Source organism: Ochotona princeps, chromosome X, assembly GCF_030435755.1.
Source record: "Ochotona princeps isolate mOchPri1 chromosome X, mOchPri1.hap1, whole genome shotgun sequence".
Lineage (NCBI taxonomy): Eukaryota > Metazoa > Chordata > Mammalia > Lagomorpha > Ochotonidae > Ochotona > Ochotona princeps.
In genome coordinates, this window is record NC_080865.1 from 40,621,213 (window position 1) to 40,688,462 (window position 67,250).

Here is a 67,250-nt window from a genome sequence, read left to right on the forward strand (position 1 = left end):
AGGGTATGTGATAAGGTTAGGGTTAGCGTTGGTGTAAGACTTACCTTTAGGATTAGGTTAGGGTTAAGCTTTGTGTTACGGTTAGGGTAAGTGTTAGGGTTAGGGTTAGGTTTAGAGCTATGTTTAGGGTTGGTGTAAGCATTTTGTTTAGTGTTAGGATTAGAGTTAGGTTTACGGTTAGGGTTATGGGTGGTGCAAGCATTAGTGTTAGGGCAGGGTTAGGGTTAGGGTTTGTATCAGGGTTAGGGTTAGGGTTAGGATTAGGTTTAAGTGTAGGGTTAGGGTTGGTGCAATCATTAGGTTTTGGGTTAGGTTAGGGTTTGTGTCAGGATTAGTTTTTGGGTTAGGGTTAGGGTTTGTGCTAGGGTTAGTGTTATGGTTACGCTAAGGGTTTGTGTTAGGTTTAGGTTTAGCGTTGGTGTCAGCATTAGGTTTAGGGTTATGGTTAGAGTTAGGGTTAGGTTAATGGTCCGGGTTAGGGTGTGTGTTAGGGTTAGGGTTAGGTTTAGGGTTAGGATTAGGGTTTGTGTTAGGTTTAGGGTTAGTTTTAGGGTTTGTGTTAGGGTTGTGTTTAATGTAAGCATTTGGTTTAGGCTTAGGTTTAGCCCTAGGGTTTGTGTTAGGGTTAGGGTTTGTGTTAGGGTTTGTGTTAGGGTTGCTTTGAGCATTAGGGTTAGTGTTAGGGTTACGTGTATGGTCAGTGTTATGTTTCGGGTTAGGATTAAAGTTAGGGTTGCTGTAAGCATTAGGGTTAGGTTTAGGGTTAGTGTTAGGGTTACGATTACCTTCACGGTTAGTGTTAGGTTTAGGGTTAGGGTTTGTGCTATGATTAGGGTTAGCGTTGGTGTAAGCATTAGGTTTAGGGTTAGGGTTATAGTTAGGTTTAGGTTACGGTCGGGGTTAGGGTTTGGGTTAGCTTTAGGGTTAGGTTTAGGGTTGTGGTTTGTGTTAGGGTAATGGTTATGGTTATGGTTAGGGTTAGGTTTGTGTTAGGCTTAGGGTTAATGTTGGTGTAAGCATTAAGGTTAGGATTAGGTTAGGGTTAGCGTTGTGTTATGGTTAGGGTTAGGGTTAGATTGAGGTTTAGGGTTAGCTTGGTGTAAGCATTAGGGTTAGGGTTAGGTTTAAGGTGTGTGTTAGGGTAAGGGTTATGGTTAGTGATAGAGATTGTTATGGTTAGGGTTATGGTTGTTGCAAGCATGAGGGTTAGGGTTAGGGTTAGGGTTAGGGTTTGTGTTAGGGTTGATGTAAGCATTAGGGTTAGGGTTAGGGTTAGGTTTAGGTTTTGTGTTAGGTTTTGGGTTAGGTTTAGTGTTATGGTTGGTGTAAGCATTAGGGTTAGTGTTCCGTTTAGTGTTAGGGTTTGTGTCTGGGTTTGGATTAGGGTTAGGGTTCTGCTTTGTGTTAGAGTTAGGGTTAGGGTTTGTGTAAGCATTAGGGTTAGCTTTAGGGTTAGGGTTGGGGTTTGTGGGAGGGTTAGGGTTAGGTTTAGGCTTAAGGATAGCTTTAGGTTTAGAGTTAGGGTTAGGGTTTGTGTAATTAAATTTATGGTTAGGGTTACTGTTTGTGTCAGGGTTAGGGTTAGGTATAATGTTTGCGTTAGGGTTGGTGTAAGCTTTAGGGTTAGTGTTAGGGTTAGAGTTTGTGTTAGGGTTGGTATAAGCATTAGCTTTAGGGTCAGGTTTAGGGTTACTGTTAGGGTTTGTTTCAGGGTTAGGGTTAGGGTGAGGGTTAGGGTTAGGGTTGGTGTAAGCATTGTTTTTAGGGTTAGGGTTATTGTTTGTGTCAGGGAAAGTATTAGTGTTAGTGTTAGGGCTTATGTTAGGGTTAGGGTTAGGTTTAGGGTTCGTGTTAGGTTTAGGGTTAGTGTTTGTGTAAGGGTTAGGGTTCGGGTTGGCGGAAGCATTATGTTTAGGGTTAGTGTTAGAGTTAGGGTTAGGGTTACTATCGTGTTAGGGTTTGGGTTACCGTCAGGGTTATGGTTAGGGTTTGGTGTATGCATTAGGTTTAGGGTTAGAATTAATGTTAGGGTTAGGGTTATGGTCAGGGTTAGGTTTCGGGTTATGGTTAGTGTTAGGGTTTGTGTTAGGGTTAGTGTTAGGGTTAGTGTTTGTGTTAGGGTTGGTGTTAGGGTTGGTGTAAGCATTATGTTTAATGTTAGGGTTAGGGTTTGTGTTTGTTTTAGGGTTACTGGTATGGTTTTTGTTAGGGTTGGTGTAAGCATTAGGGTTAGGGTTAGGGTTAGTGTTAGGGTTGGGGTTACGGTCAGGGTAGGGTTCGGGTTAGGGTTAGAGTTAGGGTTGTTGTAAGCATTATGGTTAGGGTTACGGTTATTGTTAGGGTTTTCTTTTAGGGCTAGTTTTAGGGTTTGTGTTTGTGTTAAGGTTAGGTTCAGGGTTAGGGTTTGTGTTAGCGTTCGGGTTATGGTTCGTGTAAGTATTAGGTTTAGGGTTCGGTTTAGGGTTAGGATTAGGGTTGGTGTATGCATTAGGTTTAGGTTTAGGGTTAGAGTTAGGGTTAGGGTTACGTTCGTGTTAGGGTTTGGGTTAGCTTCAGGATTATGCTTAGGGTTTGTGTTAGGGTTAGGTTTAGGGTTTTGTTAGGGTGAGTGTTAGGTTTAGGGTTAGGGTTAGGGTTGTTGTAAGCATTAGGTTTAGCGTTAGGGTTAGTATTACTTTTAGGGTTACTGTCAGGGTTTAGGGTCGATTTTGCGTTAGGGTTATAGTTAGGGTTGGTGTAAGCATTAGGGTTAGGTTTACGGTTAGAGTTAGGGTTTGAGTTACTGTTAGGGTTATGGTTAGGGTTTGTGTTAGGGTTAGGGTTACGGTTCGTGTAAGCATTAGGTTTAGGGTTAGGTTTAGGGTTTGTGTCAGGGTTAGGGTTAGGGTTATGGTCAGGGTTACGGTTCGGTTTATGGTTAGATTTAGGGTTGGTGTAAGCATTAGGGTTAAGGTTACGGTTAGGGTGTGTGTTAGGGTTAGGGTTATTGTGAGATTGAGTTTTAGGTTATGGTTAGGATGGTGTACTCATTAGGTTTAGTGTTAGGGTTAGGGTTACGGTCAGGGTTAGGGTTATGGTTAGGGTTTGTGTTAGGGATAGGGTTTGTGTTAGGCTTGGTTAAGCATTAGGGTTAGGGTTAGGATAGGTTTATTGTTAGGGTCAGGTTTACGGTCATGGTTAGTGCTCGGGTAAGGGTTCGAGTTAGGGCTGGTGTAAGCATTAGGGTTAGGGTTACGTTTAGGGTTTGAGTTTGTGTTAGGGTTGGTGTAAGCATTAGGGTTAGGGTTAGGGATAGGTTTTGTGTAAGCATTAGGGTTAGGGTTACGGTTAGGCTTAGGGTTAGGCTAAGGGTTTGTGTCAGGGTTAGGGCTAGGGTTCAGTTTAGTGTTTGGGTTATGGTTAGGGTTGGTGTATGCATTAGGTTTAAGTTTAGGGTTAATGTTAGGGTTGGTGTTATGGTCAGGGTTACAGTTAGGGTTAGGGTTAGTGTCTGTGTTAGGGTTAGGGTTAGGGTTTCTGTTGGGGTTTGTGTTAGGGTTGGTGTAAGCATTATGTTTAGCGTTAAGGATAGGGTTTGTGTCAGGGTTAGGTTTAGGGTTTGTGTTAGTGTTAGGGTTAGTGTTAGGGTTTTTGTTAGGGTTGGTGTAAGCATTAGTTTTAGGGTTAGGATTAGAATTAGGTTTAGGGTTACGTTCGTGTTGAGGTTTGGGTTATCGTCATGGTTATGGGTAGGGTTTTGTGGTAGGGTTAGGGCTAGGGATGCTCTTCGGGTGAAGGTTAGGTTTATCATTAGGTTTATGGTTGGTGTTAGCATTAGGTTTAGCGTTAGTGTTAGTGTTAATGTTAGGGTTACGGTCAGGTTTAGGGTCGGTTTCGGGTTAGGGTTAGGGTTTGTGTTAATGTTAGGGTTATGGTTATGGTTATGGTTAGAGCTATGGTTAGGGTTAGGGTTGGTGTTAGGCTTGGTGTAAGCATTATGGTTAGGTTTAGGGTTCAGGTTAGTGTTAGGATTAGAGATACGTCAGGGTTAAGTTTCGGGTTAGCGTTAGAGTTAGTGTTGATATAAGCATTAGGTTTAGGGTTAGCGTTAGAGTTATAGTTAGGGTTACGCTCCAGGTTAGGTTTAGGATTAGGGTTAGGGTTAGGGTAAGGGATAGGTTTTGTGTTAGGGTTAGAGTAAGGGTTATGGTTAGGGTTAGGGTTTGTATTAGGGTTAGGTTTAGAGTTAGGGTTAGGGTTAGGATTAGAGTTACTGTTGGTGTAAGCTTTAGGGTTATGGTTAGGGTTAGGGTTAGTGTTATGGTTTGGATTACAGTCAGGGTAGGGTTCGGGTTAGGGTTAGAGTTAGGGTTGGTGTAAGCATTGGGGTTAGGTTTACGGTTAGGGTTAAGGTTTGTGTTAGGGTTAGGGTTAGGGTTAGGGTTTGTGTTAGGGTTAGGATTTCGGTTCGTGTAAGCATTAGGTTTAGGTTTAGGTTTAGGCTTTGTGTCAGGGTTAGGGTTAGGGTTCTGTTTAGGGTAGGATTTAGGGTTAATGTAAGCATTAGGGTTAGTGTTACGGTTAGGGTTAGTGTTTTGGTTAGGTTCATGGTCAGGGATAGAGTTCTGGTTAGGGTTGGTGTAAGCATTAGGGTTAGGTTTAGGGTTAGTGTTACGGTTTGTGTTAGGGTTAGGGTTAGTGTGTGTGTTAGGGTTAGGGTTAGGATTAGGGTTTGTGTTAGGGTTACGGTTAGGGTTAGGGTTTGGGTTGGTGTAAGCATTAGGTTCAGGGTTAGGTTTTAGGATTTGTGTCTGGTTTAGGGATAGGGTTAGGGTCAGGTTTAGGTTTAGGGTTAGGATTGGTGTAAGCCTTAGGTGTATGGGTAGGGTTATTTTTTCGTCAGGGTAAGGGTATGGATTTGGGTTAGGGTTTGTGTAACGGTTAGTGTTAGGATTAGGGTTTGTGTAAGGGTTAGGGTTAGGATTGGTGTAAGCATTAAGGTTAGGCTTAGGGTTTGGAATAGGGTTTGTGTTACGGTTAGGGTTTGGGTTAGGGTTAGGTTTAGGGCTAGGGTTGGTGTATGCATTTGTGTTACATTGAGGTTAGGGTTAGGATTAGTGTTCGGGTTTGTGTTAAGTTTAGGGTTAGGGTTAGGGTTAGGGTTTGTGTTAGGATTAGAGTTAGGGTTAGGGTTTGGATGAGGTTTAGGATTAATGTTAGGGTTTGGTGTAAGCATTAGGTTTATAGTTAGGGTTATAGTTAGAGTTTCAGTTACGTTCCTGGTTAGGGTTTGGGTTTGGCTTAGGGTCAGGCTTATGGTTATGGTTTGTATTAGTGTTAGTGTTAGGGTTGGTGCAAGCATTACGGTTAGGGTTAGGTTTAGGGTTATGTTTAGAGTTAGGGTTAGGTTACGGTCTGGGTTAGGGTTTGGGTTAGCTTTAGGGTTAGGGTTAGTATTCGGGTTTGTGTTAGGGTTATAGTTATGATTATGATTAGGGTTAGGTTTGTGTTAGGGTTAGGGTTAATGTTGGTGTAAGCATTAAGGCTAGGATTAGGTTAGGGTTAGTGTTTGTGTTACGGTTATGGTTAGGATTATATTGAGGTTTAGGGTTAGTGTTAGGATTGGTGTAAGCATTAGGGTTAGGGTTAGGGTTTGGGTTTTATCAGGGTAAGAAAATGGATTAGGGTTAGTGTTAGGGTTAGTGTTAGTTTTTGGTTTAGGGTTTGTGGAAGGGTTAGGGTTAGGATTGGTGTCAGCATTAAGGTTAGGATTAGGGTTAGGAATAGTGTTTGTGTTAGGGTTAGGGTTTGGGTTAGTGTTTGGGTTAGATTTGGTGTAAGCATTATGTTTAGCGTTAGGATTAGGGTTTGTGTCAGGTTTAGGGCTAGTGTTCGGGTTATGGTTGGTGTAGGATTAGGTTTAGGGTCTGTGTTAGGGTTAGTGTAAGTATTAGGTTTAGGGTTAGGGTTAGGGTTTGTGTTAGGGTTAAAATTAGGGTTAGGGTGAGATTGAGGTTTAGGGTTAGGATTAGGGTTACTGTAAGCATTAGATTTAGGGTTAGGTTTAGCTGTGTGTTAGAATTAGGGTTGGGATTAGTGCTGGAGAGTGTTAGGGTTTAGGGTTACTGTTGGTGTAAGCATTTGTGTTACAATTGAGATTAGGTTTAGGGTTAGGGTTAGGGTTAGGGTTAGGGTTAGTGTTACTGGTAGGGTTTTTGTTAGGGTTGGTGTAAGCAATAGGGTTAGGGTTACTGTTAGGATTGGGGTTAGGGTCAGGGTAGGGTTCGGGTTAGGGTTAGAGTTATGGTTGTTGTAAGCATTATGGTTAGGGTTACGGTTATTGTTAGGGTTTTCTTTTAGGGCTAGGTTTAGGGTTAGGGTTTGTGTTAGTGTTAGGTTCATGGTTAGGGTTTTTATTAGGGTTAGGGTTAGGGTTCGTGTAAGTATTAGGTTAAGTTTTAGGTTTAGGGTTAGGGTTAGGGTTGTTGTATGCATTAGGTTTAGGTTTAGGGTTAGAGTTACGGTTAGGGTTACATTCGTGTTAGGGTTTGGTTTAGCGTTAGGGTTATGGTTAGGGTGTGAGTTAGGGATAGGTTTAGGGTTACTGTTAGGGTGAGTGTTAGGGTTAGGGTTAGGGTTAGGGTTGGTGTAAGCATTAGGTTTAGCGTTAGGGTTAGTGTTAGTGTTAGGGTTAGAGGTCAAAATTAGGGTCGGTTTCTGGTTAGAGTTAGGGTTAGGGTTGTTTTAGGTGTAGGGTTATAGTTATGGTTAGGGTTAGGGTTTGTGTTAGGCTTGGTGTAAGCATTAGGGTTAAGGTTAGATGTCGGGTTAGTGTTAGGATTAGTGGTACGTCAGGGTTAAGCTTCGGGTTAGCGTTAGAGTTAGGGTTGATGTAAGCATTAGGTTTAGGGTTACGGTTAGAGTTATGGTTAGTGTAACACTACGGGTTAGGGTTAGGATTAGGGTTAGGGTACGGGTTAGGTTTTGTGCTAGTGTTAGAGTAAGGGTTATGGTTATGGTTAGAATTTGTATTAGGGTTAGGTTTAGAGTTAGGGTTAGGGTTAGGATTAGAGTTAGGGTTGGTGCAAGCTTTAGGGTTATGGTTAGGGTTAGGGTTAGTGTTATGGTTGGGGTTACGGTCAGGGTAGTGTTCGGGTTAGGGTTAGAGTTAGGGTTGGTGTAAGCATTAGGTTTAGGTTTACGGTTAGGGTTAGGGTTTGAGTTAGGTTTAGGGTTAGGTTTAGGGTTTGTGTCAGGGTTAGTGTTAGGGTTACGCTCAGGGTTACTGTTCGGTTTATGGTTATCTTTAGGTTTGGTGTAATCATTAGGGCTAGGGTTAGTGTTAGGGTTAGTGTTAGGGTTAGGTTTACGGTCAGGGACAGTGTCCTTGTTAGGGTTAGATTTATGGTTGGTGTAAGCATTAGGGTTAGCATTAGGATTAGTGTTATTGTTTGTGTTAGGGTTAGGGTTAGGGTTTGTGTTATGGTTAGGGTTAGTATTTGGGTTTGTGTTAGGGTTTGGGTTAGGGTTAGGATTAGGCATGGTGTAAGCATTAGGTTTAGGGTTTGTTTTACGGTTTGTGTCAGGGTTAGGGTTAGCATTAGGGTTTGTTTTAGAATTAGCTTTAGGGTGAGGGTTAGGGTCAGGTTTAGAGTTTAGGTTAGGATTGGAGTAAGCATTAGGTTTACGGTTAGGGTTGGGTTTTTGTCAGGGTAAGGGTATGGATTACGGTTAGTGTTTGTGTTAGGGTTTGTGTAAATGTTAGGGTTAGGGTTGGTGTAAGCATTGGGGTCAGGCCTAGGGTTAGGAATAGAGTTTGTGTTAGGGTAGGGTTTGGGTTAGGGTTAGGGTTATGGTTAGGGTTGGTGTAAGCATTAGGTTTAGGGCTAGGGTTAGGTTTGTGTCATGGTTAGTGCTAGGGTTCGGGTTATGGTTGGTGTTAGGGTAAGGGTTAGGGTCTGTGTTAGGGTTGGTGTAAGCATTAGGCTTAGGTTTTGGGTTAGTGTTAGGGTTAGGGTTTATGTTTGGGTTAAAATTAGGGTTAGGGTGAGATTGAGGTTTAAGGTTATGATTAGGGTTGGTGTAAGAATTAGATTTATTGTTAAGTTTAGGGTGTGTGTTAGAATTAGGGTTGGGATTAGTGTTACAGAGTGTTAGGGATTAGAGTTAGTGTTGGTGTAAGCATTTGGGTTACAACTGAGGTTAGGGTTAGTGTTAGGGTTAGTGTTAGGGTTGGTGTAAGCATTAGGGTTAGGGTTAGGTTTAGGGTTAGGGTTAGAGTTAGGGTTTGTGTTACGGTTAAGTTTAGGGTTTGGGTGAGATTGAGGTTTAAGGTTAGGTTTAGCCTTGGTGTAAGCATTAGGTTTAGGGTTAGGTTTAGGGTTTGTGTTAGGGTTAGGGTTGGAATTGGGGTAGAGAGTGTTTGGTTTTAGGGTTAGTGTTGGTTTAAGAATTTGGGTTATGATTGGGTTAGGGTTAGGGCTGGGGGCCGGTTTGTGTTAGGGTTAGGGCTAGGGTTTGTGTTCACGTTAGGGTTAGGGTTAGGGTTGGTTTTTTTTTTAGGGTTAGGGCTAGGGTTGGTGTGAGCCAACATAACCCTAACACAAACCCTAACCCTAACCGTAACCCTAACCCTGACACAAACCCTAAAACTAACCCTAAACCTTTGTGTTAGGGTTATGTTTTTGGTTAGGTTTAGGTTTAGGGTTAGGGTTGGTGTAAGCATTAGTTTTATGGTTATGGTTAGGGTTTGTGTCATGCTTAGGGTTTGGTTTAGGGTTTGTGTTAAAGTTAGGGTTAGGGTTGGTGTAAGCATTAGGGTTAGGCTTAGGGTTAGGCTTAAGGTTTTTCTGTTAGGGTTAGTGTTAGGGTTATGGTTAGTGTTGATGTAAGCATTAGATTTAGGGTTAGTGTTAGGGTTTGTGTCAGGGTTAAGGTTAGGGTTAGGGTAATGGTTTGTGTTAGGGTTACTGTTAGGGTTTGTGTTAGGGTTGGTGTAAGCATTAGGGTTAGTGTTAGGGTTAGGTTTAGTGTAATGTTTAGGGGTACGTCAGGGTTAAAGTTTGGGTTAGGGTTAGAGATAGGGTTATTGTAAGCATTACGGTTAGGGTTAGGGTTAGGGTTTGTATTAGGGTTATGGTTAATGTTAGCGTTAGGGTTTGTGTTAGGGTTAGGGTTAGGGTTGGTGTAAGCATTAACATTATGTTTAGGGTTTCATTTTTTGTTAATGTTAGGCTTATGTTTAGGTTTGGTGTAAGCATTATGTTTAGGGTTAAGTTAGTGTTACGGTCATGGTTAGAGACAGGGTTAGGATTAGGGTTAGGGTTTGTGATAAGGTTAGGGTTAGTGTTGGTATAAGCCTTAGATTTAGGATTAGTTTAGGGTTAGGCTTTGTGTTATGGTTAGGGTTAGGGTTAGGGTGAGATTGGTTTCCGTTTAGTTTTAGGGTTGGTATAAGCATTAGGTTTAGGGTTCGGGTTAGAGTTAGGGTTAGGGTTACGGTCCAAGTTAGTGTTACGGTTAGCGTTAGGTTAGGGTTAGTGTTAGTGTTTGTGTTAGGGTTAGGTTCAGGGTTATGGTTAGCGTTAGGGTTTGTGTCAGGGTTAGTGTTAGGTTTAGGGTTATGATTAGGGTTAGGTTTAGAGTTAGGTTTAGGGTTGGTGTAAGCATTAGGTTTAGAGTTATGGTAAGGGTTTGTGTCAGGGTGAGGGATAGGGTTATGGTTTGTGATAGTATTAGGGTTAGGATTAGTGTTAGGGTTAGCTGTACGGTCAGTGTTAGGTTTAGGGTTAGGGTTAGAGTTAGGGTTGCTGTAAACATTAGGTTTAGGGTTAAGGTTAGAGGTATGGTTAGGGTCACGTTCCGGGAAAGAGTTAGGATTAGGGTTAATGTTAGGTTAAGGGTTAGGGTTTGTGTTAGGGTTAGAGTAAGGGTTATTGTTAGGGTTAGGGTTTATATTAGGGTTAGGGTTAGAGTTAGGATTAGGGTTTGTTTAAGGATTACGGTTGTGGTTAGGGTTGGTGTAAGCATTAGGGTTAGTGTTAGGTTTAGAAATAGGGTTTGTCTTAGGGTTAGGGTTACTGTCAGTGTGCGGGTTAGGGTTAGGATTAGACTTAGGGTTGGTGTAAGCTTTACGGTTAGGGTTACGGTTAGGGTTAGTGTTATGGTTAGTCTTACGGTCAAGGTAGGGTTTGTGTTAGGGTTAGGTTTAGGGTTAGGGTTAGGGATAGTGTTAGTGTTAAGGTTACGGTCAGGGTTAGGTTTAGGGTTCGTGTAAGCCTTAGCGTTAGGGTTAGGTTTAGGGTTTGTGTCAGGGTTAGGGTTAGGGTTAGGGTTTATGTTTGAGTTAGGGTTTGGGTTAGGTTTAGGTTTAGGGTTAGGGTTGGTGTAAGCATTAGGTTTACGGTTAGGGATAGGGTTTTTGTAAGGGTTAGAGTTTGTGTTAGGGTTAGAGTTTGTGTTACGTTTAGGTTTAGGGTTTCTGTAAGGATTGGGTTAGGGTTGTGTAAGCAATCAGGGTTAGGCTTAGGGTTATGCTTAGGTTTTGTGCTAGGATAGCGTTAGGTTTAGGATTGGTGTAAGCATTAGATTCAGGGTTAGGGTTAGGGTTTGTGTCAGATTTAGGGTTAGGGTTATGGTTATGGTTTGTGTTACGGTTAGGGTTAGTGTTTGTGTTAGGATTGCTGTAAGCATTAGTGATAGGATTAGGGCTAGTGTTACGGTTATGGGTACATCAGGGTTAAGTTTATGATTACCGTTAGAGTTAGGGTTGGTGTAAGCATTAGGGTTAGGGTTAGGTTACGGTTAGTGTTAGGGATTGTTTTAGGGTTAAGGTTAGGGTTATGGTTATGGTTAGGTTTGGTGTAAGCGTTAGGTTAACGTTAGGGTTTTTGATAGTGTTAGCGTTACGGTCAGGTTTAGGGTTCGGGTTAGGATTAGTGTTTGGTTGGTGTAAGCATTAGGGTTAGGCTTAGGGTTAGGGTTAGTTTTAGGTTTAGGTTTAGAGTTAGGGTCAGTGTTAGGGTTGGTGCAAGCCTTAGGGTTTGGGTTAGATTTAGGGTTAGGGTTTGTGTAAGGGTTAGAATTAGGGTTAGGGTTGGTGTAAGCATTAGGTTTAGGGTTACGGTTAGGGTTAGTGTTAGGGTTAGGGTTACGGTGAGGGTTAGGGTTCTGGTTAGTGTTAGAGTTAGTGTTGGTGTAAGCATTAGCTTTAAGGTTACTGTTATGGTTTGTCTTAGGTTAGGGTTAGGGTTAGGGTTTGTGTTAGGGTTAGTGTTAGGGTTCGTGTAATCATTAGGTTTATAGTTAGGGTTAGAGTTAGGGTTACGGTTACTGTCCTGGTTAGGGTTTATGTTAGAGTTACCGTTAGGGTTAGGGTTAGGGTTTGTGTTAGGTTTATGATCTGGTTTGGTGTAAGCATTAGGGTTAGGGTTAGGGTGAGATTGAGGTTTAGGGTTAGGTTTAGGGTGGGTGTAAGCATTAGGTTTATGGTTAGGTTTAGGGTGGGTGTTAGGGTTATGGTTGGGTATAGGGGTAGAGAGCGTTAGGGTTTAGGGTTAGTGTTGGTGTAAGCATTTGGGTTTTATGCTTGGTTTTAGAGTTAGGTCTAGGGTTTCGGTTTGTGTTATGGTTAGGGTTAGGGTTCGTGTTAGCGTTATGTTTTTGGTTAGGGTTAGTTTTAGTGTTAGGGTTAGGGTTGGTGTAAGCATTAGGTTTACGGTTAGGGTTAGGGTTGTGTAAGCGTTAGGGTTGGTTTTCGGTTAGGGTTTGTGTTAGGGTTAGGGTTAGGTTTACGGTTTGTGTTAAGCTTAGGGTTAGGGTTGGTGTAAGCATTAGGGTTAGGCTTAGGGTTAGTTTTAAGGTTTTTGTGTTAGGGTTAGTGTTAATGTTAGGGTTAGTGTTTTTGTAAGCATTATGGTTAGGTTTAGCGTTAGGGTTTGTGTCAGGGTTAAGGTTAGGGTGAGGGTCATGGTTTGTGTTAGGGTTAGGGTTATGGTTTGTGTTAGGGTTGGTGTAAGCATTAGGGTTAGTGTTAGGGTTAGGTTTAGTGTTAGGGTTAGGGGTACGTCAGGGTAAAGGTTCGGGTTACCGTAAGAGTTAGGGTTGGTGTAAGCATTAGGGTTAGGGTTAGGGTTAGGGTTAGGGTTTGGGTTAGGGCTAGGGTTAGGGTTAGGGTTAGATTTTGTATTAGGGTTATGGTTAGAGTTAGCGTTAGGGTTTGCCTTAGGCTTAGGGTTAGGATTGGTGTAAACAATAGGTTTAGTGTTAGGTTTAGGGTTAGGGTTTGGGTTAATGTTTGTGTTAGGTTTATAGTAAGGGTGAGGTTTAGGGTTAGGGTTAGGGTTGGTGTAAGCATTAAGTTTAGCTTTAGGGTTAGTGTTAGTGTTAGGTTTATGGTCAGGGTTAGGGTTAGGGTTAGGGTTTGTTTTGGGGTTAGCGTTAGGGTTAGGGTTAGGTTTAGGGTTAGCGTTAGGCTTTGTGTTAGTGTTAGGGTTAGGGTTGGTGTATGCATTAGGATTAGGGTTAGGGTTAGATTTTGTTTTAGGGTTAGGGTTATTGTTTGGGTTGGTGTAAGCATTAGGTTTAGGGTTAGGGTTAGTGTTAGGATTAGTGTTACGGTCATGGATAGGGTTACGGTTAGGGTTAAGATTAGGGTTAGGGTTGTGATATTATGGTTGTGATAAGGTTAGGGTTAGCGTTGGTGTAAGACTTAGGTTTAGGATTAGGTTAGGGTTAGGCTTTGTTTTGTGGTTAGGGTTAGTGTTAGTGTTAGGGTTAGGTTTAGAATTATGTTTAGGGTTGGTGTAACCATTAGGTTTAGGTTTAGGGTTAGGTTTAGGTTTACGGTTAGGATTATGATTGGTGTAAGCATTAGGGTTAGGGTAGGGTTAGGGTTAGGGTTAGGGTTTGTATTTGTGTTATGGTTAGGGTTAGGATTGGGTTTAAGTCGGGTTAGGATTGGTGCAATCATTAGGTTTAGTGTTAGGTTAGGGTTTGTGTCAGGATTAGGGTTAGGGTTCGGGTTTGTGCTAGGGTTAGGGTTAGGGTTATGCTTAGGGTTTGTGTAAGGTTTAGGGCTAGCGTTGGTCTAAACATTAAGTTTAGGGTTAGGGTTAGAGTTAGGGTTATGTTTATGGTCCAGGTTGGTGTTTGTTACGGTTAGGGTTAGGGTTAGGATTAGGGTTTGTGTTAGGTTTAGGGTTAGTTTTAGGGTTTGTGTTAGGGTTGAGTTTAATGTAAGCATTAGGTTTAGGTTTAGGTTTAGCCCTACGGTTTGTGTTAGGGTCAGGGTTAGGGTTTGGTATAGCATTAGGATTAGGGTTAGGGTTAGATTTAGGGTTAGTGTTGGTGTAAGCATTAGTTTTATGGTTAGGGCAAGTGTTTGTGTCAGGGTTAGGGTTAGGGTTATGGTTTGTGATAGAGTGAGGTTTAGGGTTAGGGTTTGTGTTAATGTTGCTTTAAGCATTCGGGTTTGTGTTAGGGTTAGGGTTAGCGTTAGAGTAGGTATAAGCATTATGTTTAGGCTTAGGGTAAGGGTTTGTGTCAGTGTTAGGGTTAGAGTTAGTGTTAGGGTTTGTGTTAGGTATAGGGTTAGGTTAGGGTTTGTGTTAGGGTTGGTGGAAGCATTAGGGTTAGGGTTAGGGTTAGGGTTGGTGTAAGCATTAGGGTTAGGTATAGGGTTAGTGTTAGGGTTAGGGTTACTTTCACGTTTAGGTTTAGGGTTAGGGTTAGCGTTGGTTTAAGCATTAGGTTTATGGTTAGGGTTAGGGTTAGGGTTAGTGTTTGTTTCATGTTAGGGTTAGGGTTACTGTTTAGGTTTAGGGTTAGGGTTGGTGTAAGCATTAGGGTTCCAGTTATGGTTAGCGTTTGTGTTAGGTTTAGGGTTAGGGTTAGTGTAAGCATTCGGGTTAGGGTTAGTGTTTTGTTAGGGCAAGGGTTATTGGTGTAAGATTTAGGGTTAGTGTTAAGGTTATGGTTTGTGTCAGGGTTATGGTTAGGGTTATGGTTTGTGTTAGGGTTAGGGTTAGGTTTGCATTAGGGTTCCTGGATGCATTAGGGTTCTGGCTAGGTTTAGGGTTAGTTTTAGGGTTAGTTTTGCTGTAAGCATTAGGTTTAGGGTTAGGGTTAGTGTATGGGTAAGGGTTATGGTCAGGTTTAGGTTTTGGGTAACGGTTAGGGTTAGGGTTTGTGTTAGGTAAGGGTAAGTGTTTGTGTTAGGGTTAGGGTTAGTGTTGGTGGAAGCATTAGGTTTAGGGTTAGGGTTAGAGTTTGGTTAAGTTTACGGTCCAGGTTAGGGTTTTGGTTAGGGTTAGGGTTAGGGTTAGCGGTTGATTTAGGGTTAGGGTTACGGTTAGGGATTGTGTTAGGGTTAGTGTTAGGGTGTGATTGAGTTTTAGGGTTAGGGTTAGGGTTGATGTAAGCATTAGGCTTAGGGTTAGTTTTAGGGTGTGTGTTAGGTTAAGGTTAGGGTGAGATAGAGGTTTAGGTTTAAGGTTAGTGTTGGTGTAATCATTAGGTTTAGGGTTAGCGTTAGGGTTACGGTTAGGGTTTGTGTTAGGGTTAGTGTTAGGGTGAGATTGAGTTTTAGGGTTAGGGTTAGGGTTGATGTAAGCATTAGGTTTGGGGTTAATTTTAGGGTGTGTGTTTGGTTAAGGTTAGGGTGAAATTCAGGTTTAGGTTTAGGGTTAGGGTTGGTGTAATCATTAGGTTTAGTGTTAGGGTTAGGGTTATGACAGGGTTAGGGTTAGGGTTATGATTTGGGTTAGGTATAGGGTTTGTGTTAGGCTTGGTGTAAGCATTCGGGTTAGGGTTAGAATTAGGTTTATTGTTAGGCTCAGGGTTACCGCCAGGGTTAGTGTTCGGGTAAGGTTTCGAGTTAGGGCTGGTGTAAGAATTAGGGTTAGGGTTAGTGTTAGGTTTGATGTAAGCATTAGGTTTAGGCTTAGGGTTAGGCTTAGGGCTAGGGTTAGGGTTTGTATCAGGGTTATGGCTAGGGTTCGGATTAGTGTTCGGTTTTGTGATTAGGGTTATTGTATGAATTAGGCTTAGGGTTAGGGTTAATGTTAGGGTTAAGTTTATGGTCAGGGTTAGGGTTAGGGTTAGGGTTTGTGTTAGGGTTAGAGTTAGGATTTGTGGTAGTGTTTGTGTTAGGGTTGGTGTAAGCATTATGTTTAGGGTTAAGGTTAGGGTTTGCGTCAGGGTTAGGGTTAGGGTTAGGGTTAGGTTTAGGGTTTGTGTTAGTGTTAGGGTTAGTGGTGGTTTTTGTTAGGCTTGGTGTAAGCATTAGGTTTAGCGTTAGTGTTAGTGGTAATGTTGGGATTACGGTCAGGGTTAGGGTCAGTTTCGGGTTAGGGTTAGGTTTAGGGTTTGTGTTAGGCGTAGGGATATTGTTATGGTTATGGTTTGGCTTATGGTTAGGGTTAGGGTTGGTGTTAGGCTTGGTGTAAGCATTAGGGTTAGGGTTAGGGTTCTGTTAATGTTAGGATTTGGGGTACGTCAGGGTTAAGGTTCGGGTTAGCGTTAGAGTTAGGGTTGATGTAAGCATTAGGTTGAAGGTTAGGGTTAGTGTTATAGTTAGGGTTACGATCCGGGTTTGGGTTAGGATTAGGGTTAGGGTTAGGGTAAGGGTTCGGGTTTGTGTTAGAGTTCGAGTAAGGGTTATGGTTAGGGTTAGGGTTTGTATTAGGGTTAGGGTTAGAGTTAGGGTTGGTGTAAGTTTTAGGGTTATGGTTAGGATTCGGATTAGTGTTATGCTTGGGGTTACGGTTGGGGTAGTGTTCGGCTTAGGGTTAGAGTTAGGGTTGGTGTAAGCATTAGGGTTAGGTTTACGGTTAGGGTTAGGGTTTGTGTTAGGGTTAGGGTTAGTGTTAGGGTTAGGGTTTGAGTTAGGGTTAGGGTTACGGGTCGTGTTTGCATTAGGTTTAGGTTTCCGTTTATGGTTTCTGTCAGGTTTAGGGTTAGCTTTATGGTTACGGTCAGGGTTAGGATTCCGTTTAGGTTTAGATTTAGGGTTAATGTAAGCATTAGGGTTAGGGTTACGGTTAGGGTTAGTGTTAGGGTCAGGTTTACGGTCAGGGAAAGAGTTCTGATTAGGGTTAGAGTTAGGGTTGTTGTAAGCATTAGTGTTTGGATTAGGGTTAGTGTTACGATTTGTGTTTGGGTTAGGGTTAGGGTTTGTGTTAGGGTTAGGGTTAGGGTTAGGATTAGGGTTTGTGTTAGGGTTACGGTTAGGGTTAGGGTAAGGTTTGGTATAAGCATTAGGTATAGGGTTAAGTTTAGGGTTTGTATCAGGGTTAGGTTTAGGGATAGGGTTTGTTTTAGACATAGGTTTAGGGTTAGGGTTAGTGTCAGGATTAGGGTTAGGGTTAGGATTGGTGTAAGCATTAGGTTTACTGTTAGGGTTAGGGTTTTTGCCAAGGTAAGGGTATGGATTAGGGTTAGGGTTTGTGTTAGGGTTAGTGTTAGGTTTAGTTTTTGTGTAAGGGTTAGGGTTATGATTGGAGTAAGCATTAAGGTTAGGCTTAGGGTTATGCTTAGCTTTTGTGCTAGGATAGGGTTTGTGTTTAGGATTGGTGTAAGCATTAGATTCAGGGTTTGGGTTAGGGTTTGTGTCAGGGTTAGGGTTAGGGTTATGGTTATGGTTTGTGTTACGGTTAGGGTTAGTGTTTGTGTTAGGATTGCTGTAAGCATTAGGGATAGGATTAGAGCTAGTGTTACGGTTATGGGTACATCAGGGTTAAGTTTATGGTTACCGTTAGAGTTAGGGTTGGTGTAAGCATTAGGGTTTCGGTTAGGATACGGTTAGGGTTAGCATTTGTGTTAGGGTTAGGGTTATGATTATGGTTCGGGTTAGTGTTGGTGTAAGCATTAGGTTAACGTTAGTGTTAGTGTTAGTGTTAGGGTTGCGGTCAGGTTTACGGTTCGGGTTAGGATTAGAGTTAGGGTTGGTGTAAGCATTAGGGTTAGGATTAGGGTTAGGGTTAGTGTTAGGTTTAGGTTTAGGGTTAGGGTCAGGGTTAGGGTTGGTTTAAGCATTAGGGTTTGGGTTAGATTCAGGGTTAGGGTTTGTGTTAGGGTTAGAGTTAGGGTTAAGGTTGGTTTAAGCATTAGGTTTAGGGTTACAGTTATGGTTAGTGTTAGGGTTAGGGTTACGGTGAGGGTTAGGGTTCTGGTTAGTGTTAGAGTTAGGGTTGGTGTAAGCATTAGCTTTAGGGTTAGGGTTATGGTTTGTCTTAGGTTAGTGTTAGGGTTAGGGTTTGTGTTTGGGTTAGGATTAGGGTTAGGGTTTGTGTTACGGTTAGGGTTAGGGTTCGTGTAATCATTAGGTTTATAGTTAAGGTTAGAGTTAGGGTTACGGTTACGGTCCTGGTTAGGTTTTTGGTTAGAGTTAGGGTTAGGTTTAGGGTTAGGGTTTGTGTTAGGTTTATGATCAGTTTTGGTGTAAGCATTAGGGGTAGGGTTAGGGTGAGATAAACATTAGGTTTAGGTTTAGGTTTAGAGTGTGTGTTAGGGTTATGGTTGGGTATAGGGTAGAGAGCGTTAGGGTTTAGGGTTAGTGTTGTTGTAAGCATTTGGGTTATGATTGTGGTTAGGGTTAGGGTTAGGGTTCGGGTGAGGTTTAGGATTAGTGTTAGGGTTTGGTGTCAGCATTAGGTTTATAGTTAGGGTTAGAGTTAGGGTTACGGTTACAGTCCTGGTAAGGGTTTGGGTTTCGCTTAGGATTAGGCTTAGGGTTAGTATTTGTGTTAGGATTAGTGTTACGGTTGGTGTAAGCATTAGGGTTAGGGTTAGGTTTATTGTTACGGTTAATTTTAGGCTTTGTGTTAGGGTTAAGGTTAGGGTTAAGGTGAGATTGAGGTTTAGTTTTAGGTTTAGGGTTGGTGTAAGCATTAGGTTTAGGGTTAGGTTTAGGGTTAGGTTTAGGGTGTGTGTTAGGATTAGGGTTGGGATTAGGGGTAGACAATGTTAGGGATTAGGGTTAGTGTTGGTGAAAGCATTTGGGTTATGATTGGGGTTAGGGTTAGGCCTAGGGTTCGGGTTTGTTTTAGGGTTAGGGTTAGGGTTTGTGTTTGTGTTACTTTAAGCATTCTGGTTAATGTTAGGGTTAGATGTACGGTCAGTGTTATGTTTTGGGTTAGCGTTAGAGTTAGGGTTGGTGTAAGCATTAGGGTTAGGTTTAGGGTTAGTGTTAGGGTTAGGGTTACTTTCACGGTTAGGGTTAGCGTTAGGGTTATTTTTATGGTTCTGTTATGCTTAGGGTTAGCGTTGGTGTAAGCATTAGGTTTAAGGTTAGGGTTAGAGTTAGGGTTAGGTTACGGTCGGGGTAGGGTTTGGGTTAGCTTTAGGGTTAGGGTTAGAGTTGGGGTTTGTGTTAGGGTTATGGTTATGATTAGGGTTAGGTTTGTGTTAGGGTTAGGGTTAAGGTTGGTGTAAGCATTAAGGTTAGGATTAGGTTAGGGTTAGGGTTCGTGTTACAGTTAGGTTTAGGGTTAGACTGAGGTTTAGGGTTAGTGTTAGGTTTGGTGTAAGCATTAGGTTTAGGTTTAGGTTTAGGGTTTGTGTTAGTGTTAGGGGTAGAGAGTGTTATGGTTAGGGTTATGGTTGGTGTAAGCAATAGGGTTAGGGTTAGGGCTAGGAATAGGATTTGTGTTATGGTTGGTGTAAGCATTAGGGTTAGGGTTAGGTTTAGGTTTTGTGTTAGGGTTAGGGTTAGATTTAGTGTTAGGGTTGGTGTAAGCATTAGGGTTAGGGTTACGTTTAGTGTTAGGGTTTGTGTCAGGGTTAGGGTTAGGGTTTGTGTAAGCATTATGGTTAGCTTTAGGGTTAGGGTTGGGGTTTGTGTGAGGGTTAGTGTTAGGTTTAGTGGTAAGGTTAGATTTAGGTTTACGGTTAAGTTTAGTGTTGGTGTAATTAAGTTTAGGGTTAGGGTTACGGTTTGTGTCAGCGTTAGGGATAGGGATAGGTTTTGTGTTAGGATTGGTGTAAGCTTTAGGGTTAGGGTTAGTGTTAGGGTTGGTGTTGGGGTTGGTATAAGCATTAGGTTTAGGTTCAGGGTTGGGGTTAGGGTTAGTGTTTGTTTCGTGTTAGGGTTAGGGTGAGGGTTTAGGTTAGGGTTGGGGTAAGCATTATTTTTAGGGTTAGGGTTATTGTGTGTGTCAGGGAAAGTATTAGTGTTAGTGTTAGCGTTTATGTTAGGGTTAGGTTTAGGGTTTGTGTTAGGGTTAGGGTTAGGGTGGTGTAAGCATTATTTTTAGCGTTAGGGTTAATGTTTGTGTCAGGGAAAGGGTTAGTGTTAGTGTTAGGGTTTATGTTAGAGTTAGGGTTAGGTTTAGAGCTTGTGTTAGGGTTAGGTTTAGGGTTGGTTTAAGCATTAGGGTTCGCGTTAGGGTTAGGGTTAGGTTTTGTATTAGGTTTAGGGTTAGGCTTGGTGTAAGCATTAGGGTTAGGGTTAGGGTTAAGTTTAGGGTTTATCTTATGGGTAGGGTTAGGTTAAGGTTTATGGTTAGGGTTAGGGTTGGTGTAATCATTAGTTTTGGGGTTAGAGTTAGGGTTTCTTTCAGGGTTAGGTTTAGAGTTAGGGTTTGTGTTAGGATTAGGGTTATGGTTAGGTTTGTGTTACGGTTGGCGTAAGTTTTAGGGTTAGGGTTAGGGATAGAGTTGGTGTAAGCATTAGTGTTAGGGTATGGTTAGGGTTAGGGTTTGTTTTAGTTTTGGTGTTAGCATTAGAGTTAGGGTTAGTGTTAGGGTTAGGGCTAGGGTTGGGTTTAGTGTTAGGGTTAGTGTTATGGTCAGGGTTACGGTTCGGGTTAGGGTTAGTGTAAGGAATAGGGTTAGGTTTTGTGTTAGTGTTAGGATTAGCGTTGGTGTAAGCATGAGGTTTAGGGTTAGTGTTAGATTAAGGTTTAGGGTTATGGTCCTGGTTAGGGTTTGGTTTAGAGTTAGGTTTAGGGTTAGCGTTAGGGTTAGAGTTTGTGTTCGGGTTAGGGTTATTGGTGTAAGAATTAAGGTTAGTGTTAAGGTTATGGTTTGTGTCAGGGTTAGGGTTAGGGATAGGGTTATGGTTTGTGTTAGGGTTAGGGTTAGGTTTGCGTTAGGGTTGCTGGAAGCATTAGGGTTCGGGTTAGGGTTAGGGTTAGTTTTAGGGTTAGGGTTGGTGTAAGCATTAGGTTTAGGGTTAGGGTTAGTTTAAGGGTTAGGGTTATGGTCAGGGTCAGGTTTCGGGTAACGGTTAGGGTTAGGGTTTGTGTTAGGTAAGTGTTGGTGTTTGTGTTAGGGTTAGGGTTAGTGTTGGTGGAAGCATTAGGTTTAGAGTTAGGGTTAGAATTTGGTTAAGTTTACGGTCCAGGTTAGGGTTTCGGTTAGGGTTAGGGTTAGGGTTAGCGTTTGATTTAGGGTTAGGGTTACGGTTAGGGTTTGTGTTAGGGTTAGTGTTAGGGTGAGATTGAGTTTTAGGGTTAGGGTTAGGGTTGATGTAAGCATTAGGCTTAGGGTTAGTTTTAGGGTGTGTTTTAGGATAAGGTTAGGGTGAGATAGAGGTTAAGGTTTAGGGTTAGTGTTGGTGTAATCATTAGGTTTAGGGTTAGCGTTAGGGTTACGGTTAGGGTTTGTGTTAGGGTTAGTGTTAGGGTGAGATTGAGTTTTAGTGTTAGGGTTAGGGTTAATGTAAGCATTAGGTTTGGGGTTAGTTTTAGGGTGTGTGTTAGGTTAAGGTTAGGGTGAGATTCAGGTTTAGGTTTAGGGTTAGGGTTGGTGTAATCATTAGGTTTAGTGTTAGGGTTAGGGTTATGACAGGGTTAGGGTTATGATTTGTGTTAGGTATAGGGTTTGTGTTAGGTTTGGTGTAAGCATTCGGGTTAGGGTTAGGATTAGGTTTATTGTTAGGCTCAGGGTTACTGTCAGGGTTAGTGTTCGGGTAAGGTTTCGAGTTAGGGCTGGTGTAAGAATTAGGGTTAGTGTTAGGTTAGTGTTAGAGTCTGTGTTAAGTTTGGTGCAAGCATTAGAGTTAGATTTAGTGTTAGGTTTGATGTAAGCATTAGGTTTAGGCTTAGGGTTAGGCTTAGGGCTAGGGTTAGGGTTTGTATCAGGGTTATGGCTAGGGTTCGGATTAGTGTTCGGTTTTGTGATTAGGGTTATTGTATGCATTAGGTTTAGGGTTAGGGTTAATGTTAGCGTTAAGTTTATGGTCAGGGTTAGGGTTAGGGTTAGGGTTTGTGTTAGGGTTAGGGTTAGGATTTGTGTTAGTGTTTGTGTTAGGGTTGGTGTAAGCATTATGTTTAGGGTTAAGGTTAGGGTTTGTGTCAGGGTTAGGGTTAGGGTTAGGGTTAGGTTTAGGGTTTGTGTTAGTGTTAGGGTTAGTGGTGGTTTTTGTTAGGCTCGGTGTAAGCATTAAGTTTAGCGTTAGTGTTAGTGATAATGTTGGGATTACGTCAGGGTTAGGGTCAGTTTCGGGTTAGGGTTAGGTTTAGGGTTTGTATTAGGCGTAGGGATATGGTTATGGTTATGGTTTGGCTTATGGTTAGGGTTAGGGTTGGTGTTAGGCTTGGTGTAAGCATTAGGGTTAGGGTTAGGGTTCTGTTAGTGTTAGGATTAGGGGTACGTCAGGGTTAAGGTTCGGGTTAGCGTTAGAGTTAGGGTTGATGTAAGCATTAGGTTGAAGGTTAGGGTTAGTGTTATAGTTAGGGTTACGATCCGGGCTAGGGTTAGGATTAGGGTTAGGGTTATGGTAAGCGTTCGGGTTTGTGTTAGAGTTAGAGTAAGGGTTATGGTTAGGGTTAGGGTTTGTATTAGGGTTAGGGTTAGAGTTAGGGTTGGTGTAAGTTTTAGCTTTATGGTTAGGATTCGGAGTATTGTTGTGCTTGGGGTTACGGTTGGGGTTGGGTTCGGCTTAGGGTTAGAGTTAGGGTTGGTGTAAGCATTAGGGTTAGGTTTACGGTTAGGGTTAGGGTTTGTGTTAGGGTTAGGGTTAGTGTTAGGGTTAGGGTTTGAGTTAGGTTTAGGGTTACGGGTCGTGTTTGCATTAGGTTTAGGTTTACGTTTAGGGTTTCTGTCAGGTTTACGGTTAGCTTTATGGTTACGGTCAGGGTTAGGATTCGGTTTAGGTTTAGATTTAGGGTTAATGTAAGCATTAGGGTTAGGGTTTCGGTTAGGAAAAGTGTTAGGGTCAGGTTTACGGTCAGGGAAAGAGTTCTGATTAGGGTTAGAGTTAGGGTTGTTGTAAGCATTAGTGTTTGGATTAGGGTTAGTGTTACGATTTGTGTTTGGGTTAGGGTTAGGGTTTGTGTTAGGGTTAGGGTTAGGGTTAGGATTAGGGTTTGTGTTAGGGTTACGGTTAGGGTTAGGGTAAGGTTTGGTATAAGCATTAGGTTTAGGGTTAAGTTTAGGGTTTGTTTCAAGGTTAGATTTAGGGATAGGGTTTGTTTTAGACATAGGTTTAGGGTTAGGGTTAGAGTCAAGATTAGGGTTAGGGTTAGGATTGCTGTAAGCATTAGGTTTACGGTTAGGGTTAGGGTTTTTGTCAAGGTAAGGGTATGGATTAGGGTTAGGGTTTATGTTAGGGTTAGTGTTAGGTTTAGGGTTTGTGTAAGTGTTAGGGTTATGATTGGAGTAAGCATTAAGGTTAGGCTTAGGGTTATGCTTAGCTTTTGTGCTAGGATAGGGTTTGTGTTTAGGATTGGTGTAAGCATTAGATTCATGGTTAGGGTTAGGGTTTGTGTCAGGGTTAGGGTTAGGGTTATGGTTATGGTTTGTGTTACGGTTAGGGTTAGTGTTTGTGTTAGGATTGCTGTAAGCATTAGGGATAGGATTAGGGCTAGTGTTACGGTTATGGGCACATCAGGGTTAAGTTTATGGTTACCGTTAGAGTTAGGGTTGGTGTAAGCATTAGGGTTAGGGTTAGGTTACGGTTAGGGTTAGGGATTGTGTTAGGGTTAGGGTTAGGATTATGGTTCGGGTTAGTGTTGGTGTAAGCATTAGGTTAACGTTAGTGTTAGTGTTAGTGTTAGGGTTGCGGTCAGGTTTAGGGTTCGGGTTAGGATTAGAGTTAGGGTTGGTGTAAACATTAGGGTTAGGATTAGGGTTAGGGTTAGGGTTAGGTTTAGGTTTAGGGTTAGGGTCAGGGTTAGGGTTGGTTTAAGCATTAGGTTTTGGGTTAGATTCAGGGTTAGGGTTTGTGTTAGGGTTAGAGTTAGGGTTAGGGTTGGTTTAAGCATTAGGTTTAGGGTTACACTTAGGGTTAGTGTTAGGGTTAGGGTTACGGTGAGGGTTAGGGTTCTGGTTAGTGTTAGAGTTAGGGTTGGTGTAAGCATTAGCTTTAGGGTTAGTGTTATGGTTTGTCTTAGGTTAGGGTTAGGGTTAGGGTTTGTGTTTGGGTTAGGATTAGGGTTAGGGTTTGTGTTACTGTTAGAGTTAGGGTTCGTGTAATCATTAGGTTTATAGTTAAGGTTAGAGTTAGGGTTACGGTTACGGTCCTGGTTAGGTTTTTGGTTAGAGTTAGGGTTAGGTTTAGAGTTAGGGTTTGTGTTAGGTTTATGATCAGTTTTGGTGTAAGCATTAGGGTTAGGGTTAGGGTGAGATAAGCATTAGGTTTAGGTTTAGGTTTAGAGTGTGTGTTAGGGTTATGGTTGGGTATAGGGTAGAGAGCGTTAGGGTTTAGGGTTAGTGTTAGTGTAAGCATTTGGGTTATGATTGTGGTTAGGGTTAGGGTTAGGGTTTAGGGTGAGGTTTAGGATTAGTGTTAGGGTTTGGTGTCAGTATTAGGTTTATAGTTAGGGTTGGAGTTACGGTTACGGTTACGGTCCTGGTTAGGGTTTGGGTTTGGGTTAGGATTAGTCTTAGGTTTAGTGTTTGTGTTAGGATTAGTGTTACGGTTGGTGTAAGCATTAGTGTTAGGGTTAGGTTTAGGGTTACGGTTAGTTTTTGGCTTTGTGTTAGGGTTAAGGTTAGGGTTAAGGTGAGATTGAGGTTTAGGGTTAGGTTTAGGGTTGGTGTAAGCATTAGGTTTAGGGTTAGGTTTAGGGTGTGTGTTAGGATTCGGGTTGGGATTAGGAGTAGACAATGTTAGGGATTAGGGTTAGTGTTGGTGAAAGCCTTTGGGTTATGATTGGGGTTAGGGTTAGGCCTAGGGTTCGGGTTTGTGTTAGGGTTAGGGTTAGGGTTTGTGTTAGTGTTACTTTAAGCATTCTGGTTAATGTTAGGGTTAGATGTACGGTCAGTGTTATGTTTCGGGTTAGCGTTAGAGTTAGGGTTGGTGTAAGCATTAGGGTTAGGTGTAGGGTTAGTGTTAGGGTTAGGGTTACTTTCACGGTTAGGGTTAGCGTTAGGGTTATTGTTAATGGTTCTGTTATGCTTAGGGTTAGCGTTGGTGTAAGCATTAGGTTTAAGGTTAGGGTTAGAGTTAGGGTTAGGTTACGGTCGGGGTTAGGGTTTGGGTTAGCTTTAGGGTTAGGGTTAGAGTTGGGGTTTGTGTTAGGGTTATGGTTATGATTAGGGTTAGGTTTGTGTTAGGGTTAGAGTTAAGGTTGGTGTAAGCATTAAGATTAGGATTAGGTTAGGGTTAGGGTTCGTGTTACAGTTAGGTTTAGGGTTAGACTGAGGTTTAGGGTTAGTGTTAGGTTTGGTGTAAGCATTAGGTTTAGGTTTAGGTTTAGGGTTTGTGTTAGTGTTAGGTTTATAGAGTGTTATGGTTAGGGTTATGGTTTGTGTAAGCAATAGGGTTAGGGTTAGGGCTAGGACTAGGGTTTGTGTTATGGTTGGTGTAAGCATTAGGGTTAGGGTTAGGTTTAGGTTTTGTGTTAGGGTTAGGGTTAGATTTAGTGTTAGGGTTGGTGTAAGCATTAGGGTTAGGGTTACGTTTAGTGTTAGGGTTTGTGTCAGGGTTAGGGTTAGGGTTTGTGTAAGCATTATGGTTAGCTTTAGGGTTAGGGTTGGGGTTTGTGTGAGGGTTAGTGTTAGGTTTAGTGGTAAGGTTAGATTTTGGTTTACGGTTAAGTTTAGTGTTGGTGTAATTAAGTTTAGGGTTAGGGTTACGGTTTGTGTCAGCGTTAGGGATAGGGATAGGTTTTGTGTTAGGATTGGTGTAAGCTTTAGGGTTAGGGTTAGTGTTAGGGTTGGTGTTAGGGTTGGTATAAGCATTAGGTTTAGGGTCAGGGTTAGGGTTAGGGTTAGTGTTTGTTTCGTGTTAGGGTTAGGGTGAGGGTTCGGTTAGGGTTGGGGTAAGCATTATTTTTAGGGTTAGGGTTATTGTGTGTGTCAGGGAAAGTATTAGTGTTAGTGTTAGCGTTTATGTTAGGGTTAGGTTTAGGGTTTGTGTTAGGGTTAGGGTTAGGTTTGGTGTAAGCATTATTTTTAGCGTTAGGGTTATTGTTTGTGTCAGGGAAAGGGTTAGTGTTAGTGTTAGGGTTTATGTTAGAGTTAGGGTTAGGTTTAGAGCTTGTGTTAGGGTTAGGTTTAGTGTTGGTGTAAGCATTAGGTTTAGCGTTAGTGTTAGGGTTTTTGTCAGGGTGAGGCTTAGGGTTAGGGTTATGGTCTGTGTTAAGGTTAGTGTTAGGGTTAGGTTTTGAGTTAGGGTTAGGGGTACATCAGGGTTAAGATTCACGTTAGCATTAGTGTTAGAGTTGTTGTTATCATTAGTGTTAGGGTTACGGTTAGGGTTAGGATTTTTGTTAGGGTTAGGGTTAGGGTTAGGTTTAAGGTTAGGGTTAGGGTTGGTGTAAGCATTAGGTTTAGCGTTATGGTTAGTGTTAGGGATAGGGTTACGGTCAGGGTTAGTGTTAGGGTTAGGGTTAGGGTTTGTTTAGGGTTAGGGTTAGGGTTAGTTTTGGGGTTTGTGTTAGGGCTAGGTTTAGGGCTGGTGTAAGCATTAGGGTTAGGATAAGGGTTAGGGCTAGGTTTAGGTTTGGTGTAAGCATTAGATTATGGTTAGGTTTAGAGTTAATGTTAGTTTTACGGTCATTGTTTGGGTTAGGGTTAGGGTTAGAATTAGGGTTAGGGTTTGTGTTAGGGTTAGGTTTAGCGTTGGTGTAAGCCTTAGGTTTTGGTGAGGGTTAGAGTTAGGATTGGGTTTAAGGTCCGGGTTAGGGATTGGGTTAGGTTTAGGGTTAGGGTTAGGATTTGTTTTAGGGTTAGCGTTAGTGTTGGTTTAAGCATTAGGTTTAGGGTTAGGGCTAGGTTTAGGGTTAGATTTGTGTTAGGGTTAGGGTTAGGGTGAGATTGAGGTTCAGGGTTAGGGTTAGTGATGGTGTAAGTATTAGGTTTAGGGTTAGGTTTAGGGTGTGTGTTAGGGTAAGAGTTGGGCTGATGGGTAAATAGTGTTAGGGTTTATGGTTAGAGTTGGTGTAAGCATTTGGTTACGATTGGTGTTAGGGTTAGGATTAGGGTTCGGGTTTGTGTTAGGGTTAGGGTTATGGTTTGAGTTAGAGTTAGGGTTAGGGTTTGTGTTAGGTTTGGGTTGGGGTTAGGGTTAGGGTTAGGGTTAGGTTTAGGGTTAGGTTTGGTGTAAGCTTTAGGTTTAGGGTTAGTATTAGGGTTAATGTTAGGGTTAGGGTTAGGGTTTGTGTTAGGGTTAGGGTTAGGTTTTGTGTTAGGGTTTGGGTAAGGTTTAGGATTAGGGTTAGTACTAGGGTTTGTGTTAGGGTTAGGGTTAGGGTTTGTGTTAGGGTTAGTGTTAGGGTTAGGTTTAGCCTTGGTGTAAGCATTAGGTTTAGGGTTTTGGGATAAATTAGGGTAGGGTTACGGTCCGCGTTAGGGTTTGGGTTAGTGTTACCTTCCGGGTTAGGGTTTGGGTTAGCCTTACGGTTAGGGTTAGAGTTAGGTTTTGTGTTAGGGTTAGGGTTAAGGTCGGTGTAAGCATTAGGGTGGGGATTAGGTTAGGGTTTCTGTTTGGATAGGGTTAGGGTTATTGTGATATTGAGGTTTACGGTTAGTGTTAGTTGTGGTGTAAACATTAGGTTTAACGCTATGTTTAGGGCGTGTGTTATGGCAAGGGTTGGGGTTAGGGTTAGAGAGTGTTAGGGTTAGGGTTAGGGTTGGTGTAAGCATTAGGGTTCTGGTTAGGAATTGTGTTAGGGTTAAGGTTAGGTTTAGGGTTTGTGTTAGGGTTAGGGTTAGGGTTACTGTAAGCATTAGGGTTAGGCTTAGGTTTAGCCTTAGTGTTTGTGTTAGTGTTAGGGTTAGTTTTAGGTGTAGGATTAGGGTTTCGGGTTAGGGTTAGGTTTAGAGCAGAGTTAAGGTTGTTGTAAGCATTAGGTTTAGGGTTAGGGTAAGGGGTTGTGTCAGGGTTAGGTTTAGGGTTATGGTTTGTGATAGGGTTAGGGTTAGGGTTAGGGTTTGTGTTAGGGTTGCTGTAAGCATTAGGGTTCGGGTGAGGTTTAGGATTAGTGTTAAAGTTAGGGGTACAGTCAGTGTTGTGGTTAGGGTTAAAGTCAGAGTTAGGGTTGGTGTAAGCATTAGGGATAGGGTTAGGGTTAGTGTTAGGGTCATGGTTACTTTCAGTGTTAGGGTTTGTGTTAATGTTAGTGTCAAGGTTTGTGTTAGGGTTAGGGTTAGGGTTTGTGTTAGGGTTAGGGTTAGGTTTAGGCTTAGGTTTTGAGTTTGTATTATGGTAAGGGTTGGGGTTGGTGTATGCATTAGGTTTAGGAATACTGTTAGGTTTAGGGTTTGTTTTAGGGTTAGGCTTAGGGTTATGGTTTATGTTAGGGTTAGGTTTATGGTTGGTGAAAGCATTACTTTTAGGGGAGGGTTAGTGTTAGGGTTTGTGTTAGGGTTAGGGTTAGGGTTACCTTTAGCGTTAGGGTTAGGGTTAGGGTTAGGTTTAGGTTAGGGTTTGTGTCAGGGTTAGGGTTAGGTTTAGGGTTAGAGTTTGTGGTAGGATTAGGGTTAGGGTTACATTTAGGTTTTGTGTTAGGGTTAAGTTTAGTGTTGGTGTAAGCATTAGGTTTAGGGTTAGGTTTAGAGTTGGGTTTAGGGTTACGGTGCGGTTTAGGGTTTGTGTTAGGGTTAAGGTTAGGGTTAGGTTAGGATTAGGGTTAGGGTAGGGTTAGGTTTAGGGTTTGTGTTAGGGTTAGGGTTAATGTAAGCATTAAGGTTAGGCTTAGGGAGAGACTTAGGGTTTGTGTTAGGGTTAGGGATAGGGTTAGGTTTAGGGTTAGGGTTAGGTTTGGAATAGAATTAGGTAAAGGTTTAGGGTAAGGGTTTGTGTCAAGGTTAGTGTTAGGGTTAGGGTTATGGTTTGTGATAGGGTTAGGTTTAGGGTTAGGGTTTGTGTTCCGGTTGCTGTAAGCATTAGAGTTCCGGTTAGGGTTAGGATTAGTGTTAGGGTTAGGGCTATGTTCAGTGTTAGTGTTAAGGTTAGCATCAGATTTAGGGTTGGTGTATGCATAAGGGTTAGGATTAGGGTTAATGTGAGGTTCAGGGTTACTTTCAGGGTTATGGTTCGTGTTAATGTTAGGGTTACGGTTTGTGTTAGGGTTAGGGTTAGGGTTTGTGTTAGGGTTAGGGTTAGGGTTAGGGTTAGGGTTAGGGTTAGGGCTGGTGTAAGATTTAGGGTTATTCTTAAGGTTAGGCTTAGGATTTGTTTTAGGTTATTGTTAGGGTTAGATTTAGAGTCAGGTTTAAGGTTATGATCAGGGTTAGTGTTCGGTTTAGAGTTAGAATTAGGCTTGTTGTAAGCATTAGGGTTAGGGTTAGCTTTATGGTTAGGGTTAGGGTTAGTGTTTTTTTTTAGGGTTATGGTTAGTGTTAGGGTTTGTGTTAGGGTTGGTGTAAGCATTAGTGTAAGGGTTAGGTTTAGGTTTAGTGTAATGTTTAAGGTTATGATCAGGGTTAGTGTTCGTTTTAGAGTTAGAGTTAGGGTTGGTGTAATCATTAGGGTTAGGGTTATGGTTATGGTTAGGGTTAGGGTTAGGGTTTGCATTAGGGTTGGTGTAAGGATTAGCAATAGTGATAGGGTTAGGGTTACGGTTTGTGTTAGGGTTAGGGTTATGGTTTGTTTAAGCATTAGGGTTAGCTGTAGGTTTAGCGTTAGGGTTTGTGTTAGGGTTAGGGTTAGGTTTAGGTTTAGGGTTAGGGTTAGGTTTAGGGTTAGGTTAGGGTTGGTGTAATTAAATTTATTGTTAGGGTTAGAGTTTGTGTCAGGTTTAGGTTTATTGTTTGCGTTATGGTTGGTTTAAGCTTTATGGTTTGTGTTAGTGTTAGGGTTAGGTTAAGTGTTTGTGTTTGTGTTAGGTTTAGGGTTTGTGTAAGCACTAGGTGTCGGGTTAGGGTTAGGGATTGTGTTAGTGTCAGGGTCAATATTGGTGTGAGCATTAGGGTTAGGGTTATGGTAAGGTTTAGGGTTTGTTTTAGGGTTAGGGTTAGTGTTAAGTTTAGGGTTCGTGTTAGGGTTGGTGTAATCATTAGTTTTAGGGTTAGAGTTAGGGTTTGTGTTTGGGTTAGGTTTAGGGTTAGGATTTCTTTTATGGTTAGGGTTTATGTTAGGGTTGGTGTAAGCTTTAGGGTTAGATTTAGGGTTAGGGATAGAGTTGGTGTAAGCATTAGTGTTAGGGTTAAGGTTAGGGTTAGGGTTACGGTTGGTGTAAGCATTAGGTTTACGGTTCGTGTTAGTGTTTGTGTCAGGGTTAGGGTTAGGTTTAGGTTTTGTGCTAGGGTTAGGGTTAATTTAACGTTTTGTGTTATGGTAGGATTAGGGTTGATGTAAGAATTACGGTTAGGCTTAGGATTAGGTTTAGGCTTTGTGTTAGGCTTAGGTTTAGGTTTAGGGTTAGGGTTAGGTTTAGAGTTAATTTTAGGGTTAATGTAAGCATTATGTTTAGTGTTTGGGTTATGGTTTGTGTCAGGGTTAGGGTTAAGGTTAGGGTTATGGATTGTTTTAGGGTTAGCGTTAGGTTTTGTGTTAGGGTTGCTGTAAGCATTATGGTTATGGTTAGGGTTAGTGTTTGTGTTATCATTAGGGTCAGGTTTGGTGTAAGCATTAGGGTTAGGGTTAAGGTTAGGTTTTGTGTTATTGTTAGGGTTAGGGTGAGAATGAGGTTTAGGGTTAGGGTTAGGGTTAGTGTAAGCATTAGGTTTAGGGTTAGGTTTAGGGTGTGTGTTAGGTTTATTGTTAGAGTGAGATTGAGGTTTAGGTTTAGGGTTAGTGTTGGTGTATTCATTAGGTTTAGGGTTAGGGTTATGGTTTTTGTCAGGGTTAGGGTTAGGGTTAGTGTTAGGGTTAGGGTTTGTGTTAGGGTTAGGGTTAGGGTATGAGTTAGGCTTGGTGTAAGCATTAGGGTTAAGTTTACTGTTAGGTTTAGTGTTAGGGTTAGGGTTACGGTCAGGGTTAGGGTTCGGGTTAGGGTTCGAGTTAGGGTTCGTGTAAGCATTAGGGTTAGGGTTACAGTTACGGTTAGTGTTTGTGTTAGGGTTGGTGTAAGCATTAGGGTTAGTGTTAGGGTTAGTGTTGGTGTAAGCATTAGGGTTAGGCTTAGGTTTAGGCTTAGGTTTAGGGTTAAGGTTTGTGTTAGTGTTAGGGTTAGGGTTAGGTTTAGGGTTAGTGCTAGTGTTATGGTTAGGGTTGGTGTATGCATTAGGTATAGGGTTAGAGTTAGTGTTAATATTAGGGTTACTGTCAGGGTTAGGATTCGGGTTCGGTTTAGGGTTGCGGTTAGATTTGTGTTAGGGTTAGGGTTAGGGTTTGTGTTAGGTTAGGGTTAGGGTTGGTGTAAGCATTACGTTTAGGATTAGGGTTAGCGTTTGTTTCAGTTTTAGGGTTAGGGCTAGGGTTAGGTTTATTGTTTCACTTAGTGTTAGGGTTAGTGGTAGGGTTTTTGTTAGGTTGGTTAAATATTAGGGTTAGGGTTAGAGTTAGTGTTAGTGTTAGGGTTACTTTCAGGTTTAGGGTTCGGGTTTGGGTTAGAGCTAGGTTTTGTGTAAGCATTATGGTTAGAGTTACGGTTAAGGGTCGTATTCGGGTTATTGTTACCGTCATGGTTAGTGTTCGGGTTAGCGTTAAAGTTAGGGTTGTTGTAAGCATTAGGTTTAGGGTTGAGGTTAGGGTAAGATAGAGGTTTAGGGTTTGGGTTGGGTTGGTGTAAGCTTTAGGTTTAGGGTTAGGTTTAGGGTGCGTGTTAGCGTTAGGTTTGGGCATAGGGGTAGAGAGTTTTAGGATTAAGGTTAGGGTTAGTGTTGGTGTAAGCATTTGGGTTAACATTGGGTTTAGGTCTAGGGTTAGGGTTTGTGTTATGCTTAGGATTAGTCTTAAGTTTAGTGTTAGGGTTGCTGAAAGCTTTAGGGTTATGGTTAGGGTTAGTGTTAGTGTTCGGGTTAGGGTTACAGTCAGGGATAGTGTTCAAGTTAGGGTTAGAGTTAGGGTTGGTGGAAGCATTAGGGTTAGGCTTAGGGTTAGGGTTAGGGTTAGGGTTATGGTTAGGGTTAGTGTAAGCATTAGTTTTAGGGCTAGGGTTAGTGTTAGGGTTAGGGTTATGGTCAGGGTTAGGGTTCAGGTTATGGTTAGTTTTAGGGTTTGTGTTGTGGTTAGGGTTTGTGTTAAGGTTTTTGTTAGGGTTTTGGTTGGTGTAAGCATTATGCTTAGGGTTAGGGTTAAGGTTTGTGTCAGGTTTAGGGTTAGGATTAGGTTTACGGTTTGTGTCACGTTTAGGGTTTGGGGTAGGGTTTGTGTTAGTGTTGGAGTAAGCATTAGGGTTAGGGTTAGGGTTACGTTCAGGGTTAGTGTTCGGATAAGGGTTAGAGTTAGGTTTGGTGTAAGCATTAGGGTTAGTGTTATGGTTATTGTTAGTGTTAGGGTTACGGTTACGGTCAGGGTTAGGGTTCGGATTCGGGTTAGAGTAACGGTTGGTGTAAGAATTTTGGTTACGATTGGGGTTAGGTTTAGGGTTATGGTTTGTGTTAGGGTTAGACTTAGGGTTAGGGTTTGTGTTAGGGTTTGGATTAGGGTTAGGTTTTGGGTTTGTGTTAGGGTTAGGGTTGGTTTAAGCATTAGGTTTAGGGTTAGTTTTAGGGTTTGTTTCAGGCTTAGGGTTACGGTAAGTGTTAGGGTTTGTGTTAGGGTTTGGGTTGGTGTAACCATTAGGTTTACGGTTAAGGTTAGGGTTTGTGTCATAGATAGGGTTAGGGTTAGGGTTTGTGTTAGGATCAGGGTAGGTTAACGGTTTGTGTTATGGTTAGGGTTAGAGTTGGTGTAAACATTAGATTTAGGGTTTGTGTCAGGGTTAGGGTTAGGGTTAGGGTTATGGTTTGTGTTAGGATTAGCGTTAGGGTTGGTGTTACGGTCATGGTTAGGGTTAGGGTTAGGGTTAGGTTAAGCGTTGGTGCAAGCCTAAGGTTCAGGGTGAGGGTTAAAGTTAGGGTTAGGTTTAAGATCCGGATTAGGTTTAGGATTAGGTTTAGGGTTACGGTTACGTAAGGGTTTGTGTTAGGGTTAGGGTTAGTGCTCGTGTAAGCATTAGGGTTAGGGTTAGGGTTAGGTTTAGGGTTAGGGTTAGATTTGTGTTAGGGTTACTTTAGGGTTCGGGTTAGATTCAGGTTCAGGGTTAGGTTAGTGTTGGTGTAAGAATTAGGTTTACGGTTAGGTTTGTGTGTGTGTTAGGGTTAGGTTTGGGCTTTGGGGTAGAGAGTGTTAGGGTTTAGGGTGAGTGTTGGTGTAAGCATTTGGCTTACGATTGGGGTTAGGGTTAGGTTTAGGGTTCGGGCATGTGTTAGGGTTAGCGTTAGGGTTATTGTTAGGTTTTGAGTTAGGGTTAGGGTTCGGGTTTGTGTTAGGTTTAGGGTTAGGGGTAGGGTTTGTGTTAGGGTTAGGGGTAGTGTTAGGGTTTGTGTTAGGGTTTTGTAAGCTTTAGGATTATGATTAGGGTTAGTGTTAGTGTTAGCGTTAGGGTTACGTTCAGGGTTCGTGTTCAGGTTCGGGTTAGAGTTAGGGTTGGTGTAAGCATTAGGGTTAGGCTTAGGGTTAGTGTTAGGGTTTGTGTAAGGTTTAGTGTTAGGGTTAGGTTTAGGGTTTGTTTCAGGTTTAGGGTTAGGGGTAGGGTTTGTGTCAGGGTTGGAGTAAGCATTAGGGCTAGGTTTAGGATTAGTTTTAGGGTTAGGGTTACGGTCAGGGTTAGGGTTCGCGAAAAGATTAAAGTTAGGTTTGGTGTAAGCATTAGAGTTAGGGTTATGGTTAGGGTCAGTGTTAGGGTTAGGGTTACGTCAGGTTTAGGGTTCGGGTTAGGATTAGAGTAAGGGTTAGTGTAATAATTTGGGTTACGGGGCAAGGCGGCATGGCCTAGCGGCTAAAGTCCTCGCCTTGAAAGCCCCGGGCGCTGGTTCTAATCCTGGCAGCTCCACTTCCCATCCAGCTCCCTGCTTGTGGCCTGGGAAAGCAGTCGAGGACGGCCCAATGCATTGGGACCCTGCACCCGCGTGGGAGACCCGGAAGAGGTGACAGGTTCCCGGCTTCGGATCGGCGTGCACTAGCCCTGTTGCGGCTCACTTGGGGAGTGAATCATCGGACGGAAGATCTTGCTCTCTGTCTCTCCTCCTCTATGTATATCTGGCTGTAGTAAAATGAATAAATCTTTAAATAAAAAAAAGAATTTGGGTTACGATTTCTGTTAGGTTTAGGGTTATGTTTTGTGTTAGGGTTAGATTTAGGGTTAGGGTTTGTGTTAGGGTTTGGGTTAGGGTTAAGTTTGGGGTTTGTGTTAGGGTTAGGGCTAGGGTTGGTGTAAGCATTAGGTTTAGGGCTAGTTTTAGGGTTTGTGTCAGGCTTAGGGTTATGGTAAGGGTTAGGGTTATGTTTAGAATTTGGGTTGGTGTAACCATTAGGTTTACAGTTAGGGTTTGGGTTTGTGTCAGGGTTAGGGTTAGGGTTAGGGTTTGTGTTAGGATCAGGGAAGGTTAACAGTTTGTGTTATGGTTAGGGTTTGGGTTATTGTAAGCATTAGAGTTAGGGTTTGTGTCAGGGTTAGGGTTAGGGTTAGGGTTATGGTTTGTGTTAGGGTTAGGGTTAAAGTTTGTGTTAGGGTCTTGTAAGCATTAAGGTTAGTGTTAGGGTTAGGTTTTGATTGAGGGTTAGGGGTACGTCAGGGTTAAGTTTTGGGTTAGCGTTACAGTTAAGGTTGGTGTAGGTATTAGGGTTAGGGTTACGGTTAGGGTTATGGTTTGTGTTAGGGTTAAGGTTAGGGTTAGATTTAGGGTTAGGGCGAGGGTTGCTGTAAGCACTAGGTTTAGGCGTATGGTTAGACTTAGCGTTAGAGTTACGTATCGGGGTAGGGTTAGGGTTAGGGTTAGGGTTAGGGTTTGTATTAGGGTTTTGGTTAGAGTTAGGGTTGGGGTTTGTGTTAGGGTTAGGGTCAGGGTCAGGGTGGTGTAAGCATTAGGGTTAGTGTTAGGTTTAGTGTTAGGGTTTAGTTTAATGTTTGGTTTAGGGTTAGGGTTTGTGTTAGGGTTAGGGTTGATGTATGCATTAGGTTTAGTGTTAGGGTTAATGTTAGTGTTAGAGTTACGGTCCGGGTTAGTGTTAGGGATAGGGATTTGGTTTGTTGTAGGGTTAGGGTTAGGGTTAGGGTTAGGGTTAGGGTTAGGGTGAGGGTTAGGGTTAGAGTTTCTGTTAGGGTTAGGATTAGGGTTGGTGTAAGCATTAGGGTTAGGGTTAGGGTTAGAGTTTGTGTTAGGGTCAGGGTTAGCGTTAGGGTTGGTGTTACGGTCATGGTTAGGGTTAGGGTTAAGGTTAGGATTAGGGTTAGGTTTAGCGTCGGTGCAAGCCTAATATTTAGAGTTAGGGTTAGAGTTAGGGTTAGGTTTAAGGTCCGGCTTAGGTTTTGGGTTAGGTTTAGGGTTAGGGTTAGGTAAGGGTTTGTGTTAGGTTTAGGGTTAGTGTTTGTGTAAGCATTAGCGCAGGGTTAGGGTTAAATTTGTGTTAGGGTTAGGGTTAGGGTTCGGGTTAGACTGATGTTCAGGGTTAGGGTTAGGGTTGGTGTAAGAATTAGGTTTAGGGTTAGGTTTAGGGTGTGTGTTAGGGTTAAGTTTGGGTTTAGGGGTAGAGAGTATTTTTTTTAGGGTTAGTCTTGGTGTAAGCATTTGGGTTACGATGGGGTTAGGGTTACGTTTAGGGTACGGGTATGTTTTAGTTTTAGGGTTAGGGCTATTGTTAGGTTTTGAGTTAGGGTTAGGGTTACTGTTTTTTGTTAGGTTTAGCGTTAGGGGTAGGGTTTGTGTTAGTGTTAGGGTTAGGGTTAGGGTTTGTGTTATTTTTGATGTAAGCATTAGAGTTTGCCTTAGGGTTAGGATAATGTTAGGGTTAGGTTTATGGTCAGGGTTAGGGTTAGGGTTAGGGTTAGAGTTAGGGTTGGTGTAATCATTAGGGTTAGGCTTACGGTTAGGGTTCGTGTTAGGGTTAGGTTTGTGGTCAGTGTTATGGGTCGGTTTAGCATTAGAGTCATGGTTGGTGTAAACATTAGGGTTCGTGTTAGGGGTTTGTTACAATTTGTGTTAGGTTTAGGGTTAGGGTTTGTGTCAGGTATAGAGTTAGGGTTAGGTTTAGGGTTAGGATTGGTCAAAGTATTAGGGTTCGGGTTAGTATAAGGGTTTGTGTTAGTGTTAGGGTTAGGTTTAGTGTTAGGGTTAGGTTTAGGTTTATGGTTAGGGTTGGTGTAAGCATTAGGTTTAGAATTAGGGTTAGGGTTTGTTTCAGAGTTAGGGTTAGGGTTTGTGATTTTGTTAGGGTTAGGTTTAGTGTGTTTTTTAGGGTTAGGGATAATGTATGCCTTAGGGTTAGGCTTAGGGTTTGTGTTAGACTTAGGGTTAGCTTTTTTGTTAGGGTTAGTGTTAGGGTTGGGTTTAGAGTTAGCGTTATGGTTGGTGTAAGCATTTGGTTTAGGGTTAGGCTTTTGTCAGGGTTAGCGTTAGGGTTATGGTTTGTGAAATGTTTAGGGTTATAGTTAGGCTTTGTGTTAGGGTTGCTGTAAGCATTAGGGTTAGGATTAGTTTTAGGGTTAGGGGTATGTTCAGGGTTAGTGTTATGGTTAGCGTTAGCGATAGCGTTGGTGTAAGCATTAGGGTTATGGTTAGGGTTAGTGTTAGGGTTAGGGTTACTTACAAGGTTAAGGTTCGTGTTAGGGTTAGGGTGAGGGACAGGTTTTGTGTTACGGTTTGGGTTAGGATTTGGGTTAGTATTAGGGGTATGGTTAAGGTTGGTGTGTGCATTAGGTTTAGTGTTAGAGTTAGGGTTAGGTTTGGATTTATGGTCAGGGTTATGGTTGGTGTAATCCTTAGGTTTAGAGTTAGGATTATTGTTGGTGTCATGGTTAGGTTTAGGGTAATTGTAATGATTTGTGTTGGGGTTAGGGTTAGGGTTAGGGTCTGTGTTAGGGTTGGTGTAAGATTTAGGGTTATGTTTAGGTTTAGGGTTAGTGTTAGGATTCGGTTTACTGTCTGGTTTAGGGTTCGGATTAGGGTTAGGGTTAGGGCTTGTGTTAGTTTTGGTGTAAGCATTAGGGTTAGGCTTAGGGTTAGGGTTAGTTTAGGGTTAGGGTTAGGGTTACGGTTAGATTTTGTGTTAGGGTTAGCGTTAGGGTTTGTGTTAGGATTAGGGTTAGGCTTGGTATAACCATTATGCTTAGGGTTAGGTTTAGGGTTAGGGTTAGGGTTAGGGTTAGGTTTGGGTTTGGGTTTAGGGTTAGGATTGGTTTAAGCATTAGGTTTAGGATTAGGGTTAGGGTTTGTTTCAGGGTTAGGGTTAGGATTAGGGTTAGGGTTTGTGTTAGGGTTCGGGTTAGGGTTAGGGTTTGTGTTAGGCTTCTTGTAAGCATTAGGGTTAGGGTTAGGGTTAGGTTTAGTGTTAGGGTTAGGGTTACGGTCAGGGTTATTATTAGGTTTAGGTTTCGAGTTAGGGTTGTTGTAAGCATTAGGGTTAGGGTTAAGGTTAGGGTTAGGGTTAGGATTTGAGTTAGGGTTAGGGTTTTGGTTTGTGTTAGGGTTAGGCTTAGGGGTGGGTTTTGTGTTAGTGTTGTTGTAAGCTTTAGGGTTAGTGTTAGGGTTATGGTTAGGGTTATGGTTACGTTTAATGTTAGGGTTAGGGTTATGGTCAGGGTTAGGGTTCGCGATAGGGTTAGAGTTTGGGTTGGTGTAAGCATTAGGGTTAGGGTTACGGTTAGTGTTAGTGTTAGGTTTAGGGTTAAGGTCAGGTTTAGGGTTCGGTTTAGGGTTAGATTTAGGGTTCATATACGCATTAGGGTTAGTTTTATGGTAAAGGTTAAGGTTTGTGTTAGGTTTAGGGTTAGGTTTAGGGTTAGGTTTGGTGTAAGCATTAGGTTTAGGGTTACGGTTAGATTTAGGGTTAGGGTTACGTTCGTGTTAGGGTTTGGGATAGCGTCAGGGATATGGTTAGGGTTTGTGTTAAGGTTAGGGGTACGGTCAGGGTTAGTGTTAGGATTAGGATTATGGTTAGGTTTAGGGTTGGTGTAAGAATTAGGTTTAGTGTTAGGGATAGTGTTAGTGTTAGGGTTACGGTCAGGGTTAGTTTTCGGGTTAGGATTAGAGTTAGGGTTGGTGTAAGCATTACGGTTAGGGTTAGTGTTAGGGTTAGTGTTAGGGTTAGGGTTATGGTCAGTGTTAGGGTTAGAGTTAGTGTTGGTGTAAGCATTAGGGTTAGGGTTACGGCTAGTGTTAGGGTTTGTGTTAGGGTTAGGGTTTGTGTTAGGGTTAGGTTTAGGGTTCGTTTAAGCGTTAGGTTTAGGGTTAGCTTTAGGGTTTGTGTGAAGATTAGCGTTAGTGTTAGGCTTTGTGTTAGGGTTAAGGTTAGGGTTAGGTTTAGGGTTAAGGTTAGGGTTAGGGTTAGTGTTAGTGTTCGTGTAAGCATTAGATTTACGGTTAGGGATATGGTTTTTTTCAGGGTTACGTTTGATGTTAAGGTTAGGGTTTGTTTCAGGGTTAGGGTTAGGTTTAGGGTTTCTGTAAGTGTTAGGGTTAGGGTTGGTGTAAGCATTAGGGCTAGGCTTAGGGTCATGCTTAGGGCTTGTGTTATGCTTAGGGTTATATTTAGAATTGGTGTAAGCATTAGGTTTAGGGTCATGGTTTGTGTCACGGTTAGGGTTAGGTTTAGCGTTATGGTTTGTGTTAAGGTTAGGGTTAGGGTTTGTGTTAGGATTGCAGTAAGCATAAGGGTTAGGGTTAGTGTTAGGGTGAGGGGTAGGTCAGGGTTAAGGCTTGGGTTAGGGTTAGAATTAGGGTTGGTGCAAGTGTTAGGGTGAGGGTTACGGTTACGTTTAGGGTTAGTGTTTTTGTTATGGTTAGGGTTAGGGTTAGGGTTGGTGTAAGCATTAGGTTTAGGGTTAGGGTTAGTGTTAGGCTTAGGGTTACATTCGTGTTAGGGTTTGGGTTAGCGTCAGGTTTATGGTTATGGTTTGTGTTAGAGTTAGGTTTATATTTAGAATTGGTGTAAGCATTAGGTTTAGGGTTAGGGTTAGGGTTAGAGTTTGTGTCTGGGTTTGGGTTTTGTTAAGGGTTATAGTTTGTGTTTTGGCTAGGGTTAGGGTTTGTGTTACGATAGCTTTAAGCATTAGGGTTATGGTTAGGTCTAGTGTTACGGTTAGGAGTACATCAGGGTTAAGTTTCGGGTTACCGGTAGAGTTAGGGTTGGTGTAAGCAATATGGTTCGGGTTACGGTTACGGTTAGAGTTAAATTTTGTGTTTGGGTTAGCGTCAGGGTTATGGTTAGCGTTGGTGTAAGCATTTGGGTTAGGTTTACGGTTAGGGTTAGATTTGTGTTAGGGTTAGGGTTAGGGTTTGTGTTAGGGTTAGGTTTACGGTTAGGGTTTGTGTGAGTGTTAGGGTTAGGGTTCGTGTAAGCATTAGGTTTAGGATTAGGTTTAGGGTTATGGTCATGGTCAGGGTTATGGTTAGCGTTTGTGTATGGGTTAGGGTTAGGGTTCGTGTAAGCATTAGGTTTAGGATTAGGTTTACGGTTTGTGTCACGGTTAGGTTGAGGGTTAAGTTTAGGTTTATGGTTTGTGTTATGGTTAGGGTTAGGGTTTGTGTTAGAATTGCTGTAAGCATTAGGGTTAGGTTTAGGGTCAGGGTTAGTGTTAGCGTTAGGGATATGTCAGGGTTAAGGTTCGGGTTAGCGTTAGAGTTAGGGTTGGTGTAAGCATTAGTGTTAGGGTTACGGTTAGGGTTAGGGTTTGTGTTAGGGTTAGGGTTATGGTTAGGGTTGGTGTAAGCATTAGGTTTAGCGTTAGGGTTAGTGTTAGTGTTAGGTTTACGGTAAGGGTTATGGTTTGGGTTAGGATTAGAGTTAGGGTTGGTGTAAGCCTTAGGGTAGGGTTAGTGTTAGTGTTAGTGTTACGTTCAGGGTTAGGGTTCTGCTTAGGGTTAGAGTTAGGGATTGTGTAAGCATTAGGGTTACGGTTAAGGTTAGGGTTAGGGTTTGTTTTAGAGTTATGGTTAGCATTAGTGTTAGGGTTAGGGTTCGGGTAAGCATTAGGTTTATAGTTAGTGTTTGAGTTAGGGTTACGGTTACGGTCCTAGTAAGGGTTTGGGTTAGGCTTAGGGTTAGGGTTAGGCTTAGGGTTTGTGTTAGGTTTAAAGTTAGGATTAGGGTTCGAGTTTGTGTTACGGTTAGAGTCAGGGTTGGTGTAAGCATTATGTTTAGGGTTAGGGTTAGGGTTATTGTCAGGGTTAGGGTTAGGGTTAGTGTTGGTGTAAGCATTAGGTTTAAGGTTAGTTTTAGGGTGTGTGTTAGGCTTAGGGTTGGGATTAGGGGTAGAGAGTGTTTGGGTTTAGGGTTAGTCTTGGTGTAAGCATTTGGCTTACGATTGGGGTTAGGGTTACGGTTCGGGTTTTGTGTTAGGGTTAGGTTTAGGGTTAGAGTTAGGTTTACGGTTTGTGTTAGGGTTAGAGTTATGTTAGGGCGAGGGTGATGTTTAGGGTTAGGGGTAGGTTTGGTGTAAGCAATAGTTTTAGGGTTAGAGTTAGTGTTAGGTTTAGGGTTACAGTAAGGGTTAGGGTTCGCGTTAGTGTTATGGATATGTTTAGGTTTGTTAAGCATTACGTTTAGGGTAGGGTTTTGGTTTGTGTCAGTGTTAGGGTTAGGGTAAGGTTTAGGGATTGTGTTAGGCTTCAGGTTAGGGTTAAGGTTTGTGTTAGGGTTTGTGTAAGCATTATGGTTAGTGTTAGGTTAAGGGATAGGATTTGTGTTAGGGTTAGGGTTAGGATTAGAGTTAAGGTTGGTGTAACTATTAGGGTTAGGTTTACAGTGAGGGTTAGTGTTAGGTTAGGTTTATGGTCAGGGTTAGGGTTCGGTTAGGGTTATAGTTAGGGTTGGTGTATGCATTAGGTTTAGGGTTACAGTCAGGGTTAGGTTTCGGGTTCGTGTTAGGGTTAGGGTTTGTGTTAAGTTAAGGGTTCGGGTTTCTGTTACGCTTGGTGTAAGCATTAGGGTTAGGGTTAAGGGTAGGATTTGTGTTAGGGTTAGGTTTAGAGTTAGTGTTAGTGTTCGGGTTAGGGTTAGAGTTAGGATTGGTGTAAGCGTTAGGGTTAGTGTTACGTTTAGGATTAGGATTTGTGTTACGGTTGGTGTAAGCATTAGGGTTAGGGTTTGTTAAGGTTAGGGGTAAGGTTTCTGTTACGCTTGGTGTAAGCATTAGAGTTAGGGTTTGTTAAGGTTAGGGTTAAATTTTCTGTTGCGCTTGGTGTAAGCATTAGGGTTAGAGTTAAGGATAGGATTTGTGTTAGGGTTAAGTTTAGAGTTAGGGTTCGTGTTTGGGTTAGGGTTAGAGTTAGGGTTGGTGTAAGCTTTAGGATTAGTGTTACGGTTAGGGTTAGGATTTGTGTTACGGTTGGTGTAAGCATTAGGGTTAGGGTTAGTGTTACGAGTGGTGTAAGCATTAGGGTTAGGCTTAGGGTTAGTGCTTAGGATTAGCGTTAGTGTTAGGTTTAGGTTTAGGGTTAGGGTTTGTGTTATTGTTAGGTTTAAGGTTAGGGTTTGTGGTAGGGTTAGGGTTAGGATTCGTGTAAGCATTGGGTTTAGGTATAGGTTTAGGGTTTGTGTCAGGGATAGGGTTAGGGTTAGGGTTTGAGTTAGGGTTAGGGTTAAGGTTAGGTTTAAGGTTAGGGTTAGGGTTAGTGTTGGTGTAAGCATTAGGTTTACGGTTAGGGATAGGGTTTTTGTCAGGGTTAGGTTTTGTGTTAGGATTAGGGTTTGTGTCAGTGTTAGGATTAGGGCTAATTTTAGGGTTATGGTTTGTGTTAGGATTATGGTTAAGCTTTGTGTTAGGATTGCTGTAAGCATTAGGGTTAGGGTTAGGGTCAGGGTTAGTGTTAGGTTTAGGGGTACGTCAGGGTTAAGTTTCGGGTTAGCGTTAGAATTAGGTTTGGTGTAAGCATTAGGGTTAGTGTTACGGTTACAGTTACCGTTAGGGTTTGTGTTAGGGTTAGGGTTAGTGTTAGGGTTGGTGTAAGCATTAGGGTTAGGGTTAGGGTGAGATTGAGATTTATGGTTTGGTTTGGGTTGGTGTAAGCAATTGGTTTAGGGTTAGGGTTAGGGTGTGTGTTAGGGTTAGAGTTAGGGTTAGTGTGATGGTGAGGTTTCGGGTTAGGGTTAGGGTTTGGTGTAAGCATTTGGTTTAGGGTTAGAGTTAGTGCTATGGTTGGTGTTACAGTCAGGTTTAGGGTTCGGGGTGGGTTATTGTTAGGGTTATCGTCTGTGTTAGGGTTAGGGTTAGGGTTAGGGTTATGGTTTGTGTTAGGTTTACTGTTAGGGTTGGTGTAAGCATTAGGGTTAGGGTTAGTGTTAGGGTTAGGGTTATGGTCAGGGTTAGGGTTCGGGTTAGGTTTAGGGTTAGAGTTAGGGTTGGTGTAACCATTAGGGTTAGGGTTACAGTTAGGGTTAGTGTTAGGGTTGGGTTTGGGGTTAGGGTTTGAGTTAGGGTTAGTGTTAGTGTTGTTGTAAGAATTAGGGTTAGGCTTAGGGTTAGGCTTAGGGTTTGTGTTAAGCGTAGGGTTAGGGTTAGTGTTAGGGTTGGGTTTAGATTTAGGGTTATGGTTGGTGAAAGCTAGGTTTAGTGTTAGGATTATGGTTTTTGTCAATGTTAGGTTTAGGTTTAGTGTTAGGGTTAGGGTTAGGGCTAGGATTAGGGTTAGGTTTTGTGTTAGGGCTAGTGTTAGATTTGGTGTAAGCATTTGGGTTAGCTTTAGGGATAGGTTAGGGTTGTGATAGGCTTATGATTAAAGTCAGGCTGAGATTGAGGTTTAGGGTTAGGGTTTGTATTGGTGTAAGCATTAGGTTTAGTGTTAGGTTTAGGTTGTTTGTTAGGGTTAGGGTGAGATTGAGGTTTAGGGTTATTGTTAGCGTTGGTGTAAGCGTTAGGTTTAGTGTTACTGTTAGGGTTACTGTCAGGGTTAGGGTGAGGCTTAGGGTTAGGGTTAGTGTTGGTGTAAGCATTAGGGTTAGTGTTAAAGTTAGGGTTAGTGTTAAGGTTAGGGTTGCCGTCAGGGTTAGTGTTCGAGTTAGGGTTAGGGAGAGGTTTAGTGTAAGTATTAGTGTTAGGGTTACATCAGGGTTAGGGTATGTGTTAGGTAAGGTTTAGGGTTAGGTTTAGGGTTGTGTTATGGTTATGGTTAGGGTTAGGGTTAGCGTTTGTGTGAGGGTTAGGGTTACGGTTAGGTTTAGGGTTTGTATTAGGGTTAGGGTTAGGGTTTGTGTTAGGGTTGCTGGTTAGAGTTAGGGTGAGGATGAGTTTAGGTTTAGGTTTAGGGTTTGTGTAAGCATTAGGTTTAGTGTTATTGTTAGTGTTAGGGTTATGTCAGGGTTAGGATTCGGATTCGGGTTAGGGTTAGGGTTATAGTTTCTATTGGGGTTAGGGTTATTGTGAAGGTTAGGATTTGTGTTTTGGTTAAGGTTAGCGTTGGTGTAAGCATTATGGTTAGGTTTAGGGTTAGGGTTAGGGTTTGTGTTAGGGTCAGTGTTTGGGTTCGCGTTAGGGTTAGGGTTAGGATTTTTGTAAGCATGAGGATTAGGGTTACGGTAGGGTTAGGGTTTGTGTTAGGGTTAGGTTTAGGGTTAGCGCTAGGGTTGATGTAAGAATTAGGGTAGGGTTGGTTAGTGTTAGGTTTATGGTTACTTTCAGTGTTAGGGTTAGGGTAGGGTTAGGTTTTGTGTTAGGGTTAGGGTTAGGGTTTGTGTTAGGGTTAGGGTTAGTGTTGGTTTAAACATTAATTTATTGCCTGGATTAGAGTCAGGGTTAGGTTTTACGGTCCCTGTTAGGTTTCGGGTTTGCGTTATGGTTAGTGTTTGGTTATGGTTATGGTTTGTGATAGGGTTAGGGTTATTGTTAGGTTTAGGATTAGGGGTTGTGTTTGGGTTAGGGTTAGGGTTGGTGTAAGCATTATTGTGAGGGATAGGTTTGGGGTGTGTGTTTTGGTTAGTGTTGGCTTATGGGTAGTGAGTGTTAGGTTTAGTGTTAGTGTTGGTGTAAGTATCTGGGTTACTATTCGGATTAGGTTTAGGGTTAGGGTTTGTATTATGGTTAAAGTGAGAGTTAGGGTTATGGATAGAGTTTTTGTTAGTGTTGCTGTAAGCATTAGGGTTATGTTAAGGATTGGGGTTAGTGTTAAGGTTAGTGTTACGGTCAGGGTTAGGGTTAGGATTGGGGTTAGGTTTTGTATGGGGTTATGGTTAGCGTTGGTGCAAGCATTAGGTTTATGCTTAGGGTCGAGTTAGGCTTAGGGTTACGGTCGGTGTTAGCGTTTGGTTTAGGATTAGGGTTAGTGTTAGTGTTAGGGATAGGGTTTTTGTTAAAATTGGTGTAAGCATTAGGGTTATGTTTAGGGTTAGTGTTTGGTTTAGGGTTACAGTTAGAGTTAGGGTTCGGGTTAGGTTTAGAGTTAGGGTTGGTGTAAGCATTAGGGTTGGTGTTAAGGTTAGTGATAATGTTATTGTTAGGTTTAGGGTCAGGGTGGGCTTCGGGTTATGGTAAAAATTAGCGTTGTTGTAAGCATTAGGGTTAGCGTTACGGTTAGGGTAGAGTTTTTGCTAGCGTTAGGGTTAGGGTTTGTGTCAGGGTTACGGTTAGGGTTATGGTTAGTGTTTGTGTTAGGGTTAGGGTTAGGGTTAGGGTTTGTGTAGGCATTAGGTTTATAATTATAGTTAGGGTGAGTGTTTGTGTTAGGGTTAGTTTTATGGTTTGTGTTAGGCTTGGTTTAAGCATTAGGGTTAGGATTAGGGTTATGGTTAGTGTTAGGGTTAGGGGTACGTCATGGTTAAGGTTCGAGTTCACGTTACATTTAGGGTTGGTGTAAGCATTAGGGTTAAGGTTACAGTTAGGGTTAGGGTTTGTGTTAGGGTTGTTAGGTTTGGTGTAAGCATTAGGGTTAATGTGAGGGTTAGGGTTACAGTTAGGTTTAGGGTTACGTTCCGTGTTAGGGTTTGGGTTAGGGTTAGGTTTAAGTTTAGGGTTTGTGTTGGCGTTAGGGTTAGGGTTAGGGTGAGGGTTAGGTTTAGGGTTAGGGTTAGGGTTGATGTAAGCTTTATGTTTAGCGTTAGGGTTAATGTTAGTGTTAGGGTAGGGTCAGGGTCGGGTTTGGGTTCGGGTTAGGGTTTGTGTTAGGGTTAGGGTTATGTTCAGGGTTAGGATTCGGGTTAGGATTAGAATTATGGTTGGTGTAAGCATTAGGGTTAGGGTTACAGTTATGGTTAGTGTTAGGTTTAGGGTTATGGTTAGGGTAGGTTTCAGGTTAGGATTAGAGTGAGAGTTGGTGAAATCACTAGGGTTAGGCATAGTGTTAGGTTTAGGGTTTGTGTTAAGGTTAGGGTTAGGCTTAGTATAACCATTAGGTTTAGAGTTAGGTTTAGGGTTTGTGTCACGGTTATGGTTAGGGTTAGGGTTTGTGTTAGGATTAGCGTTTGTGTTAGGGTTAGGGTTATTGTTAGTGTTTTGGTTAGGATTAGGGTTAGGTTTAGGGTTAGTGTTAGGGTTAGGGTTACGACATGGTAAAGGTTCGGATTAGCGTTAGGGTTAGGGTTGGTGTTAAGCATTAGGTATAGGGTTAGGGTTAGAATTAGTGTTAGGGTTACGTTCCATGTTAGGGTTTGGGTTAGGGTTACGTTTAAGATTAGGGTTAGGGTTTGGGTTAGGGTTAGGCTTAGGGTTTGCGTTAGGGTTAGGGTTACTTTTAGGGATAGGGTTAGGATTAGGTTAGGGTTAGGGTTTGGGTTGGTGTAAGCATTAGGTTTACAGTTAAGGTTTTGGTTTGTGTCAGGGTTCGTGTTAGGGTTAGCATTAGGGTTGTTGTTAGTTTTAGGATTAGGGTTATGTTTACTGTTTGTGTTAGGGTTTGGGTTTGGTTTGTGTTAGGGTTGGTGTAAGCATTAGGGTTAGGGTTAGGGTTAGAGTTAGTGTTAGGGTTAGAGGTACGGCAGGGTTAAGAATCCGGTTAGGGTTACGGTTTGAGTTGGTGTAAGCATTAGGATTAGGGTTAGGGTTAGCGTTAGGGTTTGCTTTATGGTTATTGTTAGGGTTAGGGTTTGTGTTAGGGTTAGGGTTAGGGTTAGGGTTTTGGCCTAGGGTTTGTGTTAAGGTAAGGGCTAGGCTTGGTGTAAGGATTAGGTTTATTATTAGGTTTAGGGTTTGTTTCAGCGTTAGTTTTAGAGTTAGTGTTTGTGCTACGGTTAAGGTTATTGCTAGTGTTAGGGTTAGGATTAGGGTTAGGTTTAGGGTTAGTTTTAGGGCTGGTGTTAGGGTTAGGGTTGTTGTAAGCATTAGGATTAGGGTTAGGTTTAGGGTTAGTTTTAGGGTTAGATTTGTGTTGGTGTAAGCATTAGGTTTATGGTTAGCGTTAGGGATTGTGTCAGGGTTAGGTTTAGGGTGGGTTAGGGTTTGTGTTAGGGTTACGGTTAGGGTTATGGTTTGTGTTAGGGTTGGTGTAACTATTAGGGTTAGGGTTACAGTTAGTGTTATGGTTAGGGTTACGGTCTGGGTTAGTATTCCTGTTTGGATCAGAATTAGGTTTCGTGTAACCATTAGGGTTAGGGTTATGGTTAGGGTTAGTGTTAGGGTTAGGGTTACCTTCAGGGTAGGGTTCGTTTTAGTGTTAGAGTTGGTGATAAGGTTAGGGTTTGGGTTATGATTATGGTTAGGGTTTGTATTATGGTTAGGGATAGGGTTAGGATTAGTGTTTGTGTTAGGGTTAGGTTTAGGGTTAGGTTTAGGTTTAGGGTTAGGGCTAGGGTATTTTAAGCTTAGATTTAGGCTTGGTGTGCTCATTAGGTTTAGGGATAGGTTTAGGGCTTGTGTCAGGGTTAGGGTTAGGGTTAGGGTTAGGGTTTGAGTTTGTGTTAGGGTTAGGGTTAGGGTTTGTGTCAGGGTTAGATTTAGGGTTTGTGCTAGGGTTGGTGTAAGCATTAGGGTTAGGGTTAGGGTTAGGGTTAGGGTTAGTGTTAGGGTTAGAGTTACGGTCTGGGTTAGGATTCGGGTTACGATTAGAGTTAGGGTTCGTGTAAGCATTAGGGTTAGGGTTACGGTTAGGGTTAGCGTTAGGGTTATGGTTACTGTCAGTGTAAGTTTCGGGTTAATGTTAGAGTTAGAGTTGGTGTAAGCATTAGGGTTAGGATTATGGTTAGATTTAGGTTTTGTGTTATGGTTAGGGTTAGAGTTTGTGTTAGGATTATGGTTAGGGTTAGGGCTAGGGTTTTTGCTAATGTTAGGTTTAGGCTTGCTGTATGCATTTGGTTTAGGGTTAGGTTTAGGTTTGTGTCAGGGTTAGGGTTATGGTTAGGGTTAGGGTTTTTGTTAGGTTTAGGGTTAGGGTTAGGTTTAGGGTTACGGTTAGGGTTGGTGTTAAGGTTACGGTTAGCATTGGTTTAAGCATTAGGATTAAGGTTAGGGTTAGGTTTAGGGTTAAGGTTTGTGTTGGAGTAAGCTTTAGGTTTAGGATTAGGATTAGGGTTTGTGTCAGGGTTAGGTTTAGGGTTATGGTTAGGATTTGTGTTAAGGTTAGTGTTGGGGTTATGGTTTGTGTTAGGGTTGGTGTAAGCATTAGGGTTAGGATTAAGGTTAGGGTTACGGTGTAGTGTTAGAGTTTGTGTTAGGGTTGGGGATAGGGTTAGGGTTGGTGTAAGCATTAGGTTTAAGTTTAAGGTTAGGGCTGTGCCTGGGTTAGGATTATGTTTATGGTTAGGGTTTGTGGTAGGTTTACGGTTAGGTTTAGGGTTTGTGTCAGGGTTAGGGTTAGGGTTAGTGTTATGGTTTTGTTAGGGTTAGTGTTAGGGTTTGTGTTAGGGTCGGTGTAAGCATTAGGGCTAGGCTTAGGTTTAGGGTTTGTGTTAGCATTAGGGGTACGTCAGGGTTAAGGTTCGGGTTAGCATTAGCGTTAGGGTTGGTGTAAGCATTAGTGTTAGGGTTAGGGTTAGGGTTTGTGTCAGGGTTAGGTTTTTTGTTTTTGTTAGGTTTGGTGTAAGCATTATGGTTAGGCTTAGGGTTAGTGTTTGTGTTAGGGTTAGTGTTAGGCTTAGGTTTAAGTTGAGGGTTGGGGTTAGGGTTAGGGTTAGGGATAGGGTTGTTTTAGGGTTAGGGTTTTTGTAAGGATTAGGTTTAGGGTTAGGTTTAGGGTTTGTGTCAGGGTTAGGGTTAGGTTTTGGTTTTTGTTAGGGTTGGGGTTAGGGTTAGGGTTAAGGTTAGGGTTGGTGTAAGCATTAGTTTTACGGTTAGGGTTAGGGTTTGTGTCAGGATTAGTGTTATGGTTAGATTTAGGTTTTGTGTTAGGGTTAGGGTTAGGTTTGGTGCATGCATTATATTTAGGATTAGTGTTATGGTTTGGGTCAGCGTTAGGGTTAATGTTAGGTTTAGGGTTATTATTAGGGTTAGGGTTAGGATTTGTGTTAGCGTCGGTGTAAGCATTAAGGTCAGGCTTAGGGTTAGGTTTAGGGTTAGAGTTAGGGTTAGGGGTACGTCAGGGTTAAGGTTCGGGTTAGGGTTAGGGTTGGTGTAAGCATTAGGGTTAGGGTTACGGTATAGGGTTAGGGTGTGTTAGAGTTAGGGTTAGAATTAGGATTAGGGTTAGAGTTAGTGTTAGCGTTAGGGTTAGTGTTAGGGTTAGGGTTAGGGTTAGGGTTGGTGTAAGCATTAGGTTTAAGGTTAGGGTTAGGGGTTGTTTCAGGGTAGGTTTAGGGTTAGGGTAATGGTTTGTGTTAGGGTTAGGGTTAGGCTTAGGGTTAGGTTTAGGATTAGTGTTAGTGTTAGGGTTAGGGTTAGGGTTAGGAATAGGGTTTGTTTTAGGCTTAGGGTTAGGGTTTTTGTAAGCCTTAGGTTTAGGTTTAGGTTTAGGGTTTGTGTCATGGTTAGGGTTAGCGTTTGAATTGGTGTTAGGTTTAGGGTTAGGTTTAGGGTTAGGGTTGGTGTAAGCATTAGTTTTACGGTTAGGGTTAGGGTTTGTGTCAGGGTTAGGGTTATGGTTATGGTTAGGGTTTGTGTTAGAGTTAGAGTTAGGGTTGGTTTATGCATTATATTTAGGTTTAGTGTTATGGTTTGTGTTAGAAATAGGGTTAGGGTTAGGCTTAGTGTTATGGTTTTGTTAGAGTTAACGTTAGGGTTTGTGTTAGCGTCAGTGTAAGCATTAGGGTTAGGGTTAGGGTTAGATTTAGGATTAGTGTGAGAGTTAGGGGTACGTCAGGGTTAAGGTTCTGGTAGGCGTAGCGTTAGGTTTACTGTAAGCATAAGGGTTAGGGTAACGGTGAAGGGTTAGAGTGTGTTAGGGTTAAATTTAGAGATAGGGTTAGGGTTAGTGTTGGTGTAAGCATTAGTTTTAGAGTTAGGGTTATAGTTATGGTTAGGGTTACGTTCCGGGTTACGGTTTCAGTTAAGGCTAAGGTTAGGTTTAGGGTTAGGGTTAGAGTTTGTGTTAGGGTAGGGTTAGGGTTAGGATTAGGGTTAGGATTAGTGTTAAGGTTAGTGTTAGGGTTGGTGTAAGCATTAGGTTTAGGGTTAGGGGTTGTTTCAGGGTAGGATTAGGTTTAGGGTTATTGTTTGTGTTTGGATTAGGGTTAGGGTTAGGCTTAGGGTTAGGTTTATGGTTTCTGTTAGGGTTAGGGTTAGGATTAGGGATAGGGTTTGTTTTAGGGTTATGGTTAGGGTGTAAGCACTAGCTTTAGGGTTAGGTTTTGGCTTTGTGTCAGGGTTAGGGTTAGTATAGGATTTGTATTAGGGTTAGGGTTAGGTTTAGGGTTTTTGTCAAGGTTAGGGTTCTGGTTAGTGTTAGGGTTTGTGTTACGGTTAGGGTTAGGGTTGGTGTACGCATTATATTTAGTTTTAGTGTTATGGTTTGTGTCAGGGTTAGGGTTAGGGTTAGGTTTAGGGTTTGTGTTAGGATTTGAGTGAGGGTTAGGGTTTGTGTTAGGGTTGGTGTAAGCATTAGGTTTATGGTCAGGGTTAGGGTACGGGTTATGATTAGTGTTACGGTCAGGGTTACAGTTCGGGTTATGATTAGATTTAGTGTTGGTGTAAGCATTACGGTTCGCGTTACGGTTAGTGTTGGTGTCAGGGTTAGAGTTACGGTCAGGGTAGGTTTCGGGTTTGGTTAGAGTTTGGGTTGGTGTAAGCATTAGGGTTACGGTTAGGGTTTTTGTTAGGGTTAAGGTTAGGGTTACGGTTTGTGTTAGAGTTAGGATTAGGGTTATTGTAAGCATGAGGTTTACTGTTAGGGTTAGCGTTTGTGCCAGTGTTAGGGTCATGGTTAGGGTTAGGGTTTGTATTAGGGTTAGGGTTAGGGTTGATGTATGCATTATATTTAGGTTTAGTGTTATGGTTTGTGTCAGTGTTAGGGTTAGGGTTAGGTTTAAGGTTTGTATTAATATTTGGGTGAGGGTTAGGGTTTCTGTTAGTGTTGGTGTAAGCCTTAGGGTTAGGGTTAGGGTTAGCGTTCCTGTTAGGGTTAGGGTTACGGTCCGGGTTAGGGTTCTGGTTAGGATTAGAGATATGGTTTGTGTAAGCATTACGGTTGGGGTTACGGTAGGGTTAGTGTGAAGGTTAGGGTTATGTTCAGAGTAGGGTTCGGGTTTGGTTAGAGTTAGGGTTGGTGTAAGCATTCGGGTTATGGTTAGGGTTTGTGTTAGAGTTATGTTAGGGTTAGGGTTTGTGTTAGGGTTAGGGTTAGGGTTGGTGCAAGCATTAGGTTTTGGGTTAGGTTTAGGGTTTGTATCAGTGTTAGGGTTAGGGTTAGGGTTTGTGTTAGGTTTAGGGTTAGGGTTAGGATTAGGGTTCAGTTTATGATTAGGGTTAGCTTTAGGGTTAGGGTTAGTCTTGTTGTAATCATTAGTTTTAAGGTTAAGGTTAGGTTTTGTGTCAGGGTTAGATTTAGGATTAGGGTTAAGGTTAGAGTTATGATTAGGATTTGTGTTAGGTTTGGTTTAAGCATTAGGGTTAGGGTTAGGTTTAGTGTTAGGGTTTGTTTTATGGTTAGGTATATGATTTGGATTAGGGTTGGTGTAAGCATTAGGATTATGGTTAAGGTTAGGGTTTTGTGTCAGGGTTAGGGTTAGGGTTAGCGTTAGGGTTTGTGTTTGTTAGGGTTCGGGTTTGGTTTAGGGTTTGTGTTAGGTTTAGGGATAGGGTTAGGGTATTGTTTTTAGTTTGGGTTAGGGTTTGGGTTTGATTTGTGTTAGGGTTGGTGTAAGCATTAGGATTAGGGTTAGGGTTTGAGTAAGTGTTAGGGTTAGGGGTACGTCAGGCTTAGTGTTTTTGTTAGCGTTAGATTAGGGTTGGTGTAAGCATTAGGGTTAGGTTTAGTGTTAGCGTTACGGTTTGTGTTATAGTTTTGGTTAGTGTTAGGGTTATGGTTAGGGTTAGGTTTGGTGTAATAATGAGTTTTAGGGTTAGGGTTAGTTTTAGTTTTAGGGTTACATTCCGGGTTAGTGTTTGGGTTATTGTTAGGGTTAGGGTTAGGGTTTGTGTTAGGGTTAGGGTTAGGGTTACGGTTTGTGTTTGGGTTAGGGTTAGCGTTGATGTAAGCATTAGGTTTAGGGCTAGGGTTAGAGTTGGGTTAGGGTACGGTCCGTGTTAGGGTTTCGGTTAGCGTTAGGGTTAATGTTAGGGTTAGGGTCAGGGTTTGTGTTAGGGTTAGGGTTATTGTTAGGTTTGGGTTAGGATTTATGCTAGGGTTAGGATTTGTGTTAGGATTAGGGTTATAGCTAGCGTTGTGGTTAGGGTTTGTATTAGGGTTATGGTTAGAGTTAAGGTTATGGCTTGTGTTAGAGTTAGGGTTAGGGTTTTGGTGAGGATGAGGTTTAGGTTTAGGGTTATGGTTGGTGTAAGCATTAGGTTTAGCTTTAGGGTTAGTGTTAGTCTTACGGTTACGGTCAAGGTTAGGGTTAGCGTGAGGGTTATGGTTTGTGTTAGGGTTAGGGCTAGGTTTAGAGTTAGGGTTTGTGTTATATTTGGGTTAAGCTTGGTGTAATTATTAGGGTTAGTGTTAGGGTTTGTTTTAGGGTTAGTGTTAGGGTTAGGGTTTGTGTAAGCATTAGGTTTAGGGTTAGGGTTAGTCTTAAGGTTAGTGTTACGGTCAGAGTTATGGTTCGGGTTAGGGTTAGGTTTATGGTTAGGATTTGTGTTAGGGTTAGAGTTAGCGTTGGTCTAAACATTAGCTTTATAGTTAGGGTCAGAGTTAGGATTAGGGTTCGGGTTCGGGTTAGGCTTAGGGTCAGGCTAGGGTTAGGGTTGGTGTAAGCTTTAGGGTTAGGGTTAGGGCTATTTTTGTGTTAGGGTTATGTTTAGTTTTAGCGTGAGACTGAGGCTTAGGGTTAGGGATAGAGTTGGTTAAGCATTAGGTTTAGGGTTAGGTTTTGGGTGTGTTTTAGGGTTTAGGTTGGGCTTAGGGGTAGAGAGTTTTAGGGTTCAGGGTTAGTGTTGTAAGCATTTGGGTTACGATTGGGGTTAGGATTGTGTTTAGAGTTCGGGTTTGTGTTAGGGTTACGGTTAGGGTTAGGGTTAGGTTTAGGATTAGGTTTTGTGTTAGGTTAGGTTTTGGGGTAGGGTTTGTGTTACGGTTAGGTTTAGAATTAGTGTTACGGTTTGTGTTAGGGTTAGGATTAGGTTTTGTGTTAGGAGTGGTGTAAGCATTAGGGTTAGCGTTAGATTTGGGTTATTGTTAGGGTTAGGGTTACAGTCGGGGTTAGGGTTCGGGTTAGGATTAGAGTTAGAGTTGATGTAAGCCTTAGGGTTAGTTTTACGGTTATGGTTGATGTTATGGTTAGGATTACGGTCTGGGTCAGTGTTCAGGTTACTGTTAGAATTAGCATTGGTGTAAGCATTAGGGTTAGGGTTGCGGTTAGGGTTAGGGTTTATGTTAGCGTTAGTGTTAGGGTTAGGGTTAGGGTTTGTGTTAGGTTTAGGGTTATTGCTAGTGTTAGGGTTAGGATTAGGGTTAGGTTTAGGGTTAGGGTTAGGGATAGTGTTTGGGTTGGATGTACCACATGGTAAAGGTTCGGATTAACGTTAAGGTTAGGGTTGGTGTAAGCTTTAGGGTTAAGGTTACTGTTAGGGTTATGGTTTGTGTTGGAGTTACTGTTAGGGTTAGGGTTAGGGTTGGTGTAAGCATTAGGTATAGGGTTAGGGTTAAACATAGGGTTATGGTTACGTTTAGTGTTAGAATTGGGTTACGGTTAGGTTTAAGTTTAGAGTTTGTGTTAGGGTTAGTTTTAGGGTTAGGGTTACGGTCAGGGTAGGGTTCGGGTTAATGTTAGAGTTAGACTTGGTGTAAGCATTAGGGTTAGGATTACGGTTAGGTTTAGGATTTGTGTTATCGTTAGGGTTAGGGTTTGTGTTAGGGTTAGGGTTAGGGTTAGGGTAGGGTTTTTGCTAAGTTTAAGTTTAGTCTTGGTTTAAGCATTTGGTTTAGGGTTAGTTTTAGGGTTTATGTCAGGGTTAGGGTTAGGGTTAGGGTTTATGTTAGGTTTAGGGTTAGGGTTAGGGTCAGGATTAGGTTAGGTTTAGGGTTAGGATTAAGGTTTGTCTTAGGGTTAGGGTTAGGGTTTGTTTTAGGGTTTGGGTTAGGGTTAGGGTTTGGGTTAGGTTTAGTGTTAGGGTTAGTGTTGGTGTAAGCATTAGGTTTAGGGTTAGGGTTAGGTTTTGTGTCAGGTTTCTGTTTAGGGTTATTGTTAGGGTTTGTCTTACGGTTAGTGTTAGGGTTATGGGTTGTGTTAGGGTTGGTGTAAGCATTAGGGTTAGGATTAGGGTTAGGGTTAGTGTTAGGGTCAGGGTTAGTTTTAAGGTTGGTGTAAGCGTTACATTTACGTTTAAGGTTAGGGTTGTGTCAGGGTTAGGTTTATGCTTATGGTTAGGGTTTGTTATAGGTTTACAGTTAGGTTTAGTTTTGTGTCAAGGTTAGGGTTAGGGTTAGTGCTATTCTTTTGTTAGGTTTAGGGTTAGGGTTTGTGTTAGGGTCTGTGTAAGCATTAGGGTTAGGCTTAGGGTCAGGTTTAGGATTAGTGTTAGGGTTAGGGGTACGTCAGGGTTCAAGTTCGGGTTAGAATTAGAGTAAGGTTGGTGTAAGCATTAGGGTTAGGGTTACGGTGCAGGGTTAGAGTTTGTGTTAGGGTTAGGGATAGGGTTAGGGTTTTTGTAAGCATTAGGTTTACGTTTAAGGTTAGGGTTGTGTCAGGGTTAGGGTTTTGGTTAGGTTTAGGGATTGTTACTGGGTTACGGTTAGGTTTAGGGTTTGTGTCTGGGTTAGGGTTAGGGTTAGTGTTATGGTTTTGTTAGGGTTAGGGTTAGGGTTTGTGTTAGCGTCGGTGTAAGCATTAGGGTCAGGCTTAGGGTTAGGTTTAGGGTTATTGTTAGGGTTAGGTGTACTTAAGGTTTAAGGTTCGGGTTTGCGTTTGCGTAAGGGTTTCTGTAAGCATTATGGTTAGGATTACAATGTAGGGTTAGGGTGTGTTAGGGTTAGATTTAGAGATAGGGTTAGGGTTAGGGTTGGTGTAAGCATTAGGTTTAAATTTAGGGTTAGAGTTATGGTTAGGGTTATGTTCCTGGTTAGGGTTTCAGTTAAGGATAGGGTTAGGGTTAGTGTTAGAGCTTGTGTTAGGTTTAGGGTTAAGGTTAGTGTTAGCGTTAATTTTAGTGTTGGTGTAAGCATTATGTTTAAGGTTAGGGTTAGGGGTTGTATAATTGTAGGGTTAGGGTTAGGTTTAGGGTTTGTGTTAGGGTTAGGGTTAGGCTTAGGGTTAGGGTTAGGGTTAGGGTTAGGGTTAGGGTTAGGATTAGGGATAGGGTATGTTTTCGTGTTAGGGTTAGGGTTGGTGTAAGCATTAGGTTTAGGGTTAGATTTAGGGGTTGTGTCAGGGTTAGGGTTTTCGTTTGGATTTGTGTTAGGGTTAGGGTTAGGGTTGATGTAACCATTAGGTTTACTGTTAGTGTTAGGGTTTGTTTCAGGGTTAGGGTTAGGGTTACTGTTTGTGTTAGGGTTAGGTTTAGCGTTGTTGTCAGCATTAGGGTTAGAGCTAGGGTTAGAGTTGGGTTAGGGTACGGTCCGGGTTAGGGTTTGAGTTAGCGTTAGGGTTAGTGTTAGGGTTAGGGTCAGGGTTTGTGTTAGGGTTAGGGTTAATGTTAGGCATAGGGTTAGGATTTATGTTAGGGTTAGGATTTGTGTTAGGATTAGGGTTATTTCTAGCGTTGGGGCTAGGGTTTGTATTAGGGTTCGGGTTAGAGTTAAGGTTAGGGCTTGTGTTAGGGTTAGGGTTAGGGTTTTGGTGAGGGTGAGGTTTAGGTTTAGGGTTATGGTTGGTGTAAGCATTAGGTTTAGCGTTAGGGTTAGTGTAGTCTTACGGTTATGCTCAAGGTTAGGGTTAGATTTAGGGTTAGGGTTTGTTTTAGGGTTAGGGTTAGGGTTTGTTTTAGGGTTAGGGTTAGGGTTAGGGTTGGTGTAAGCATTAGGTTTAGGGTTAGGGTTAGTCTTTGGGTTAGTGTTACGGTCAGGGTTATGGTTCGGGTTAGGGTTAGGTTTAGGGTTAGGTTTTGTGTTAGGGTTAGATTTAGCGTTGGTCCAAACATTAGGTTTATGGTTAGGGTTAGGGTTAGGGTTAGGGTTTTGGTTCGGGTTAGGCTTAGGGTCAGGCTAGGGTTAGGGTTGGTGTAAGCATTAGGTTTAGGGTTAGTGTTATGTTTGTGATAGGGTTATGTTTAGGTTTAGGGTGAAATTGAGGCTTAGGGTTAGGTATAGAGTTGGTTAAGCATTAGGTTTAGGGTTAGGTTTTAGGTGTGTGTTAGGGTTTAGGTTGGGCTTAGGGGTAGAGAGTTTTAGGGTTGAGGGTTAATGTTGTTGTAAGCATTTGGGTTACGATTGGGGTTAGGATTGTGTTTAGAGTTCGGGTTTGTTTTAGGGTTACGGTTAGGGTTAGGGTTAGGTTTAGGATTAGGGTTTGTGTTAGGGTTAGGATTAGGGGTAGGGTTTGTGTTACGGTTAGGTTTAGAGTTAGTGTTACGGTTTGTGTTAGGGTTAGGGTTAGGTTTTGTGTTAGGGTTGGTGTAAGCATTAGGATTGGGGATAGATTTGGGTTATTGTTAGGGTTAGGGTTACAGTTAGGTTTAGGGTTCGGGTTAGGATTAGAGTTAGAGTTGATGTAAGCATTAGGGTTAGTTTTACGGTTATGGTTGTTGTCAGGGTTAGTGTTCGGGTTACTGTTAGAGTTAGGGTTGGTGTAAGCATTAGGGTTAGGGTTAGGGTTTGTGTCAGGGTTAGGTTATGGTTAGGGTTAGGGTTTGTGTTAGGGTTAGGGTTATTGCTAGTGTTAGGGTTAGGATTAGGGTTAGGGTTAGGGTTAGTGTTAGGGTTAGGGGTACCTCATGGTATAGGTTCGGATTAGCGTTAAAGGTTAGCATTGGTGTAAGCATTAGGGTTAAGGTTACCATTAGGGTTAGGGTTTGTGTTGGGGTTAGGGTTATGGTTAGGGTTACGGTGTGTGTAAGCATAAGGTATAGGGTTAGGGTTAAAGTTAGGGTTATGTTTACGTTCCGTGTTAGGGTTTGGGTTAGGGTTAGGTTTAAGTTTAGAGTTTGTGTTAGGGTTAGTGTTAGTGTAAGCATTAGGTTTAGGGTTAGGTTTAGGTTTTGTGTCAGAGTTAGGTTTAGGGTTAGGGTTAGGGTTTGTGTTACGGGTAGTGTTTGGGTTATGGTTTGTGTTAGGGTTGGTGTAAGCATTAGGGTTAGGATTAGGGTTAGGGTTAGTGTTAAGGTTAGGGTTAGTTTTAGGGTTGGTGTAAGCGTTACGTTTACGGTAAAGGTTAGGGTTGTGTCAGGGTTAGGGTTATGCTTATGGTTAGGGTTTGTGGTAGGTTTACAGTTAGGTTTAGCGTTTGTGTCAGGGTTAGGGTTAGGGTTAGTGTTATGCTTTTGTTAGGGTTAGGGTTAGGGTTTGTGTTAGGGTCTGTGTAAGCATTAGGGTTAGGCTTAGGGTCAGGTTTAGCATTTGTGTTAGGGTTAGGGTACGTCAGGGTTCAAGTTCGGGTTAGAATTAGAGTTAAGGTTGGTGTAAGCATTAGGGTTAGGGTTACGGTGCAGGGTTAGAGTTTGTGTTAGGGTTAGGGATAGGGTTAGTGTTTTTGTAAGCATTAGGTTTAAGTTTAAGGTTTTGGTTGTGTCAGGGTTAGGGTTTTGGTTAGTGTAATGGCTTGTTGCAGGGTTAGGGTTAGGTTTAGGGTTTGTGTCTGGGTTAGAGTTAGGGTTAGTGTTATGGTTTTGTTAGGGTTTAGGGTTAGGGTTTGTGTTAGCGTCGGTGTAAGCATTAGGGTCAGGCTTAGGGTTAGGTTTAAGGTTATTGTTAGGCTTAGGTGTACTTAAGGGTTAAGGTTCGGGTTAGCGTTTGCGTTAGGGTTTGTGTAAGCATTATGGTTAGGATTATGATTTAGGGTTAATGTGTGTTAGTGTTAGATTTAGAGATAGGGTTAGGGTTAGGGTTGGTGTAAGCATTAGGTTTAAGGTTAGGGTTAGGGGTTGTATAATTGTAGGGTTATGGTTAGGTTTAGGGTTTGTGTTAGGGTTAGGATTAGGGTTTGGTTAGGGATAGGGTTTGTTTTCGTGTTAGGGTTAGGGTTGGTGTAAGCATTAGGTTTAGGGTTAGATTTAGGGGTTGTGTCAGGGTTAGGGTTAGCGTTTGGATTTGTGTTAGGGTTAGGGTTAGGGTTAGGGTTAGGGTTAGGTTTAAGGTTAGGGTTAGGGTTGGTGTAAGCATTAGGTTTACTGTTAGGGTTAGGCTTTGTGTCAGGGTTAGGGTTATGGTTAGGGTTTGGGTTACGGTTAGGTTTGGTGTATGCATTATATTTATGTTTAGTGTTATGGTTTGTGTCAGGGTTAGGGTTAGGGTTAGGGTTAGTGTTATGGTTTTGTTAGGGTTAGGATTAGGGTTTGTGTTAGTTTCGGTGTAAGCATTAGGGTTAAGTTTAGGGTTAGGTTTAGGGTTAGTGTTAGGTTTAGGGTTAGGGTTAGTGTATGCATTATATTTAGATTTAGTGTTACGGTTTGTGTCAGGGTCAGGGTTAGGGTTAGTTTAGGGTTTGTGATAGGATTTGGGTGAGGGTTAGGGTTTGTGTTAGTGTTGGTGTAACCACTAGGGTTAGGGTTAGGCTTAGGGTTAGTGTTAGGGTTAGGCTTACGGTCAGGGTAGGGTTCGGGTTTGGTTAGAGTTAGGGTTGGTGTAAGCATTCGGGTTACAGTTAGGGCTTGTGTTAGAGTTAAGGTTAGGTTTAAGGTTCGGGTTCGGGTTAGGGTTAGGGTTGTTGTAAGCATTAGGTTTACGGTTAGGTTTAGTGTTTGTGTCAGGGTTAGGGTTAGGGTTTGTGTTAGGGTTAGGGTTACATTTAGGGTTAGGGTTAGGATTAGGGTTAATTTTAGGGTTACGTTTAGTGTTGTTTAAAGCATTAGTTTTAAGGTTATGGTTAGGGTTTGTGTGAGGGTTGGAATTAGGGTTGGGTTTTGGGTTAGAGTTAGTGTTAGGGTTTGTGTTAGGGTTGGTGTAAGCTTTAGGGTTAGTGTTAGGTATAGTGTTAGGGTTTGTTTTAGGGTTATGTATATGGTTAGGGTTAGGGTTGGTGTGATCATTAGGATTATGGTTAGGGTTAGAGTTTGTGACAGGGTTAGGGCTAGGGTTAGCGTTAGGGTTTGTGTTTGGGTTAGGGGTAGGGTTAGATTTAGGGTTTGTTTTAGGGTAGGAATAGGGTTAGAGTTAGGTTTATAGTTTGGGTTAGGGTTTGGGTTTGGTTTGTGTTAGGATTATTGTAAGCATTAGGGTTAGGGTTAGGTTTAGTGTTAGGGTTAGGGTTAGGGTTAGGTTTATGGTTAGGGGTAGGTTTGGTGTAAGCATTAGGTTTACGGTTAGGGTAAGGTTTTGTGTCAGGGTTAGGGTTAGAGTTAGCGTTAGGGTTTGTATTAGGATTAGGGTTTGGGTTAAGTTTAGGGTTTGTGTTAGGGTTAGGGTTTGTGTTAGGTTTATGGCTAGGTTTAGAGTTAGCGTTAGGTTTTGTATCAGGGTTAGGGTTTGGGTTAGATTTCGGGTTTGTGTTAGGGTTAGGGTTTGTGTTGGGTTTATGGCTAGGTTTCGGGTTGGGGTTGGGGTTAGGTTTGGGTTAAGCTTGGTGTAATCATTAAGGTTAGGGTTAGGGTTATGGTTTGTTTTAGGATTAGATTTAGGGTTAGGTTTAGGGTTGGTGTAAGCATTATGTTTAGGGTTATGGTTAGTCTTAGGATTATTGTTACGGTCAGGGTTAGTGTTCGGGTTAGGGTTAGGTTTAGGGTTATGATTTGTTTAGGGTTTGTGTTAGCATTGGTCTAAACATTAGGTTAATGGTTAGGGTTAGAGTTAGGGTTGGGGTTCATGTTCGCGTTAGGCTTAGGGTTAGGCTAGAGTTAGGTTTGGTGTAATCATTAGGGTTAGGGTTAGGGTTAGGGTTATGTTTGTGTTAGCGTTATGTTTAGGTTTAGGGTGAGATTGAGGCTTAGGGTTATGGATAGAGTTGGTTAAGCATTAGGTTTAGGGTTAGGTTTTGGGTGTGTTTTAGGGTTAGGGTTGTTTTCGGGGTAAAGAGTGTAAGGGTTTAGGGTTAGTGTTTTTGTAAGCATTTGGGTTATGATTGGGGTTAGGGTTATGTTTAGAGTTAGGGTTTGTGTTAGGGTTAGGGTTAGGGGTAGGGTTAGTTTTAGGGTTAGGTTTAGAGTTAGTGTTATGGTTTGTGTTACGATTAGGGTTAGAGTTCGGGTTAGGGTTGGTGTAAGCATTATGGTTAGGGTTTGGTTTAGGGTTAGGGTGTGTGTTACGGTTAGAGTTACGGTTTGGTTGATTGTGAGATTTATGGTTAGGGTGAGGGTTGGTGTAAGCATTAGGTTTAGGGTTAGAGTTAGTGTTAGGGTGAGGGTTACTGTCGGGGTTAGGGTTCGGGTTAGGGATAGGGTTAGGATTTGTGTTAGGGTTAGGGTTAGGGTTGGTGTAAGCATTATGTTCAGGGTTAGGTTTAGGGTTTGTGTCAGGGTTAGTGTTAGGGGTAGGTTTAGGGTTTGTGTTAAGGTTAGGGTTAGGGTTTGTGTTAGGGTGGCTGTAAGCATTAGGATTAGGGTTAGTGTAAGGGTTAGTGTTAGGGTTAGGGTTACAGTCAGGGTTAGGTTTAGGGTAGGGATTAGAGTTAGAGTTGATGTAAGCATTAGGGTTAGGGTTACGGTTAGTGTTAGGGTTAGGGTTACGGTCAGTGTTAGGGTTCGGGTTAGTGTTAGAGTTAGGGTTGGTGTAAGCATTAGGGTTAGGGTTAGGGTTAGAGTTAGAGATTGTGTTTGTGTTAGGGTTTTGGTTTGTTAGCATAAGATTTGGGTTTAGGGTTAGGATTTTTTCAAGGTTAGGGTTAGGTTTAGTGTTAGGTTTAGGATTAGGGGTGGTGTAAGCATTATGTTTAGGATTAGGTTTAGGGTGTGTATTAGGGTTAGGTTTGGGATTAGGGGTAGAGAGTGTTAGATTTTAGGTTTAGTGTTGGTGTAAGCTTTTGGGTTCCGATTGGGATTAAGGTTATGGTTCGGGATTGTGTTAGGGTTAGGGTTTGTGTTAGGTTTAGAATTATGGTTAGTGTGAGGGTGAGGTTTAGGGTTAGGTTTAGGGTTTGGTGTAAGCATTAGTTTTAGGGTTAGAGTTAGTGTTAGGGTTTGTGTTAGTGTTAGGTTTACGGCTTGGGTTATGTTAGTGTAAGTGTTAGGCTTGGTGTAAGCATTTTGTTTAGGGTTAGTGTTAGGGTTTGTGTCAGGTTTAGGGTTAGGGTTAGGTTTAGGGTTTGTTTTAGGTTTAGGTTTAGGGTTAGGGTTTGTGTCAGTGTTGGTGTAAGCATTAGGGTTAGGGTTAGGTTTAGGGTTTCTGTTAGGGTTACACTTAGGTTTAGGGTTTGTGTTAGGTTTAGCTTTAGGGTTTGTGTTAGGGTTGGTATAAGGATTAGCGTTAGAGTTAGGATTAGTTTTAGGGTTAGTTTTACGGTCAGGGTTAGTGTTAGGGTTAGGATTAGATTTAGGGTTGGTGTAAGCATTAGGGTTAGTGTTACGGTTAGCGTTAGTGTTAGAGTTAGGGTTACGGTCAGGTTTAGGGTTCGGGTTAGGGTTAGGTTTAGGGTTGTCTTAGTGTTAGGGCTTGGTTTAAGGTTAGGTTTGTGTTAGATTTGGGTTATTGTTGGTGTAAGCATTAGGGTTAGGGTTTGTGTTAGGGTCAGTATTAGGGTTTGTGTTAGGGTTATGTCTAGGGTTAGGGTGAGATTGAGGTTTAGGGTTAGGTTTAGAGTTGGTGTAAGCATTAGGTTTAGAATTAGAATTAGGGTGTGTGTTAGGGTTAGGTTTGCCTTTAGGGGTAGTGAGTATTAGGATTTAGGGTTGATGTTGGTGTAAGCATTAGGGTTATGATTCGGGTTACGGTTAGGTTTAGGTTTCGGGTTTGTGTTAAGGTTAGCCTTAGTGCTAGGGATAGAGTTAGGGTTTGTGTTAGGGTTAGGGTTAGGGGTAGGGTTTGTGTTAGGGTTAGGATTAGAGTTAGGGTTATGGTTTGTGTTAGGGTTAGGGTTAGGGTTTGTGTTAGTGTTAGGTTTAGGGTTTGCATATGGTTGGTGTAAGCATTAGGGTTTGGGTTAATTTTAGGTTTAGTGTTTGTGTTAGGGTTACGTTTAGGGTTAGGGTTTGAGTTAGGACTAGATTTAGGGTAGTTGGAAGCATTAGGGTTAGTGTTATGGTTAGGGTTAGCGTTTAGGTTAGGGTTACGGTTAGGTTTAGGGTTCGGGTAAGGGTTAGGATTAGGGTTAGTGTTTGTGTTAGGGTTAGGGTTAGCATTGGTGTAAGCATTGGGTTTAGGGTTAGGGCTATAGTTAGTTTAGGGTTAGGCTTCGGGTTAGGGTTTGGGTTAGGCTTAAGGGTTAGGGTTGATGTAAGAATTTGGTTAAGGGTTAGGCTTAATGTTATGGTTAGGGTTACGGTTAGGGTTTGTGTTAGGGTTAGGTTTAGGGTTAGGCTGAGAATGAGGTTTAGATTTAGTTTTGCTGTAAGCATTAGGGTTACTGTTAACGTTAGAGTTAGGGTTAGGGATAGGGTGTGTGTTAGGGTTATGTTTGGGCTTAGGGTTTGAAAGTGTTAGGGTTTAGCGATAGTGCTGGTGTAAGCATTTGGGATACGATTGGGTTTACGGTTAGGTTAATGGTTCGGGTTTGTCTTAGGGTTAGGATTAGGGTTAGGATTAGGGTTTCTGTTAGGGTATGGTTAGGGGTAGGGTTTGTGTTAGCTTTAGGGTTAGTTTAGGGTTGGTGTTAGGGTTAGGATTAGGGGTAGGGTTTGTGTTAGCTTTAGAGTTAGGTTTAGGGTTTGTGTTAGGGTTAGGGTTAGGGTTAGGGTTTGTGTTAGGGTTAGTATTAGGGTTTGTGTTAGGTTTGGTGTAAGCATTAGGTTTAGGTTTAGGGTTGGTGTTAGTGTTAGTGTTCACTCAGGGTTAGGGTTCGGGTTAGGATCAGATTTAGGGTTGGTTTAAGCATTAGGGTTAGTGTTACAGTTAGGGTTAGTGTTAGGGTTAGGGTTACAGGCAGGGTATGGGTTCGGGTTCGGGTTCTTGTTAGGGTTAGAGTTTGTGTTAAGGTTAGGGTTTGTGCTAGGGTTAGGTTTAGGGTTGGTGTAAGCATTAGGGTTAGGCTTAGGGTTAGGCTTAGGGTTTGTGTTAGGGTTGGGTTTACATTTAGGGTTAGGGTTAAGGTTTGGGTTAGCGTTAGAGTAAGGGTTGGTGTAAGCATTAGGGTTAGTGTTAGGGTTAGCTTTAGCATTTGTGTTAGCTTTAGGGTTAGGGTTAGGGTTAGTGTTGGTGTAAGCATTAGTGTTTGGTTTAGGGTTAGGTTTAGTGTTTGTGTTTCTTTTAGGGTTAGGGTTAGGTTAAGGGTTTGTGTTAAGGTTAGGTTTAGCGTTAGGGTTAGGGTTTTTGTTAGAGTTAAGTTTAGAGTTTGGGTTAGGGGTGGTTTAAGCATTAGGTTTAGGGTTAGGGTTAGTATTAGAGTTAGTGTTAAGGTCAGGGTTAGGGTTCGGGTTAGGTTTAATATTTGGGTTAGAGTTTGTGTTAGGGTTAGTTTTAACGTTGGTGTAAGCATTAGGTTTAGGGTTAGGGTTAGAGTTAGTGTTAGGGTTGCGGTCCGGGTTAGGGTTTGGGTTAGGCTTAGGGTTTGTTTTAGTTTTAGGGTTACGGTTATGGTTAGGTTTTGGGTTAGGGTTAGGGTTGGTGTAAGCATTAGGTTTAGGGTTAGGTTTAGGGTGTGAGTTATGGTTATGGTTGGGATCAGGGGTAGAGACTGTTAGGGTTTAGGGTTAGTGTTAGTGTAAGCATTTGGGTTACGATGTTGGTTAGAGTTAGTTTTAGGGTTGTGTTAGGTTTAGGGTTAGGGTTAGGGTTTGTGTTACGGTTAGAATTAGGGTTAGTGTGAGGATGAGGTTTAGGGTAGGTTTTGGGTTTGGTGTAAGCATTAGGTTTAGGGTTAGAATTACTGTTAGGGTTTGTGTTAGCGTTAGCGTTAGGGCTAGGGTTATGTTAGTGTTAGGGTTAGGATTGGTGTAAGCATTTTGTTTAGGGTTAGTGTTAGTGTTTGCGTCAGCGTTAGGATTAGGGTTAGGGTTTGTGTCAGGGTTGGTGTAAGCATTTGGGTTGGGTTAAGGTTAGGTTTAGGGTTTGTGTTAGGGTTAGCCTTAGGGTTAGTGTTTGTGTTAGGGTTAGGTTTAGGGTTTGTGTTAGGGTTGGTCTAAGCATTAGCGTTAGGGTTAGGGGTAGGATTAGTGTTAGGGTTATGGTCAGGGTTAGGGTTCGGGTTAGGGTTAGTGTTAGGGTTAGGTTTAGGGTTTGTGTTAGGGTTAGTGCTAGGTTTAGGGTTAGGTTTGTGTTAGATTTGGGTTAGGTTTGATGTAAGCATTAGGGTTAATGTTAGGGTTAGTGTTAGGGTTTGTTTTAGGGTTATGTTTAGTGTTAGGGTGAGATTGAGGTTTTGGGATAGGGTTAGAGTTGGTGTAAGCATTAGGTTAGGGTTAGGTTTCGGGTGTCTGTTAGGGTTAGGTTTCGACTTAGTGGTAGAGTGTGTTAGGATTTAGGGTTAGTGTTGGTGTAAGCATTAGGGTTACGATTGGTGTTAGGGTTACGTTTAGGGTTCGCGTGTGTAGGGTTAGGGTTAGTGTTGGGGATAGGGTTAGGGTTAGTGTTAGGGTTAGGATTAGGGGTAGGGTTTATGTTAGAGTTAGGTTTTAGAGTTAGGGTTTTGGTTTGTGTCCGGGCAGGGTTTCTGTTAGGGTTAGGTTTAGGCTTTGAGTTAGGGTTGGTGTAAGCATTACGGTTAGGGTTAGGGTTAGGTTTAGTGTTTGTGTTCGGGTTACGTTGAGGGTTAGGATTCTTGTTAGGATTAGATTTAGGGTTTGTGTAAGCATTGGGGTTAGTGTTACGGTTAGGGTTAGTGTTAGGGTTAGGGTTAAGGTCTGGGGTTACGGTTCGGGTAAGGGTTAGGATTAGGTTTAGGGTTTGTGTCAGGGTTAGGGTTAGCGTTGGTGTAAGCATTGGTTTTAGGTTTAGGGCTAGAGTTAGGGTTAGGGTTAGGGTCAGGGTTTTTGTTCGGTTTAGGGTTAGGGTTAGGGTTAGGGTGAGATTGATGTTCAGGTTTAGGGTTAGGGTTGGTGCAAGCATTAGGGTTTCTGATAGGGTTAAGGTTAGTTTTATGGTTATGGTTAGAGTTAGGGTGTGTGTTAGGGTTAGGTTTGGGCTTACTGGTAGAGAGTGTTAGGGTTTAGCGTTAGTGTTGGTGTAAGCATTTGGGTTACGATTCGGGTTCGGTTAGGTTTAATGTTCGGGTTTGTGTTAATGTTAGGGTTAGGGTTAGGGTTCGTGTTAGTGTTAGGATTAGGGGTAGGGTTTGTGTTAGCTTTAGTTTTAGGTTTAGGGTTTGTGTTAGGGTTGGGGTTAGGTTTAGGGTTAGGGTTTGTGCCAGTGTTAGTGTTAGGGTTTGTGTTAAAGTTGGTGTAAGTATTTGGGTTAGTGTTAGGGTTAGGGTTTGGGTTGGGGTTAGGTTTGTTGTAAGCATTAGGTTTAGCGTTAGGTTTACTGTTAGGTTTACTGTTAGGGTCAGTGTTACTGTCAGGGTTAGGGTTCGGGTTGGGGTTAGGATTACGGTTAAAGTCTATGTTAGGGTTAGGGTTAGGGTTATGGTTAGGTTTATGGTTAGGGGTGGTGTTAGTGTTACGGTTAGGGTTGGTGTAAACATTATTATTATTGTTATTGTTAGGGTTGTTCTTAGGGTTAGTGTTAGGTTTAGGGTTAGTGTTAGTTCTATGGTTTTGGTTAGTGTTGGTGTAAGCAATAGGTTTAGGATTAGGGTAAGTGTTTGTGTCAGGGTTAGGTTTAGGGTTAGGGTTAAGGTTTGTATTATGGTTAGGTTTAGGGTTAGGGTTTGTGTTTTTTTTGGTGCAAGCATTAGGGTTAGGATTAGGTTTAGGCTTAGATTTAGGTTTAAGGTTGGGGTGACGGTTGGCTTAGCATTACATTTACGTTTAGGGTTTGGTTTGTGTCAGGGTTTTGTTTAGGGTTAGGGCTAGGGTTAGGGTTAGGGTCATGCTAGGTTTCGGGTAAGGGTTAGGATTAGGTTTAGGGTTTGTATCAGGGTTACGGTTAGCATTGGTGTAAGCATTGGCTTTAGGTTTAGGGCTAGAATTAGGGTTAGGATTAGGGTTTGGGTTAGGGTTTGGGTTAGGGTTAGACTAAAGATTGCTGTAAGCATTAGGGTTAGGGTTACTGCTAGGGTTAGGGTTTATATTAGGGCTAAGTTTTGTGTTAGGGTTAGGGTTAGGGTTTGTGTGAGGGTTAGGGTTAGGGTTGGTGTAAGCATTAGGTTTAAGGTTAGGTTTATGGTTTGTGTCAAGGTTAGGGTTAGGGTTAGAGTTAGGGTAAGGTTTGGTGTAAGCATTAGGTTTAAGGTTGTGTTAGGGTTTTAGTCAGGGTTAGGGTTTGGGTTAGGGTTAGGGTTTGTGTTAGGGTTTGGGTTAGGTTTAGGGTTTGTGTAAGGATTAGGGTTAGTTTGGTTTAAGGATTAGGGTTAGGCTTAGCGTTAGGGTTTGTGTTAGGGTTAGGGTTTTGTTAGTGTTAGGGTTAGGTTTAGGGTTAGGATTAGGTTTAAGTGTACGTCAGGGTTAAGGTTCGGGTTAGCGTTAGAGTTAGGTTTGGTGTAAGCATTACAGTTATGGTTACGGTTTGTGGTAGGGTTAGGGTTTAGATTTGTATTAGGGTTAGGTTTAGGGTTAGAGTTAGGGTATGTGTTAGGGTTAGGATTAGTGTTGGTGTAAGCATTAGTGTTCGGGTTAGGGTTTGGTTTAAGGTTTGTGTTAGTGTTAGTGTTAGGGTTTGTGTTACGGTAAGTGTTAGGGTTGGTGTAAGCATTACGTTTAGGGTTAGGTTTAGTGTTCAGGTCAGGGTTAGTGTTCGGGTTGATTTAGCATTAGGTTTAGGGTTTGTGTTAGTGTTAGTTTTAACGTTGGTGTAAGCATTTGGTTTAGGGTTAGGGTTAGAGTTAGGGTTAGGTTTATGGTTGGGTTAGGGTTTGGGTTAGGCTTCGGGTTTGTGTTATGTTTAGGGTTAGAGTTAGGGTTAGGGTTAGAGGTAGGGTTAGAGTTGGTGTAAGCATTAGATTTACTGTTAGGTTTACGGTGTGTGTTAGTGTTAGCATTGGGCTTAGGGTTTGAGAGTTCTAGGGTTAGGATTAGAGTTGGTGTAAGCATTTGGGTTAGGGTTAGGGTTAGGGTTTGTTTTAGGGTTAGGGTTATGGTTAGGGAGAGGGTTTGTGTTAGTGTTAGGGTTGGTGTAAATATTAGTGTTATAGTTAGGGTTAGAGTTAGTGTTATAGTTAGGGTTAGGGTTAGTGTTTGTGTTAGGGTTTGGGTTAGGGTTAGGGTTAGGTTTAGGGTTAGGGTTATGGTTTGTGTTAGCGTTGGTGTAAGCATTAGGGTTAGGGTTAGGGTTTGTGTTAGGGTTACGGTCATGGTTTGGGTTCATGTTACTATTAGATTTATGATTGGTGTAAGCATTAGGGCTAGTGTTAATGTTAGGGTTTGTGTTAAGGGTTTGGGTTAGGGTTAGAGTTAGGGTTTGTGTAAGCATTAGGGTTAGGATTATGGTTAGGGATTGTTCTAGGTTTAGGGTTAGGTTTAGGGTTAGGGTTAATGTTTATTTTGGTGTAAGTATTAGGGTCAGCCTTAGTGTTACTTAGGTTTTGTGTTTGGTTAGTGTTAGGGTTAGGTTTATGGTTAGATTTAGATTCGGTGTAAGCATTAGGTTCAGGGTTAGGTTTATTGTTTGTGTCTGGGTTAGTGTTAGGGTTTGTGTTAGGGTTAGGTTTAGGTTTGGTGTAAGCATTAGGTTTATGTTTAGGGTTAGTGTTTTGGTTAGTGTACGGTCAGGGTTAGTGTTAGGGTTATGGGTAGGGTAAAGGTTAGAGTTTTTTGTTAGGGTTAGGGTTAGGATTTGTGTTAATGTTAGGTTTAAGTGTTGGTGTAAGCATTAGGTTTAGGTTTAGTGTTAGAGTTAAGATTAGTGTTACGATCCGGGTTAGGAATTGGGTTAGGGTTAGGATTAGGGTTAGGGTCTGTGTTAGGGTTAGTGTTAGGGTTTAATGTTAGGATTATGGTTGGTGTAAGGATTAGGTTTTGTGTTAGGTTTAGGTTGTTGTTAGGGTTAGGTTTGGGCTTAGTGGTAGAGAGTGTTAGGGTTTACGGTTAGTTTTGATTTAAGCTTTTTTGTTCGATAGGTGTTACCGTTAGGGTTATGGTTAG